At 47.2% G+C, this 72,089-nt stretch overlaps 1 protein-coding gene and 2 pseudogenes across 3 annotated transcripts; 1 reads left to right on the forward strand and 2 right to left on the reverse strand.

The window, feature by feature from the left end:
• Positions 1-19,897: 19,897 nt before the first annotated feature.
• LOC100216958 (LOC103625836-like pseudogene) lies at positions 19,898-28,007 on the reverse strand (annotated as a pseudogene). The gene is made up of 13 exons (NR_159524.1): positions 27,906-28,007; positions 26,458-26,623; positions 26,255-26,358; positions 25,523-25,633; positions 25,302-25,451; positions 24,600-24,870; positions 24,343-24,393; positions 22,764-22,876; positions 21,302-21,374; positions 21,099-21,160; positions 20,660-20,808; positions 20,366-20,567; positions 19,898-20,290 (listed from the first exon to the last, which is right to left on the reverse strand). The product of NR_159524.1 is annotated as a protein-like pseudogene (transcript).
• Positions 28,008-30,108: 2,101 nt separating this feature from the next.
• Positions 30,109-33,085, reverse strand: LOC100193105 (LOC100272375-like pseudogene; annotated as a pseudogene). Its single transcript, NR_159656.1, has 6 exons — positions 32,509-33,085; positions 32,331-32,438; positions 31,865-31,928; positions 31,587-31,797; positions 30,510-30,598; positions 30,109-30,421 (listed from the first exon to the last, which is right to left on the reverse strand). The product of NR_159656.1 is annotated as a protein-like pseudogene (transcript).
• An 18,609-nt stretch (positions 33,086-51,694) lies between these two features.
• LOC103642089 (organic cation/carnitine transporter 4) lies at positions 51,695-54,897 on the forward strand. The gene is made up of 3 exons (XM_008665410.4): positions 51,695-52,268; positions 53,465-54,317; positions 54,424-54,897. The coding sequence occupies exons 1-3, from the start codon at positions 51,854-51,856 to the stop codon at positions 54,740-54,742; spliced, it is 1,587 nt and encodes a 528-aa protein (XP_008663632.1). The 5' UTR covers positions 51,695-51,853; the 3' UTR covers positions 54,743-54,897.
• Positions 54,898-72,089: the final 17,192 nt, after the last annotated feature.

The raw sequence follows: 72,089 nt of genomic DNA on the forward strand, positions 1-72,089 counted from the left end.
CCAGATAAGATTGAAGCTATCATGAAGATGGAAGCTCCTCGGTCACAGAAGAAGGTTCAGCGACTCACCGGATGTATGGCAGCTCTAAGCAGATTTATATCCAGGCTGGGGGAGAAAGGCTTGCCGTTTTACAAACTACTCAAGAAGGTGGATAAGTTTCAATGGACTTCAGAAGCACAAGAAGCTCTAGATGCATTGAAAAAATTCTTGACAACACCATCAGTACTGAAACCACCTCGGCGAGCTACATCAACTCAACCGGCTGAAGATTTGCTGTTGTACATCTCTTGCACGACTCACGTGGTAAGCACCGCGTTGGTAGTCGAGCGAGTAGAAGAAGGGCATGCCTATCCAGTACAGCATCCTGTTTATTTCATCAGTGAGGTTCTAGGCTCATCGAAGAAAAAGTATCCTCAAGTTCAGAAGCTATTATATGCAGTACTTCTAACTGCCCGCAAGCTGCGCCACTACTTTGACGATCACAAAGTCATAGTAATTACTGGTTTTCCAATAGGGGACATTCTTCACAACAAGGAAGCCATTGGCCGAATAGCCAAGTGGGTTTGCGAGTTGGGATCCCATGATATCGAGTTCCGACCTCGCACTGCCATCAAGACTCAAGCACTGGTTGATTTCGTATCAGAATGGACATAACAGCAAGTTCCAGACAATCCAGAAACGACAGAAATATGGCGAATGTATTTTGATGGCTCGCTGAAGCTGCAGGGAGCAGGAGCAGGGATTCTCTTCACCGCACCTGGAGGCGAGCACCTCAAGTATGCTCTCCAGTTGCTATTCCCGGCCTCTAACAATGCAACCGAGTATGAAGCTCTAATACATGGACTGAACATCGCCATATCACTAGGCGTCAAGAGATTGATGGTATACGGAGATTCTCTGGTAGTCATCAGCCAGATAAACAAGGAATGGGATTGTTCAAGTGATTCAATGGGAAAATACTGTGCCGTCGTCCGAAAGCTGGAAGATAAATTTGAGGGTCTGGAATTTCATCATATAGAAAGAGATCGGAACACGGCGGCCGATGTACTGTCCAAACTCGGATCCGGTCGAACTCAGGCCCCACCCGGAGTCTTCGTGCAAGAAATTCTGCAGCCGAGTATCTCAATGGATCAAACAGAAGAATGCAACATCATAGGTCAACCCGAGTCAGACTCTGATGACTGGAGAAGGCCGATCATTAAGTATATAAAGAATGAAGAAGAACCAGACGACAAGAACTCGGCAGAGCGAATTGCCAGGCAGTCGGCTCACTATACACTCATTGGGGAGACATTATACAGAAGGGGAGCATCGGGCGTCCTCATGAAGTGCGTTCTCCCATCCACTGGGAAGCAACTTCTGGAGGAGGTCCATGCCGGGCAATGTGGAATACACGCAGCATCCAGAACACTAGTCGGGAAGGTTTTCAGGTCAGGATTCTATTGGCCAACGGCAAAGAACGATGCAGCCGAATTAGTTCAGAGATGCGAAGCTTGCCAATACCTGTCAAAGCAACAGCACATGCCAGCACAGCAGCTACAGACCATACCAGTAACTTGGCCTTTCGCATGCTGGGGATTGGATATGATTGGACCTTTCAAGAAAGCTCAAGGAGGATACACCCATGTATTGGTAGCAATTGACAAATTCACTAAATGGATAGAGTTCCAGCCCATTGCCTCTTTAACCTCCGCTAAAGCCGTGGAATTCATACAAAGCATAATATTCAGATTCGGGATACCAAACAGTATCATCACTGACTTGGGATCCAACTTCACTAGTTCAGAATTCTTTGACTTCTGCGAGCAAAAAAGCATTCAGATCAAGTACGCATCTGTAGCACATCCAAGAGCCAACGGGCAGGTTGAGCGAGCCAACGGAATGATACTGGAGGCACTCAGGAAAAGAGTCTTTGATAAGAATGAAAAATTCGCAGGAAAGTGGATAAGAGAGCTGCCTTATGTTGTTTGGAGCCTGAGAACTCAACCTAGCCGAGCCCTGCATGGAAACACTCCTTTCTTCATGGTCTATGGGTCGGAGGCAGTGCTACCTGCTGATCTCAAGTTCGGGGCGCCAAGGTTGATCTTCGACAGTATAGCAGAAGCTGAAGCCACCAGATTAGAGGATATTGATGTACTCGAGGAGGAACGGCTAAATGCAGTGATCCAATCAGCACGATACCAGCAGACCCTAAGGCGCTACCACGACAAAGCTGTGCGGCAACGTTTCTTTTCGATAGGAGACCTCGTCCTCCGCCGAATTCTAACGGGGGAGGGACGGCACAAGTTATCACCCTTATGGGAAGGGCCATTCATAGTAGCAGAGGTCACTCGGCCCGGATCGTATCGCCTCACCCAGATGGATGGCACAGAAGTTGGGAACTCCTGGAACATAGAGCACCTCCGAAAGTTTTACCCCTAGCTGTATTTCAAAACAAGCCGGGGCGACCATGTATTCTGTAATAATGGAAATACGTCATCAATAAAGAGAAATTTCAAAGATACTTGGCTCGTTTATGATTGACTTGCATTCTCACTAACTCGGGGTGACCACTATGCCCTACCAACGGAGCAATCGGCTTAAGTCGGCAACGACTTAAGGCGGTGCAACATGCTCATGCTTACTTAAACTCGGGGTGACCACTATGCCCTGCTAACGGAGCAATCGACTTAAGTCGGCGACGACTTAAGGCGGTGCAACATGCTCACGCTTACTTAACTCGGGGTGGCCACTATGCCCTGCTAACGGAGCAATCGACTTAAGTCGGCGACGACTTAAGGCGGTGCAACATGCTCACGCTCACTTAACTCGGGGTGACCACTATGCCCTGCTAACGGAGCAATCGACTTAAGTCGGCGACGACTTAAGGCGGTGCAACATGCTCACGCTTACTTAACTCGGGGTGGCCACTATGCCCTGCTAACGGAGCAATCGACTTAAGTCGGCGACGACTTAAGGCGGTGCAACATGCTCACGCTCACTTAACTCGGGGTGACCACTATGCCCTGCTAACGGAGCAGTCGACTTAAGTCGGCAACGACTTAAGCCGGCGCAACACGCTCATGCCCATGCAATTAAGGGGATGACTTCTATATCCCGCAAACAAATCTCATAATCATCGTGCGTCGTTTTCATTACTGTAAATTTATGAACTAATGAATTCTGATACAATAAGAGAGTAATTATATCATTCGAATGCTGAGCTGATGTCCTCTAACAGATACTTGATTATGCTAACCGCGCGCTCAAAGCACGCAAAATGTTTTCTATTTGGCAATGTCTTTCTCAGGAGCGACCGACGAAGAAGGGCGACTTGAGGAATCAGGGGCAGCGATCACGTCAGCCCTTATGTCCTCAGGAACAACCACGCCGGGTCTCCTCATCAAGATTCGTCCTGCCCGAATAGCCTTGTCCATGGCTTTATCGCGCTGGGCTTTGAGAGTAGCTGCAGTCTCTTCGGCAACCTTAGCGGCCAGCCGAGCGGTTTCCAACTCCTGAGCAATGGACTTCTTAGAAGCTCGGAGTTCCTTGATGGCGGCATCCTTTGCTGATAGCAACTGCGTAAGGCGGGTCACTTCGTCCGAAGATTCCTGCAGCTTGCAACGCTGATTGTCCAGTTCCTCCATTGTGAAACGGTGGCTCCTCTCCAAGATGGTCAGCGAGTTGCTAGAATCACGATACAATCTGTCCAGATTGTCGCGAGAAGCAGCAAGGATACGTTTCTCTTCCTACAAACAAAAATCAACTCCTTCGGAATCCAAGCAAGTAATAAGGGCATAGCAAGGTGAGGCACGGTCTCGTAAGTTACCTTTTCAGAGTCAAGCCGAGCATGAAGAGAAGAACTCAGAGCGTTGGCGTCATCCAAAGCAGCGGAGACTTGATTCAGTTCGGTCTGGCTTTGAGAATACTTCTCCTCGAAGTCAGCGCACCGTTGAGCCATTTCAGCTTGATCTTGGGAATGTCTTTCTTCAAGAACTGCAATCTGCCGAGTCATTCCTATCAAGGGGTAATCAAATGAAATAAGGTCAGAAGGTAAAACAATCCACGAACAAAGGCAAAGAAGAAGAAGGAAAAGAGCACCAACCAGCATTTGTTGCCTCCAACTCGGACACACGACGTTGAAGCGACACTGGATTCCAGCACGCAAGAGACGAAGCCACTTCTGGGACAGAAGCACCCTGCAATCTCAGCTGGCTGGCCATCCCATTCACTAAAGCCTGATGAGAAGAACAGATGAGTATAATGGCAACAGTTCATGCAATGTAGGGATCAAGCTACAATACAGCACAAATACCTGGAGGTTGGAGAAGAACGAAGGTATTCCCAAATCAGGAGAGATCAGTGGATAATCAGGTGCAAGACCACCATCCGAAGCAGCTTGCAATGGATCAGTAGGAATCAGCTCAGTGCCTTCGACAGAGCCAAACACCAGATCAGCGGGAACGCTGCCCTCTAAAGCAACTCCCTGATTCGGAATTTGGGCTACAACCATGCAGCCAGAATGTGGAGGCGAACCCGCGTGAACGTCCATGGAAGTGCAGGAAGGAGACCCTGCTCGGGCACCCTCGGGGGCTGGGTCACAGTCGGCACTGCCCACTTGAGCCGGATCATCCCCGGCAACACCCTCGGGGGCTGGGCAGTGGCTTACACTCTTCGCCCGAGCTAAGTCACTCCCGGCGACATCCTCGGGGGCTGGGCATATATCAGCACCATTCTTGGGACCCAGGCTCTCTGCAGTAACCACCTCTAAGGTTGACAGGCCTTCAGCCACTTCCATGGGACCAGGACAATCCAAGTCAGCATCCTGACCCTCGAGATCGCGCTCTAAGGTCGACGAGGCACGGGATGACCTCAACCCAGCATCAGGCACGGCAGCACAGATCTCTGTTGCGTCAACATCCACAGGCCCTGATAACAAATCCTCTGGCACCATGTCCTCTAGAGTTTGATCAAAGTTGGCCAGGGACAGTTCTTGCAGACCAATAAGGACAGACAAAGCAGGAGAAGGAACTCCGCTACTTCCACCACTGGCGATGAACTGCCGACTGTTTTTCCGAGTTAATGGAGCTTCATTTTCTTCCTCCTCATTTTCCACTGTGACAGCACAAACAGCATCCTCATTGGGGTCAGCAGCAGGCGGAGCACACCCATTGGGATCAATGTCAGCAAGGCCAGTTGCAGTCATTTCTTCAGCAGCAGGAGCTAAGGTACTGGCGTCCTCATCAAAACTGGATACTCGCCGGAGGCGTCTTCTCTTTTTCTTTTGCTCGTCAGCAGAAGGCTCAGGCTGACTGGTTCGGCTAGGACGCCTCGGGCGAGTACTGACAGGTTTCGGGACATCCAAAGTTGTATCAACCTCCGGGAGGGGCACCACTGCCAACGTACCATCAGGAGCAGCATCGGATGAATCCTCAGCTAACAGATCAAGCATGTCATTTATGTCGGCATCACTAGGGTTCAGAGGCACTTCAAAATAAACCTGTCGTTCATCATCTGGAATCTCCCCGAGCGAAGCAACCAAAGTACTGACTTCTTCATCAGAGGGTCGCACTCTAAGACCCAAATTGCTATCAGTCACGGGTGGATTGGACACAAAAGGGTGAAAGCTTTGGGAGAAGGAAGGTTCCAAGCCGAGTAAGCCACTGGAGCACCAACGTTTGAGACTTTACCCCTGAGGATCATCTCAAGTCGGCTTACCAAGTCAACAGAAGGAATTCTCCTATTGGTAACTCGGGTTGAGTCGGCCAGCCCTCGATAAAGATATGCCGGATAAGCCCTGTCTTTCAGCGGCTGAATGTTCTTGAAAACAAAATCCGTGACCACAGCTTCAGCGGTCAAACCTCTCTCTTTCAGTAATCCGACCTCAGAAAGCAACACGCCTGCCTCGGCCACCTCTTGATCCGTGGGAAACTCAGTCCAACTCGGAGTACGAACGTCTGGCTGTCTTCCTGACCGGGAGGGGAGAGAATTTCCATAGTTATCAACTATAAACCACTCCAGACGCCAACCTTTAATGCTGTCTTTGAGGGGTATTTCGAGATACTCGGTTTTCCGCCCACGACGCATCTCCAAACTGGCACCTCCGACCAACTGATGTTGCCCCCCGGCCATCCCAGGACGGCAGTGATACAGATACTTCCATAAACCAAAATGCGGCAGCACGCCGAGATAAGCTTCGCAAAGGTGAACGAAAATAGAGATTTGGAGAATGGAATTAGGGTTCAAATGAGTCAGGTTGATGTGATAAAAATCAAGGAGGCCACGGAAAAAAGGAGATATGGGAAGGCCGAGGCCGCGGAGAAGGAAAGGAGCGTAAACTACTGACTCGTGGGTATCTTCGGTTGGGACGGTAGTCCCGTGGCAAACCCGCCAAGAACAGAGTTCCCGCGGAGGAAGAACCCCGATGGAGACAAGACGGAGGAGCTCAGCTTCGGAAATAACAGACGTATGGTTACCTGCGAAGGGTAACTGACTGTTGGGGTCGATTGCGGGGATCACAGCAGCAGACGAGTTCGCGGTTTTCCTCTTGGGCGCCATCTTGCTTCTCGCTGGCAAACAGAGTAGGAGGCGAGTGGCGGAGAAGATTCAGATGCGGAAATGCAAGAACTAGGGCACGGAAAGCAAAGGCGGCTAAAAGCGCGACTCTTAAGGGATATTCTTGAGCCAGATACCCTTTCAAAAAGTGCCCAGTCATCACCCGGCGGTTATTTCCGAAATCCCAGCATGCCACGTGGATATCCGACAGTTATTTAGAAAGCCGACGTGCCACTTCATCACTCGGTTATTATCCTCAAAGTAACTCGTGAAGCTGGCTATCACTCGGCGTTGCCTCTAAAACGCCGACCACGTGTTCAATCGCTCGGCGTTGCCTCTAAAACGCCGACCTCTAATCACTCGGCGTATCCTCTAACACGCCGACCACGTGTTCAATCGCTCGGCATTACTTCTAAAATGCCGACGCCGACCTTCCATCACTCGGCGTGTCCTCTAACACGCCGACCACGTGTTCAATCGCTCGGCATTACTTCTAAAATGCCGACGCCGACCTTCCATCACTCGGCGTTGCCTCTAAAACGCCGGCCACGTGTTCAATCGCTCGGCGTTGCCTCTAAAATGCCGATGTCGACCTTTAAACACTCGGCGTTGTCTCTATAACGCCAGGCTCGTATTCTGTCGCTCGGCATTACTTCTAAAATGCCGATGCCGACCTTCTATCGTTCGGCATTGCCTCTAAAACGCTGGTCTTGTGTTCGATTGCTTGGTGTTACTTCTAAAACGCTGATGTTAACCTTCACATCGCTCGGCGTTGTTTCTACTATATCAAAAGAATCAGTTCAACATTCAGAAAAAGCAACAACGAGTCATCGAAAAGGGGGGGTCAACGACAGTTCTTCATTAAAGGGAAGTTAATGAGTTTACAAACCAACTCTTCGCGAGTTGGTGCTTCCCTACTTCTACTCTACATTACTACTACTACTAAACTACACTAATTACTACTACATTATTCTAACTATACTAATATCTAAAGACCAGTGGCGTTTAGCCACTGGCCCTGCTGCCGCTGCCCTTGCCGCCGCCGCCTCCGGTGCTGCCCACGCTGCTGCCGCCCTTGGTGCCGCCCTTGCCGCCGCTGCCTCCGTCGCCGTTGCCGCCATCACCGTCGTCGTCGTCGCCGTCGTCGTCGTCGTCGTCGTCATCCTCGCCCTCGCCGCCGTCCGAGTCCTCCTCGTCCGAGGAAAACTCAGACTCATCCGAGCCCTCGAGCCCGGAGCGCTCGACGGCCCAGATGTACGTCCAGACCTCCGCCGCAAGCCCCTGGGAGTCGTCTGAGTCATCAGACGACTCACGCAGGGGGATGGGAGCCGGAGACCCCTCGGACTCAGAGGAGAACTCCTCCTCTGAGTATTCCGAGTCACCAAACTCCTCCGATGGAGGAGTCGGCTCACGCTTGCGCTTGTTGTTCTTGCCCATGGCGAAAGAAAACAGAAAGGAGGAGAAGAAGGCAGTAAAGAGCAGCGAAGAGATGTGAAAAAACCAGAGAAGCAAAGGGGTTATTTATAGAGGGGAAAAGCAACCGCTCGCTTCCAACCGCGGTTGCTGAACAGTCGCAAGGCATTCAATAAGCACTCCCACCCATTTGAAGACACGTCAGACGGCGGACGCCGTTTCATGCAACACTACACCCATTGGGACTCCAGTCAACAGTGCAAAGGATATGATTACACTAGCCGTCCCATCGCATTACTACTCAGAAGCAGTCGGCTAAAACACTCAGCGTACCAAGCCGTCCCTTGCTCACACCCATTGGGGGGGGGGGACGCCCAGGAATTTTTAGTATATTTTTCAAAACAGTCACATCCGTGCAGGACATGCAGTGAATACCTCAAGACAAAAATGATATATCAGTAAGGATCAGAGGAAAGCCAAATATAGCCAGCAAAGTACAAGATATGGCCGACAGAAGCGACGTGAAGACTAGACAGAGAACATCCGTCAAACGTCCAATCAATCGCAGAAGCAAATAAATTGCACTACCTAGCAAGATATGGATGGATTACAAACTCGGCTGCTAAAGACAAAATATATGCTGACCTCTGCAGTAAAGTTTTGATGACATAATGCTGACTTCCAAAGCATAATGCGAATAGCTTCGTGCCAATTTTTTCAAGCAAAAGGAAGACCTTCGAATGGATTATCCTCAAAAAATCCATTTGAAAGTCGGGGGCTACACCCATTGGGTGCACCTCCGGTGCACCCCATGGAGTATCATTCTAAACCGATATAACGTCGACTTCTAAGGCGTAGAGCAAGGCTGAAAAGACCAATCCTCAACCGAGATGCAGGAGCGCGAATGGAGATAACCTTGGGAAGAAGACCTTCGAGTAGATTATCTTCTAAAATCTACTCAAAGGTCGGGGGCTACACCCATTGGGTGCACCTCCGGTGCACCCAATAAAGTCCAGAATCTTACAATCCAAATTGCCGACCTCTAAGGCACAAGCTCAAAACTAAACTTCGGTCGAACGAGTGATCAGAGCAAGAGTAAGCAACAGGAAATTATTTTTCGGACCTTGGATCTTTGAGTAGATTACTTCTAAATCAACTCAAAGATCGGGGGCTTGTGGGGGATAGATATCCCCTGGGTCCACTAAAGAAGTAAAAGGCCTCACGAAAGGCCCGAGGGCCCAATAATTCGTAAGGTCATTCTTTCGTGGGCCTGGGGAAAGACAACCAGCAAGGGAGAACGGCATGAGGCCAGATTGGTGCAAACCCGGATGGCCCACATCGTCGAGCAAGCGGCTGCAACGGAGACCCGACTTTCCCGCGCTGGAGCTCCCATGCAACGAAGCCGTGCGAGGATAAGTCGGGGAGGATCACGCAGGATAAACTCGAGAGGTTCTCTATCTTTTAGTTACTTGTTGTTATCATATCCAAGTGTATTGCCCCACGGTCGAGTATATAAGGCCTAGGGGGCACCCCTTCAGAAGGATCGACCCTTTACTTAGCCACCCACGTCAACTCTCTATATTCTCAATCCAGAGAGCCCTCTTGTAACCTCATTCACCAAGCATACTCATCAGGACGTAGGGTGTTACGCATCTCTAAGCGGCCCGAACATGTAAACCTTGTCCACTGTCCCTCGTGCGATCGGCACGAACCATTTTGCTACAGTTGTCGACACCGTCCTACTCCTAAAACACCTTGAGGGGCAACCTCGGGTGTGCGGTCGGACCCAAAACACCGACACCGCTACCCACAGGTTCAGAAGCTACTGTATGCTGTGATCCTGACGAGGCAGAAGCTATGACATTACTTCGAGTCTCATCCGGTAACTGTGGTGTCATCCTTCCCCTGGGGGAGATCATCCAGTGCCGAGAGGCCTCGGGCAGGATCGCAAAGTGGGCGGTGGAAATCATGGGCGAAACAATCTCGTTCGCCCCTCGGAAAGCCATCAAGTCCCAGGTGTTGGCGGACTTCGTAGCCGAATGGGTCGACACCCAGCTGCCGACGGCTCCGATCCAACCGGAGCTCTGGACCATGTTTTTCGACGGGTCGCTGATGAAGACGGGAGCCGGCGCGGGCCTGCTCTTCATCTCGCCACTCGGGAAGCACCTACGCTACGTGCTACGCCTCCATTTCCCGGCGTCCAACAATGTGGCTGAGTACGAGGCTCTAGTCAACGGGTTGCGGATCGCAATCGAGCTAGGGGTCAGACGCCTCGACGCCCGCGGTGACTCGTAGCTCGTCATCGACCAAGTCATGAAGAACTCCCACTGCCGCGACCCGAAGATGGAGGCCTACTGCGATGAGGTTCGGCGCCTGGAAGACAAGTTCTTCGGGCTCGAGCTCAACCACATCGCTCGGCGCTACAACGAGACTGCGGACGAGCTGGCTAAAACAGCCTCGGGGCGAACAACGGTCCCCCCGGACGTCTTCTCCCGGGATCTGCATCAACCCTCCGTCAAGATCGACGACTCGCCCGAGCCCGAGGCAACCTCGGCACAGCCCGAGGCACCCTCGGCTCGGCCCGAGGCGTCCTCGGTTCGGCCCGAGGTACCCTCGGCCCCCGAAGCCGAGGCACTGAACGTCGAGGAGGAGCAGAGCGGGGCCACGCCTGATCGAAATTGGCAGGCCCCGTACCTGCGATATCTCCGCCAGGGAGAGCTACCCCTCGACCAAGCCGAGGCTCGGCGGGTAGCTCGACGCGCCAAGTCGTTCGTCTTGCTGGGCGATGAGGAGGAGCTCTACCACCGGAGCCCCTCGGGCATCCTCCAGCGATGCATCTCCATCGCTGAAGGTCAGGAACTCCTGCAAGAAATACACTCGGGGGCTTGCGGCCATCATGCAGCGCCTCGAGCCCTTGTCGAGAATGCTTTCCGGCAAGGCTTCTACTGGCCAACGGCGGTGGCTGACGCCACTAGAATTGTCCGCACCTGCGAAGGGTGCCAATTCTATGCGAAGCAGACCCACCTGCCCGCTCAGGCTCTGCAGACGATACCCATCACCTGGCCCTTTGCTGTATGGGGTCTGGACCTCGTCGGTCCCTTGCAGAAGGCGCCCGGGGGCTACACGCACCTGCTGGTCGCCATCGACAAATTCTCCAAGTGGATCGAGGTCCGACCCCTGAACAGCATCAGGTCCGAGCAGGCGGTGGCGTTCTTCACCAACATCATCCATCGCTTCGGGGTCCCAAACTCCATCATCACCGACAACGGTACCCAGTTCACCGGCAAAAAATTCTTGGATTTTTGCGAGGATCACCACATCCAGGTGGACTGGGCCGCCGTGGCTCATCCCATGTCGAATGGGCAAGTAGAGCGTGCCAACGGCATGATTCTACAAGGGCTCAAGCCCCGGATTTACAACGACCTCAACAAGTTCGGTAAGCGATGGATGAAGGAACTCCCCTCGGTGATCTGGAGCCTGAGGACAACGCCAAGCCGAGCCACGGGTTTCACGCCGTTCTTCCTGGTCTACGGGGCCGAGGCCATCTTGCCCACTGACCTGGAATACGGCTCCCCGAGGACGAGGGCCTACAACGATCAAAGCAACCAAGCTAGCCGAGAAGAATCGCTGGACCAGCTGGAAGAGGCTCGGGACAAGGCCTTACTACACTCGGCGCGGTACCAGCAGACCCTGCGACGCTACCACGCCCGAGGGGTCCGGCCCCGAGACCTCCAGGTGGGCGACCTGGTGCTTCGGCTGCGGCAAGACGCCCGAGGGAGGCACAAACTCACGCCCCCCTGGGAGGGGCCATTCGTCATCGCCAAAATTCTGAAGCCCGGAACATACAAGCTGGCCAACAATCAAGGCGAGATCTACGACAACGCTTGGAACATCAAACAGCTACGTCGCTTCTACCCTTAAGATGTTTTCAAGTTGTTCATATACCTCGCACCCACGCAAAGTTTAGTCATCAAGGAAGGGTCGGCCTCGCCTCGGCAAAGCCCGACCCTCCCTCGGGGGCTAAAAGGGGGGAGACCCCCTCTGCGTCGAAATTTTCCTCGAAAAAGGATATCTTTTTAGCAGAATTTCTTTCGTGCTTTTTGACTACTTCGAAAAGCGGATCCTGGAAACGACGGAGTACACGTAAGCAGCCAAGGCTGACCGAGCCGAGGGACTCCTACGCCTCCGGGATACGGATACCTCACTCATCACCTTCTGCGATAAGTAACTCGTGTTCGGATAAAGTGATTCCGCGGACCGAACAAGTCTTCACGTTCGGAAGCTCTTCTGCCGAGGCGGTCCTTCAAGCCTTCTCGACTGAATCGGTGACAGGGCCTCATGGACGGGCGAAAGTACGCGTAAGCGGCAAGGCCGACCGAGCCGAGGGACTCCCACGCCTCTGGGATACGGATACCTCACTCATCACCTTCCGCGAGAAGCAACTCTCGCCCACGCAAACATCCCTGTCACCGACGGAAAGTCCAGATGCTCAAAATAAGAGGAAAGGAGACACGACTTTACAACGCAGCGAGGGTGTGTTTTCTGGCCTCGGTGGCCGCAGAAGGCACACGCTACAAGACAATCTGATCCTACAGGCTCGGGTCTTCACGCTGAAGGGGGCTGTAGCACCCTCGGCATCGACGACGCCTTCAGCAAGATCCGACCCAGCCTCGGACGGTGACGCGGTCCAGGGACTTCTCCGGAATCCGGCCCGAGCAGGCGGCTCGGCCGGTTACCCCTGGGGCCTCGGCCAACCATCTTCCAAGGGCGCCAGCCCGGCCCGAGGCCTCGGCTGATCGACTCCGGCGTCGGCCCCGCTGACGGACAACCCGGCTAGGCTCTGGCCAACCAGGTTCCCATTTTCGAGCCAACTCCACCTCTGTTCGAGCTGATATCGCTACCCCTGGCCTCGGCTCATCGAAGAGCAGCCGAGGGGTCTCCTTAACTAAGCTAGAGGAGCCTCAGACAACAAGGCCGATCGAGCCGAGGGACTCCTACGCCTCCGGGATACGGATACCTCACTCGTCACCTTGACACGGGGCGACTCATGCTTGGTGAAGCGGTTCAGATAATCGACAGGCGAGACTTAGTGCTCGAAAATAAAGAAAAAACACGGCTCCGTGCCGAAATTACATACATGTTCAGGCCTCGACAACCACAATGAACAAAAACACTGGCATTCGAAGTGCCATTACAAACGGAACTCCGGTTCCCCCTCCGCAGGTACGAACAACCCCACTCCGAGGGGGAAGGCCTGCGGAGCAACGGAAGGCCGACGAACGGCGCGCCGTCACCTGCTCCAGCAGCGGCGACGACGACGACTTCTGCTCCGGGGGGTCGAACAGCGGCAGCACTGACCTCAGGGCGGGTGCTGCTGCCAGGAGGCCCCCGCTCACGCCAAAACTTGTGAGGCAAGGGCGGGCAGAAGTCCGCAGAGTTGAAGGTCGGTCCGTGGCCGGCCTTGGCTATCTCACCGGCAGAAGAACCTCTTCAAGCTGCCGTGGCGGACGCCGGCGCCGCGAGCGGCTCCGAAGCCACTCGCGTCCGAGAGCCAGGCACGGTGCAGCTGCCAGCGCCACGGACGACGATCGCCCTTCCCTCTGATCACTGAGTGAAGGAGCGGGCCGCCGCCCACGCGGGGGCCGACCCCAACTCAGCACTCTCCCCTCCCCAGCCTTGGTGATGAAAATCCTTGAGGCTGAGGGAGGGGCAGAGGCCGCAGCCTGGCTCGCTTTCCCCCACCATCAAGCCGGAGGTCACCATCTTGGGTGACCGCCGGTGGAGGGGTGCGGCCGGGCTGCATGATAAAAATCCTTGAAGCCGAACGATGGCTGAAAGGTACCAACTCCCACGGAGTTGCGTTCCTCCAGCGAGGAGGCGGAAAGACGGCGGATACCCCCCATCCGGGGGCTTGGAAGATGGAAAGACACGACGCATAAGGGAGGAAGAAGACATGGTTGCCTTCCGAAAGGGGTCGCCCTCCTTTTAAAGGCAACTCTCCCTACGTGCGCCCCCAAACGCCACGGGCTGAGTCTTCTCCAACACGCTCCAAGGCCCTCCCCTGCGGTTCGGGGGCTGGGTCCCGCATGTCATGCAAACTGGCTCAGAGCAGAAGAAGCCAAACCGCCGCGCGTGGTGCACACAACCGCCCAGCGGTTACAAGCGACCCCCCACTTTTGCCCAGACCAACGGGCGGAAGGGGCGGGCAGCCATGCAGGCGGCATGCAACCGCGCCAGGTGGACGCGCTTCTCCAACTTCTGACACGCCAGCTTGGAGGCCCAGGCCCACGCGTCACGCAACCAGCGCGCCAGTTGCTGCATGCAAGCAACCGCACCGCCACTTGCAACACCGTCGCACCTCTTCGGTTGCGGAACCTATGCCGCGACTCGAGGCGACCCAGCGCACGACCCAGCAGCGCCAGCCTGGCGCGACGGTCAATGCGGCCGAAAGTGGGCCGGCAGTAATGACGGTGGCAGGCGGGCGGGAGCAGCAGTCACGTCGTCAGCCAGGCTCACGTCCCATCTAAGGGCAGCAAGAGAGCCTCCTCCCACGGCGTGAAGACGGTGCGCCCGTGATCCGTTCCTCGAACGGCTCGCGCACGCGCAACGGCCGCCCCGCCAACCACTCGCCCCGTCGCATTAACTCCGCGGCGGGACAGGCGGCGCTCCTGGCAGGAGAAGCGGGCGGCGCTTCGCCTTCGCCGTAATAACCGCGCCAAAAAAGGTACGCCACGTCGTTCGATTTCGTATCCTTTTCCTTTTTTCCTCTTTCTCTATCTCTTGCAACAGGGACCGGGAAAGGGGGATACCCCGAAAAGGATCCTTCTCTGTGAAGGAACCGGGCTCCGAGCCCCCCCTACTGATCAGAGGTTCGAAGGCTGGCCCACCGAAGGGTTCAACAGTCGCCTCAGATCGCGTGGGCCCGACACCCACTACTGGTCAGGGGTTCGAAGGCCGGCCCCCCGAAGGGCTCCATGGCCGCCTCAGGCTACTCGGGCTCCGCGCCCATTACTGATCAGGGGTTCGAAGGCTGGCCCCCGAAGGGTTCACAGTCGCCTCAGACGCCGAGCGAGGGATGACCAGGGGTACGTTCGATACATAACCGAGGCTCGGGCTGCGCTCCCGAGGTACCCTAGGACATTTCCGAGACCAGCGGGAGCGATCTTGTAACAGAATCCCATCGGAGGGAGGCATCGAGCCCTCGGACCCCGTCGCCAGGGGACCGGGTCCGGCAGATCACCCGCAGGTACTTTTGGGCGTGCCTCCGGGCCCCTAGCCGACCCCCAACGAACGGGGCACGGACGTCCACTCGGATTACCCGCTTGCAGCTCACCGGAGACACCATGTTCGGTGCCCATCGAGGGTAACATGGCGCTCTCCCCCCTCCTCCTTGCGGAAAGGCGACGTAGGGGCGTATGTAAAAAGCCGAGTCTGTCCCTGATCGCCCTCTCGCCCTGTGCGGAGGCTCGGGGGCTGCTCTCGCAAACCCGGCTCCGGCCAAACCGTTGACAGCGTCAACATACCAGCCCGAGAGCTTGGGCCCCGACCGTGCACCCGGGCTACGGCCAGTTCGCATGAGGGAACAACCAGACCAGCCGAAGCATTACGCAAGGCATTAAGACCTCGAAGGAGTGAAAACCACTCCTCCGAGGCCTCGAGGGCTACACCCGGCGGGTGCGCTCGCGCGCACCCACCGGAACAAAATGCAACCGAGAAAGGCTGGTCCCCTTGCAAAAAAGTGCGACGAAAGCCTCCAAGCGAGTGCTAACACTCCCTTCGAGGCTCGGGGGCTACTGTCGGGGACCATAATTAGGGGTACCCTCAAGACGCCTAATTCTCAGCTGGTAACCCCCATCAGCATAAAGCTGCAGAGGCCTGATGGGTGCGATTAAGTCAGGGATCAGTCCATACGAGTGACTCGATCACGCTTCGCCCGAGCCTAGCCTCGGACAAGGGCAGCCGACCTCGAGGGACTTCCGTCTCGCCCGAGGCCCCCCTTTTTAACGGCGGACACATCTCCGGCTCGCTCGAGGCCTTGGCTTCGCTAAGAAGCAACCCTGACTAAATCGCCGCACCGTCTGACCGAGTTGCAGGAGCATTTAACGCAAAGGTGGCCTGACACCTCTATCCTGACGCGCGCCCCCCGGCAGAGGCGAAGTGACCGCCGTCACTTCGCCCCTCCACTGACCGGTCTGACAGAAGGACAGCGCCGCGCGCCTGCGCCACTCCGACTGCAGTGCCACTCGACAGAGTGAGTCTGACAGGCAGTCAGGCCTTGCCAAAGGCGCCATAGGAAGCTCTGCTCCGCCCGACCCAGGGCTCGGACTCGGGCTAAGCCCCGGAAGACGGCGAACTCCGCTCCGCCCGACCCAGGGCTCGGACTCGGGCTAAGCCCCGGAAGACGGCGAACTCCGCTCCGCCCGACCCAGGGCTCGGACTCGGGCTAAGACCCGGAAGACGGCGAACTCTGCTCCGCCCGACCCCAGGGCTCGGACTCGGGCTAAGACCCGGAAGACGGCGAACTCCGCTCCGCCCGACCCCAGGGCTCGGACTCGGGCTAAGACCCGGAAGACGGCGAACTCCGCACCGCCCGACCCCAGGGCTCGGACTCGGGCTAAGACCCGGAAGACGACGAACTCCGCCTCGCCCGACCCCAGGGCTCGGACTCCGCTCTGGCCTCTGCCGAACGACCTCCGCCTCGCCCGACCCAGGGGCTCGGGCTCGGCCTCGGCAACGGAAGACAGACTCGACCTTAGCTTCGGAGGAGCCCCCACGTCGCCCGGCCTCGGACGCGGGCCTGCCACGTCAACAGGGAGCGTCATCATCACCCTACCCCGAGCCGACTCGGGCAACAGAGAACAAGACCGACGTCCCATCTGGCTAGCTCCGCCAGATAGGCAATGATGGTGCCCCGCGTGCCCTGTGACGACGGCGACTCTCAGCTCCCTTACGGAAGCAGGGGGACGTCAGCAAGGACTCGACCGCTCCGACAGCTGTCCCTCCGCCAGGCTCCGTTGCTACTCCGACAGCCACGACATCATACCAGCAGGGCGCCAAGATCTCTCCGGCTGCCACATTGGCATGTACTTAGGGCGCTAGCTCTCCCTCCGCTAGACACGTAGCACTCTGCTACGCCCCCATTGTACACCTGGATCCTCTCCTTACGCCTATAAGAGGAAGGACCAGGGCCTTCTTAGAGAAGGTTGGCCGCGCGGGACCGAGGACGGGACAGACGCTCTCTTGGGGCCGCTCGCTTCCCTCACCCGCGTGGACGCTTGTAACCCCCCTACTGCAAGCGCACCCGACCTGGGCGCGGGACGAACACGAAGGCCGCGGGATTTCCACCTCTCTCACGCCCGTCTCCGGCCACCTCGCCTTTTTCCCCCTTCGCGCTCGCCCACGCGCTCGACCCATCTAGGCTGGGGCACGCGGCACACTCACTCGTCGGCTTAGGGACCCCCGGTCTCGAAACGCCGACAAAATGGAACCACTGGCTAGTAGTCCATACGCGTATCACGATCCCTCGGTATGCTACTTCGGTCTAAGCGCTTGGAACGATATATACGCGACACAATTTTCAAATAAACAAGAGGATTGACGCAATATACGGGGACGTGACCGTGAAAAAGGATAACAGTAGAGGTGGTCACTTTTCTATCCTAAACCAAAAAAAAAAATTGAACCGTACCGGCATATCGTTTTTTTAGTTCAGTTTAATTTTGGTTTTTTTTTTGCATCTCCCAAATTCGTGTTCAGTACTGTAAACAGTAGAGGCGGCAACGGCAACGACAACAGCCATTACTTACTACAACTGACAAAAACTCACGCTTGTACTTAGTAGTGGGTATTCGGGTGACCTAAAAAATTTAGGTGAGGTGATTCTGGTATTATAAATTTCTACCAGATTTTAGTCTCGAAAAAGCATTACCTGATATTTTTTATACGCAATAATTCAGGTTTTGGTTTTACTAAATATACCCAAAATTGACTTTAACTGTTTTTTTTATCGAATCTCAGTATTTTAAAGGAACAAACGACAATCCTTCTCACTTCATTCTTCACTTCAATTATGAAAAACAACTGCCAAGTTAGCATAGACCTACTTCGAGCCATACCAATAATACATTTACGCTACATTGAACCACTTGATGTCTTCATATTAGAATAGGAGAACAAATATTTGTGATATTTCTGATAATTTAGGTAATTCGAGTACTGGCGAACATTAACCGAAATAAGTTTTGGTTTTTATGGTTACTGTCCAAAACTATGTTTAGGTATTTTGGATTTAAATAATTTAGGTCCGAGTTTGGGTATCACATCTTTTGCCCATACCTAATTACTATTTCCCCCTTCCTCTTAAAAGGCTGCTTAAAAGTTAAAACGAGAAGATGATGTGAAGTTTCTAGTAGAATATTTAACGGAGTGTTTGGCGTGCAAAGTTCTTGGTCAGTTTGGAATTCTACGATGAGTTTGGCGCACACACGTATAATTTTGTTTTTAAAATTGGATGCGATAATCCATTATTAGAATTCGTTTTGCCGAGGACTTAGTTATATAAAAAAGAGCTATTTTAAAGAGAGAGAAAAACAAAGAGGAAGTCCGCTCTACTGAGACCCGAAGACCGAAGAGATGAAAGTAGGTATCTAAATTGTTCAAACAAATTTGATATTTTAATATATATAATTTGATGGGGATATTTTTTTATCTTATCAAACATAATATTATAAAATAAAAAAATTTACATAAATTATTTTATACATGGTTTTCTCTCTACAATAAAAATGTAAAGATGTTTATATCTGTATTCGAATTTTATATCTATATGATCATATATAGATTATGGTAAGCATGTCAAAAGGTGAAATCCAATGTAGTTCTGCTACATAAACTTCAATTTTATTTCCATTCAGTATTGACCTTTACCATTTGGCTTACTGTATATCATATCAGTTAAAGGACTATCCCAAGTCAATTCAACGACTATAAGTATTTACAATTCTGAGAGATGTATGCAACACAAGCATAGAGGTCCTAGATAGGACGAGTAAAGTGGTTCGACGGAAACACACAATGGTTTTTCACACAAACATTGTGAAATAAATTCTCAGAATTACCTTTTGATGTACTCGCAACTTCGTGTTGCTAAGGTACTAGTCATTTATCTCAAAGTTCGCTTCATATCGTTCAGCGACAAATAGCAATGTGCCAACATCTGGTTGAGCAATGTATGACTGAGATTTCTAGCATTTATTTATCTGGCAAGGTCTCTTTGCCTACTAATAGAATCCCAACTTGTGATGTCTTCTATGACAAAAAGGATTTCATGCATTGTATTATATATCTTCGGGTTACTTCGGGTAAAACTTTGTGCATGAGGAGAGAGTAGAAAATTAACTTATCTGTGTTTCATTGTAATTCAATTTAATTTCCCAGATTTCCAAGCACTATAGAGCTTGATATAGTTGTTATGGCCACTTGGCGATATATATAAATATATGATGCCACACAACACAATCAAATAAAATATAGAGCTAAACAAAATTGTTTATGAAGGTTGTGCTATGCTATGACTTCAGGGGCTCGAATAATCCACCACATTCCACGCGAGTACAAGCTCCGACGTATCTGGCGTCAACACGTGTGCGGCCATCAGGGCTACGACAACAAATAAGCCTCCGTAACAAGCACAACAGGCACAATTATGGCTCGGTAGTCAGGGTACAGGATAAGTCCACGCAACGTGCGCAACAGACGCAACTGTGGCTCGCTGATCACGGCAGACGAACCGTGCCTATAGGAAATGAATAATCATTGTCGTAGTTTTGTTGTTTGAGGACAATCGTTTGCATAGTTTTTCTGATTTCATATAAAAACTAGGTGAGTGCCCGTGCGTTGCAACGGGATCATATAATACCAATAAAAAATATATATAACACAGAATGACAGGTTAACTTTGCAGCATTAATAATTAGTAGAGATTTTACTAATGAACTTACACGGAGCCCAAAAGAGTAAAACTTGTTGAAATTATATGGAGAAGGGGGTCACATATGGACGATGTGCACATAAAGGTGATTAGAGATGAAGCGGGATGCCTCGCACGACGCGTATGGACACTGAGGAAAGCGGCGACATGACACCACGCAACGTGCTGATGAGGAACTTGAGCGGGGAGGAGGTCTGGACCTTGAAGACGACCGGGAGGGATGTGTGCAGGGAGCGGAGGCAGAGGTCGACACGACACTTGGAGTTGGCTTGAAGTCTATCACCACTTCATCCTCCTCCACCTCTAGGAGAATCACTCTCTCCTCCTGCAAGAATCGCTCGCTCCGCCTCATATCTATAAATAATTTAAGGAAATGACTGGACTGAATCAAACAAAGAGAAACAAAAGATAAGAGAGATTTTCGCTCACCAGACAAGGATACCAACAACAGTCATGCAGTGTTTCCCCCTAGGTAACAGGTCAGTTGTACGATACTGGATAGTTACAACAACATGAAAATCATTGATAAGTCATATGTATATACAACAGATCTTGGTAACAAACCACATGGGAGCATGAATTCAACTTGTGTTGCTTAACTTAAAAGGGTTGTAGGTGCTCAGTTCTGGCTCTGCTAGACCCATAAACTGTTTCTTAGGATCTTTGATCTTCAGATGATCAGGAAACAAAACAAAAAAGTTACTGGGTGGACATTAACAGAACCTTCTCAAATGTGGCATCAGAACGTGTAATAAGTCGGATAGAATTCTCCTCATTCTCCGGGGGCATAGTTTTTAAATGGTAAATCTTGCCAGTCACACAGGATCCGACCATCTTCTAACACATTTGTAGATTAGAACATCATCAAGAACCTGAATTCAACAAAAAATCGGAATGGAAGGGGATAAAGGCATCTGTGGTTACACTGCCTCAAAAGAAAGTTATTTGTATTACTATGTAACACAATGTCAGGTAAGAGCAGGAGAACAATAAAAGCATGGTACTATGTTCTCACTCGATTAAAATTATAGTTTTTCTACAAAAAATGCATAATATATCCACAGATGCATACATGACACTACTCTACTGGTATTTGCTGTATTACACACAACCATGCAGTCAAGCACATTGGTTCAACAGAGTTGCATAAGAAAAGAGTTACCTCATCAAAGAGTTTATATGCAAGTTGCACTCTCCTTACATCAATGGGCTTATATGCAAGTTCTAGAGACAAAACAATTATGACATCATCAACAATATAGCAACTTATGGAGTTAAAATAAGATCTATCGCCTAAAATATGAAACATTCAGTAAATGTGGAGGTGAAAGAACATTTGAGACACTTAGGAAACAGTAACATTACCAATAGTGAGAAACCAGGGCAAAGCATGCTCCTTCTATATAAAGTAGATAAAGATATGCCATGTCTCCATGTACTGCACAACTATGAACATAAACATTAGATAACAGTAGACCCGTATGGTCAAAAGTTAAAACATATCAGAATAGAGACCCTAAACCCTAAACCTGTATAGCAAGACCCAGTTCCTTCCCTGGGCAAGAACTGGGAGAGAGGCATAAAGAATCCTTTGCATCAGTTCTGATAAAAGAATAGATGGTTCTGACATAGTTGGCAAACTACCGAAGGAAGCAACTTCCTTTGGTTCCTGGTGCTCCAGTACAGGTGCATCTGGTTCAGTATGAATTACTGCCTTCCTGTCAATTTTAGGCTCTGCAGTTGTTTGTTTGAAACCACTAATCCTTGCCGCCTTGTTAATGATTTTTCCGATGGAATGCTTCCCCCTACTTAACAGACCCGTTCTTCCCTTGCTTCTCTTCCCCATGGGTGTTAAAGTAGGGTAACCCATGTCCCCATTACCAAAATTACCAAAATTTTCAGAAATGAACTCTAATAAAAGATAGGAACTTAAAACAGAAATAGTCATACCACGTAGCACAATTTCAGTTAGATTAACAAACCCTTTTAGTTACCTTGATTCCGCTTTGTTTTGAAGAACTAAAAGCAGATGAACACCCTACACTTGAATGAACGGAGTATATGTTTCTAAACACTAATTGAAAGCATGACTGCCCAAATTAAAAACAGAACCCTTTTTTAATTGAAAGCATAATAGTTTGTTCCTTTACGCATAAAGCAGAACTGTATGAAGTGCTTGTTTTTCAGTCATAACTTTACATGAATTTCCTAAAATTGAGTACATTTGTTCAGGAATGAACTGAAAACAGAAAAAGGCATACAATCTACCACATGGTCAGTTTGTTCAGTTTACAACATTCATGTTTTATGGTTATTGGAAAAGAGGTGGTCTGTTCTGTCTGCGTAAGGGAACTATTCTATTTTTATTTAGGGTTTAGTAAACTGAACAAACTAACTCAATTTTAGGAATGGTATGGGACTACTGCTGTATAAGACAAACGTTTTGTCTGTTTGCAGACCACCTCTTTTCCAATAACCAGAAAACAGTACCAAACAGTACCCCTATTAAAGAGTTTTATCGTACCACATGTTGAAGTACATTTATATCCTATTCCAGTCACAATTTTACTAATCAGTTTGGTTATTGGATTATGAGTGGTAGTAACAAACTAAACATATTTTAACACACATCGTGTGTCTATTGTGTACATGTATAGTTTTGCACACATTTTATCTTGGTTCGCTGTGTGTCTAAAACAGTGGTAAAATTATTCACCACAACCAGTTCAGAAACTACCATGACATGAATGTTGAAGTAAATCAAATGCACGAAGCTCTTAAGAAAAATATTTAAATGCAAAAAATGTACTGTGAGTTGCAAACATACCCAAGCTGTGCAAGAGGGACAACAGCAAGCAGCTACACAACAGTGAGATCAAGTTCCCACTCGCCGACCAGGAAGCTGAAGACCACGTTCAAGGCTTGAAGTTTCTGACAGATCTATTTCATGTGTTATTCGTTAAAATTATGGGAAGGTGACAAGAATTAGATACTGTTCCAAACAGTCATTTGTTTAATAGTATACCGTCAATGGATACAGGGGGATATTAAATACCTCACGAGCAACATTGTCTAGTAACTCAAACATCAACTTATGAACAACAAACATTACCGAGCATAAGTCATTCAGGTATGCAACACAAACAACTTATCAAGTATGTGACACTAAAAACAAACATTAGCATGCCATGAATTTTGAAACCTAGTAAAAGAAAAGAAAGGAAGCTTACACACACAAAAGAGTAACTAAGAGATTCGTAACAAAATAACATGTGTCAGTAACAAATAATAACTAAAATAGTACAGACTTAACTGCTGAGTAATATGGTCAAATGAACAATATGGCTAAGCTAGCAATGATCATGTCATGAGAAATATGACATCCATACATAGACCATGGAGGCACCAAATCAAATAAAAAATGTTGACAAATGACAACATATGGACCTGCGACCTTCCTCGGTAGCATGCTATAACTGTTTGACAAGATAGCCGCGCTTCACCATGCTTATATTCAAGGCATGTTGATCCAGGTTAACTACTTAACAATAGCAATAAAGTTGTCATCATTTTTATCTAGCGTCTATGTAGCTGTAGATATCAATCTAAAAATAAGGTATATAATTGTCTTCTATCTTTTGCTCATTTTTTCTTTCCGTTGGTCCCTTAGTGTTGATGTTAGTCTCTAGGTTTCCATTGTGTGAAGTAAAATTTTAATGATAAACCATGACTCAAAAAGGAAAGCTGGCTATAGAGAGAATTTTCTCTAGAAACTACAACCAAATTTCTAAATCATTCTGGTTAAGGGATGTGTAAAACCACAAAAACTGAAACCATAAAGAGATATTTCCCTAGAAAACTAATCTCTTGAATATAGAAAGCTTAAATTGTGTCATGTAAAAAGATTCCATGAGTGTATGCAGGCACAACTAATTATTTGAAGCTAACACAACCAATAGAAAGCAAGCTATGATTTTTTATGAATAGCTGATTCAGAACATTTTGACTGAGCAAGCTCTTTGGAAGAGCCAACCTCTTATTATATCCAACCTAAATCATGAAAAAGCTGAATTACTGACTGCCGAAGACCTCAAGGGGACAACAAAGATTGAACAGCTATGTTTGCAAGTTATTTGAATGTGCATCTGTCCAGGTTGTGTGCATTTGTTGATGTACCTCCAACTGATAGCTCATCTGCAACTGTTGAGGAAATTAGCATTGGGAGGTTAGGGATGGGATGCGACCGTGCGGGCGGGGGCGGGTGGAGGGGTCATGCGGGAGCGATAGGACTGGGAAGGAGGGGCCCGCTAGCAGTGAGGGAGAGGCAGAACGACAAAACATGGGAGAGGCAGACTACTCTTACTGTCTTAATAAGTAGTATATAGAAAAGGAGGGAAAACTTATACCTTGATTTTGTGAAATTTCTGGAGCAAATTTCCTTGTAGCTTCCCATTACTCTAGAAATTGCAACAAAATAATATATTAACAACATAATATGAGAATAAATTGTTGAATAATATAGAAGCCTTAAAAAGCAAACAACCAACTTTAGTGATATAATGGAAGTAGAGGGGATCTTGCATCCTGCAACACAATAGTTTCAGAAAAAAGAATGTGGTTCTTTTAATCGAAAAATAACTTAAACTTATGAGCTAGTACCTACATTGCTGCAAACATCCAGTAGCCCACCACATGATGGAAGTAATCAGGGTTTTCTCCAGCTTGCGAGGCTCCATCAATAGCACGTCAAAATCAAGTAGGCATGCATCCTCGTTATAAGGTTCTTTAGGCACCCAACTGAATGCAGCTCCCGCTCTTTGTATGGCACTAAGAACATCCATACTGATATAATCGCTGAGACGCTTGCTGCAATCTTCAATAGCGCCAATGGCGTAACCGCCTAGTTCCATGCGACCAAGATCTTCGACTTTGCCCTGTGGGTGGGGAAAATCAACGTTTCACAATAAGTGATCCAAAAGTGTTGATAAAATGCTTAGTTTTACACACTTTTCTACACTTCCAAGTCCCAACATATCGTTGGGTTTTGCTGTTGAGTGCATGAATCGAATACCGGTCCCTTGATTCTCTAAAACTTATGCTAATTTATTCATAAGGACTTTTGTCACAATGAAGATTTTTAACAGCTTCTCTTATTGTTTTAAAGCTAAGACTAAAAATGTCAGATCATCTGACAGTACCACTCATGCCAGTGAACCATTTTTTGGCGCAAACTCTTGATTATGCATCTCAGTAAGATAATGTTCACATGCATGGGTGCTTTATTTGAAAGAGAAAGGTGGAGATCAATACTTCAATAGAGTTCAGTGATAGGTTTGAGTAAATAGATCAAGTGGATATCTAGTACCTTTATGATGGAATCTGCAGCGATATAAAAAATCTCTTTTTCGACAACTGAGATTTTGCGATAAGAAAGGGTGACAATTCTGTGTGGAATAACCAAAGAAAATTTCCTTCTGGAGTGGCAACATTTAGCTTGTCCTTGATTTGCTTTTGACTGCAAGGAGCACAAATATGAGAATGTCCACAGTGACAATATACAAGGGTCATGCTAATTTGTGTGCTCACCTAGTAACAGTGAGATCTGAATCAGGTAGCAAGACTTTTAGCTTGAAGTAGGACAACTTATCGTTGCCTCCTTCAGGTATTAAGTAATGGAAAGATATATTATGTGGATCACTGCCAAACAAAGAGAGAGAAAAGTTATGCTGGTGACATAATTTATTCATCGAATTTTAGTTTTATATCATTACTGGCACAACATAGATGAAAAACTATCCAACATGACATGGAAAGTTGAAATAATCATGCAGGAAAAAAATGATCTCTGTCATGAGCATTATGCCCATGAACTCAAGCAGCACGACCATGCCGAAGCCCGGCAGCCAATCCATAAGGGCATAGGAAGGAGATAGGAATTAGGAACTATTGACCTAGTTCTTTTCTAACCAAAAGCGAGATAATCCTATCCTTATGTTGATGGGGTGATTTGACTCTTAAGAGACCAATCTCTAGAATCAAGAACCAACTCAATCTAATATTATTTACGATATCATATCTAATCCTAGGGCAACCAGCAGAAGCGCATGAACAGACCATGGCATTGCTAGTAATTTGCAAAAAACTATGCTGCTGTGCATGGCCCAGGGGCCAGGGCTGCTCCATCACATGGGCCCTACTGGCCTGCATATTATGCCCTATCAGATATTTGTATACTGACTGATAAGATTTTGTATAATCAAATCTGATTGTACTAAGATCACATTCCTAATAATTACTGAAATACACGAGATACAGAACCTTGAGCTGGACAGGGTGGAATTTGTCAGCACAGCGAGACTGCGAAGATCCAAACAGCTTATCCAAGAGAAGACATCTACACTTCCAACATCATTTAAAGAACCCTGCAGCAGAATTAGTAGTTCTAGCAATAATTTCATGCAAGTCCATAGCTTATTATGTGAAGCAACACTGAAGGAAAATTCATCAATAAGCTAATTAACCTTCATAGCCAGATCCATGAGTTCATTGGGTACATCCTGGCCAGTAGAAATCAAATTTCGAACCAGTCACCAGCAAAGTGTGCCTCATTCTGTGAAACCAGAGTGTATGCTGGCCGGGCACCGCCTCCGCCTCTAAACACCACAACGGACCCTTGTCCTTGAAGATCTGCAATGAGCAATAGGCGAACTACTGTAACAAGTAAAAAAACCAATGTTTCAGATCAATGATCACATTTTCCCCCAATCAATACATCAACCTTTTACACCACATTCAGTGACATGATTGCTTGTGACAATGAGAATGTAAGTCATCTTGGTGCCAACAATCACGCCTCATCAGTTATTTTTCAGAGTATAAAATAGTTCCCTTTACATTTTAATCTAATCAGATCTTGGATAAGCTTTAGAACTTTGTTGTGATTTTAAGATTTTCTTTTCCTATTTCAAACACCAGAATGTAGCATTCGTAATGCTTTGTTGCAGCTTGACAGATAATCTATGATCTTATCAAGTCTATACTACGTGGTTTTCTTCTGTTGCCATTGCGCACACCAAAAAGAAAACTCTGTTCAGTTGGTTTGCTTGATACATAGGTCATCTTTCAACGTTAAACATTGCCAGTATTTGATGTTTGATAAACTGTTATTATCAATGTATACACCTTTGAAGAAAGAAAATAGATAAACAAATTATTCTTTGTAAACCAGTTAAAGCACGTACATGGTGTATCCGAATATTTTTTTGTCAACAATTCACTGTCATATGCCGACATGCATGGTGTATGACTCTTTGTGATCATGCTTAAGCCTGCACTTGCCCAGATCAGGACAGTGTGACCAATAGGAATGGAATGGCAGCAAGATGGTGGAGGCAGAAGTGCTCCTTGCGCTGGAGTACCTGCACGTGATTAGGGTGGTCTACAGAGACTTGAAGACAGAGAACGACCTCGTGAGAGAGGATGGCCACATCATGCTCTCCGACTTTGATCTTTCAGGCAGGCTACACGGTCTTGTCGATGCTGATGAGATCTTCCATGAGCTTCGACCCCAAGTACCTGCGCCCAACCCGCCTGCATCCAACCCACATGCTTCATGCCCAAGCTCTTTGGCCAGAGGAGCCCAAAGAGCAGCAGCACCGACAAGAAACCCAAGGGCGGCGAGCCCAGGTAGCGGCCTCGTGTCCAACCTCGATCTCGCGGCGTAGACTGGGTGCCAAACTCGACGAGGTCCCGGCAATAGGCCTCTGGCATCTGCCTAAAGACTCCACCCCTACTACTCCAGGATGCCATACAATTTCTTAGCCCTAGACTCTAGTATCCTAAAATCGCCCCCAATGATCCCCAAGAACGACAAGATTCGATTTCCGAAATGCAAAATCACAAGCAAACAGGAATCAATCAAGAACGTAGGGCGTGCAGGAAGGGGGAAGGGGGCTTGCAGAGCTCGGACATATGGTTCTCAAGGCGGAGGGAGGGCGTGGATGAAGAAGGAGCTTGCCGCCTGCGGAGCTCGAACCTTTGGTTCCATTTTTGCTTGATTGATGGCGTGGTCAGGACGCCCATGGATGCTCCATCCCGGATCCGGCTGCATGGCCGCGCGCTGTCTCCCGACCAGTGGCGGACGCAGGACCAAAATTCATGGGGGGCCAAAAAACCACGTTACAAAATCAAGCAAGACGGTAAAAACTATAGTTACATAAAATTCAAGTTCCATATCTATCAATATAACATACAAGTTCAAAGAAGCGAAGCAAACATACAACTAAGTTCGTCCTGACCGAATCAAGACGTGCGTACGTTGTCAAATATCGATCTCCTCGAAGGGTGGGACATCGAGAAGAGGCGGGTCAGATGATGTCTCCAGCTGAGAGCCAGGGCTCGCTGGTTCGTCAAGCTCGCCAGTTGTGGTGTCAGGGTCAGGCAACTTCAGGCGTCAGCAAGGAGGCGACGGTGTTAAGAATGGAGCACCTGGGGGGATTGGCCCCGACAGGCCGGGATGTAAGAAGAAATGGGACCCGATGGATAGATGCGAGGACTAGACCAAAGAGGATGGAAGTTGAGATAACTGCTCAGGGCAATTTTAGCCTATCCAAACCTTATTTTTATATACTTTACAGTAGGTTAATATTAGGTATAAGAGGTTATAAAAAATTGATGGGGTCATTCTATGGCTCCGACAGCATCGGAAAGAATGAGACTGGATGAATAGATGTGAGGATTGGACCAAGTAAAAGGACGAGAGTCGATAGAACTAGACTAATTCAACGAGGAGACCCGTAACAGAACTAGTTTAGCATATCTAAATCTTCATTTTTAAATATACTAAACAGTAAAAAACATGATATATAAAAGATCATAAAAATTGAGGGGGGGCCATGGCCCACTTTGCCCCCCCTCTGCGTCCGCCCCTGCTCCCGACTCCCAAGGTCATGCCCCCACACCATCGTGAGTTCTTGAGGATGGCCGTCCTTGCTTGCTTCGGTCGTGTATTTGTCCAAGGAGTTTGCCGTCAGCCCATCACCGATCCACGGGGAGACAATTGCGCACAGAAAATCAAGCTCCGTTGTCCAAGGAGAGCATGCGGCGGGCGTGGGGATGGGCACGGCGGCAGTTGCAAGGGGGCGGCGGGGGTGGAGCGCATCCCAGGCGGAGGCAACTGCGTTGAGGGACGATGGATACATCAAGCGGGAGGCTTAGGGCCTGATTGGTTGCCGTATCTAGGCAGCATGGCCGAGCGAGCCAGGCCCGTGGCAGCCTGGCTGTGCATCGCGTGAGCCTGGCTCCACAGATGCGCAGATTTTGGTCGCATCTCCAGAGCCTGGCCCGAGCTCCTTTTTTGCATCGCGAGACACAGGCGCTGATGCATATGCGGCAAACCAAACAAGCGGCAAAGTACCACGCGCCTGGTTACGTGGATGCAACCTACAACCAAACACACTATGGCCGCATACCGTGAGCCTGGTTGGCCTATATGCGGGCAACCAATCAGGCCCTTAGGAAATAGAACGAACGGTGTAGATTGATAGAAGGCAGAACACGGAGAGGCAGAACACGGAGAGGCAGAACGGTAGACTATTATTACTTACTTAAGTATAGACTAGGTAAATACCCGTGCGTTGCAACGGAAAAAATATTGCAACAATAACATATGTATGACCACATATTATGTTGTAATAAAAATTAAGTTGTCTCTAGAACTTTGTAATAGTCCTACATCAACAAAATTAAGTTCATAAAACAAATATAGTACACGAGCTCTCGATAGGGAACATTTTGCTACATCTCCGATGACCACACAATTTCAACAAACCACATGTACTTGCATGATGGTCACAAACTTGAATGCTACCTATAGTACATTTCAGCAGGCTAAGTAAATCATTGCCCCGGTTGAGCAAGCCTAACTTCGGCCACTTCTAAACATCTATACATACAACTGTGTGCATTTTACGATAATTTCTATGGTACAAACATCTATACATTGCCGCGGTATCAGCAGGCTAAATAAATATGAAGGATTATTGGTCCAACTCAATATACTACCTTGTCTGCATGTCGAACACAATGTATAAGAGGATCCATAGTAGTTGCAGAGTTCCCATAAGGCTCATACATGAATATAGCAGGCTAAAATAGGATAATAGAAATGTGTGTACAAATAGTAGTGGTGTCTAAAATAGCTAAAACTGACTATAGCGCCTGCTATAGGTGACTACATAGTTTTCTAGAGACAAAAGAATTGGGCACACTGCACCAAAATATTTCCCCTTTTCCTTTATATTGGGAAACATAAATAAACAAAAGGATGATTTTTTGCTTCTATTGTTGATCAAGCAAGAGATAAACCTCATATTTCAGATAACATTCGAGAACATCTAAAAACATTGGACCACTTTCAGCACTCTTGCTCCCCTCAGCTCCACTTTTGTTAGAGAAGTCTTTCAGTTCATTCTATCAGAAGTCCGGCTGATTTACAAACAAAATAGGGAAACATATTAATGGATATTGATATCCAAAATGTAAAAACGAAATATTATGAATGGTCACCGGTTACCAGGTTACACTCTGGAAAGTAAAGTTTCATTGTGTGACTTAGTTGTGGTCACTCCAAGTATTCAAAAACAAGTGCAGCCAGTAACCTACCTGCAAGCAATAGAAATTCTAGAATGTAAAACCATTCCATGTTATGAGCAGCTTGCAAAACACATGGCTAAACAAAAATACTGGCATCTTTACAGGTAGAAGGAATGACTACAAATCCAGATCTTATGACTGAAGCACAAGTAAATAATAACAAGCATGAAAGACACTCCAACCCCCCTCCCAAAAAAACCCAATAAGCAGACATAAAATAATAGTCAAGTCCAGCAAGGCACGCTTGGCACTGATCATAAATGGTCACCAGCTAGCACCACCCATCAGTCAATGAAATCAGCATGCCTGTTTCTTCCTTGAACATACTGTATGATCCACCAGAACAGTATGCCAAAAGAGAATCGACCAATATTGTTGACCATGATTGTCAGGCGTTCCACCACTACTGTCGCCATTCTCCAAGAACACAATAAAGAACAAGTGACCATTTTGTCTAGCTCAGTATGGAAAATCCCGTATTCATACTTGTCATTGGCGTTGGAATGTATAAGACCAAACCTCACTTTGGTTGGGAGGTCTCTTTCTATGGCCACGTTGGTCTTGGTTTGATTCCTTCACCAACTGCAGTTATCCTAAGACTTAAGAGTGTACTGACCCTGTCTTGGATGCTGTGAAGAAAATAAGGTCTCTGAAGCCTTCCAGTTAGCAGCACTTCAAGGTACTTCAACTTTATACAAAGACATGCCTTCCAGGTCCACAAAAAGTAAAGCGTGCAGCAACTGGAATATTTTTTGCATACGTTTTTCCTATCTATATTCTCTAGAATATATGCTTACATGAATTAAGAGTGTTGGCGATATACATTTAAGGAAACTGGATGTATGTTGGATGGGTAATACATTTAATATCCAGTCATCGATAAACATAAGCAATCTAATGATGTAAACTACCCTTTATATTCTAGAGATGATTAGTAGTAACACAAACAAGGAAGAAAATAAAAATAAGGAGATATGTCATACAGGGCAAAACATACCCATTGCAAATTCTTGTTTGCACCAGTAGGGCGAAAAATGGATGCTTAAAGATATAATTTGAAGAGGAATGTATTCATGTCACCATAAAAATCATTGTGCCTTTCCCAAGTCTGTGGCAGGGATGGGGCTCATGTCGAATACCCATTATGAGGAGCACTCGCTTGCTCACAGATCTCCCAGAACAAGCAAGTTGAAGGTTCAGTTGGGTTCCTGGAAATAAATTGAATGAGTGAAATTCCATTTCTCGGAGATGAAGAAATCTATCACAGACCCACACCTGCTTCTCCTGTAGCTTGAGTAAATGACAGATGTGTTCTAAGATCATCCAACTCATGATGGTACTGTATATAATTAGAAAACATATTATTAAGGAACTGCATTTGGCTTGCGTGACAATGTAAGTCAAGCTAAAATTTATTTCCTGACACACACGGTAGGAATTTAGTAGTCATGAACATTCGATCAAGTTGATTAGTAAAGAAGCGAACCAAGAAAACAATGTAAGTCAAGCTAAATTTATTTCCTGACCAAAAGTTTTTTTTATAACCAAAGGCAACAATTATGCAAGAAAAAATATTGACTCCAAATTATTGTTGTTGTATTATAGTCAACCTTTTGGGGGCTCTATACATAGTATCCAAATTTTACCATAAGGAAATTAAAGTAAAGGAAAAAGTTCAATTTAATGCCATAACTCCAATAAATTGCAAGAAGTGGTGTATTTTGCTGTGAAAGCTCTTTACCTGTTCCGTGCTACTTGTGAATGAATGCAGTTGTTCATCCTTGTCCTGTAAGCATTTATGCAGCTTGATTACTTCCTCTTCCATGCTCCTTGTTTTTGTCTCCGCAAGCTGCTAAATTTTTTTTCTTTGTCAGCACAAACCCCACTAACAACCTCGAAGGTACCAGTTACATACTAACCTTTCCAGTTTGAGATTCCCTTACAAACAGCTGCTCCTAGGAAGCAAGCTTGCTCCTCACACCCTTGAGCTCTGATGACAATGACACCACGTTCCTCTTAAAGCTCAACTTCTTTGTAAGATCCATCAGCAACGGATCCAAATAGCAGATGAAAGCACCCGTCAGTAAGATTTCTTCATGGAAATACAGAGGTCAAGTAGCCAAGTGTGTCTTTTAACATGTAGCCTGGACTTATCATACATTCACTACGTAATTTCCATCCATTCATCTCATTAACTAACTTAAGTGGGAAACAGCAAAGGGTGTTAAGGCGACTGAATCTATGGCACAGACTCAATATATATTCAATTATTCATTAAAAATATAATATTATTAAGAATTGAGAAGACCCATGGAACTGTAAGTGCAGGTTCAGACTAATTCTTGAAGTCCTTGGTGCTGCAGATTCAGACTCACTTACCAAACTGCAGATTGATACCTTTTCTTCAGAAAAACTTTTTTGGAGCAATGTTGTGTTCCAAAAATTATCTAAGCCTGCAATCCACTTGTCAATATTTTGAAGTAAATCTTTTTAAGGTGTTGCCGAATAGAGAGATTGAATACCTATCGGTAGAATATAATTCATAATCACAACTGATGATGATGGCATCACCTTCTCCGAGACAAACTTCAGACCACAAGACAACAAGTTGAGGAAGCAAGGGAGGGGAATGGACTTGGCTTGACTCACGTTGGGTACGGTCATCGGTGTAGGTGCGACCGGACTTGGGTTGACTCATGTCGCGGCTTTGTCTTGGACTGCGGGGCTGGTGGAGGCCACTGGCGAGGAGACGGCGAAGGTGACGTCAACCATCTTTGGGTGTTGAGGAAGGGTGGATCAGAGCCATGGAGGCCACCAGCGAGGAGACGGCCAAGTGCGGCTGCGGCAGGAGGCGACGCGTGGGCGAGGGGCCCTTGGCCGCCATGCCGAGCAACCCCATCCCCTGGATCTGGAGACGACGACGTCCTAACTGGACGGCGTGGTCACAATCCGACCTCCACCTCGACGAATCCACCCAGCGGCGAGTCTAGGCAGCGTGACTCCAGGTCCGGCAACGGGTCACCGGGCGGGGGAGTGTGTACCTGGACGAAGAGCTCGATCTCGCTGCCAATGCGGACGAGATTCAGGTTGGCGTTGAAGCGGAAGACGTGGACGCGGCTGCCGGAGCTACCGGCGTCAAAGATGACGGCGTACCTGTCTATCCCGGGCGCTGCCCATGGTGCCAGCGGGTGAGCGTGGCATGAGGAGGAGGACGAGAGAGACGAGCGCGAGCGGGGCGAGGATGACGAGCACGATGCCCCGGTAGCGGTGCGCGCGGTCGGCCAGCGTCTCCTGGCGGCCGCCGTTGGGCAGCGCGGAGTAGCGGCGCATCTTGGCGGCGTCGGCAGGGAGGAGGAGGTCCGGGGACGAGGGCGTGCGGTAGCGGACGCCGCTTGCTGCAGCAGGCGGGGTGGGGGCCGGGGGCGATGGCGACTGGTTGGCCGCCTCCTGTTGCGTGGGATCCAGCGTTCCGCGTCGGGGCGCGCGGCGCGCACGTCGATGGTGGATCTGTTGCTGCGTCGTGGTGGGGTTTGCAGGGGAGGGGGCGCGGCAGGACTGCTCGGCAGCGGGGACTGCGGGCGCGGTGAGGGAGGCGAGCGCGCTATGGCAGAACAAGGCAGTGTGCACGCCTACACTGCTAACATATAGAGTAAAGATTTACCCCATGCTCTGATTGATATTTATCCTTATAAAGTTGTTTTTTTATTTGAAGTCGGCGGGTGGTTCTTAATTAACATCAAATCTAGGAGAATTAGTATATAACACAGTAAACTCTGGCCAATTTGTTTGGTCTATAATTGATAATAAAATAAGAACCTTATTCCAGGTGTCCCATGAGGTGCTCCTGCAATAGGATTTGTGTGTGAAATTGATAAGGATGCTTTTGTGGGAAAGGTCTATCAGAGGCGCAGGAAGATAAGGGCATGATCCTTAGTTTGTTTCAGTTTAAACTGTTAGCATTTTCAGTTGCAGAGGATATTTGTTAAGTTTAGATCTATTAGATTGGATCTGTTATCCATTTAGATTGGATCTGTTAACAGATCCTGAGAACCTCTCGGTCTATATAAGAGACGCTGGCAGATTCATCAAAATGTCAGCAGCTCTCCGGTGATCTTCCTCCTTCCTACCCATACCAGCTTCGTTCTCTTCCTCAATCCGCTTGTGTTTTGCACTCTCCCTGGCGCACACCCCCAAGGAAGTGACGCCCACATCAGAAATTGTGTTGTCCCTGGAACTACACAGATCACGTTATCACTATGGCTAGGATTGTGGATGCTCCTTCATCCTCATTCCCAGTGAAATCCCATCCAGATTATCACCGTCACAGTGAAGGTAGAAAACTGCTATGATAAAAAAAATGTAAATGTGTCTTGGAGAGGATCCATTATGAGCTTGACCCATATTATTGAGTATGTGGGCACATCAAGAAAGAAATATACGTGTAGGATGGAATGCAAAATTAATTATATTAATAAAACAGTGCTAACATAAGTTTATGTGTCATTTTCCGTAATGTTGTATATTAGATATATTCTTTCGTTTTGATACAGGCACATAGCAGCAACCCAACTGATGGTGATGGTTCTAGCAAAAAAATGAAAAAAGAGATAAAGAAAGTAGATGGATGTAACACTACCAGGTAAGATATGTGTATTATGTAACTTGTGCCAGTGTGATGTAATATAAAGTAAACTGCAAGCCATTAGAATTCCTATATGTAACCAGTATCACTTGTATTCATGTCATAAACTAATGTACAATCCACTTAATGTGCTAAGGAACAATACTCTCATATTGTGACTTTAGTCTTTCATGGTGATTTTCCACCCAACGACAACAATAAAAAATTGCAAAGTACGCTCACTTGGCCTGCCCTAGGGATTATCCAAATACGCCTGTTTTATTTAATCTATTTTTTATGAATTTTGTTGGTTATGAATGCCAATGAATTGAATTGACCTCTTAGTTTTGCTTTCACTCATATGGTAAGGCATTCAATCCTGTTGCATGGAAATTGCAGGCTGCAAGTTAAGAATGGGTAGAGATGGCCAAACGGGCCGGCCCGGCCCGGGCCCGGTGAAGCCCGGACAAAACCGGGCCGGGCTTGCTGAGCCAGCGGGCTTAAGTTTGTGTCCAAGCCCGGCCCGCAGCGGGCCTAAACGGGCCGGGCCGGCCCGTTTAGCACGAAAAAACGGGCCAAAAGCGGGCTAAACGGGCCAGTAAGCACGTTTTAGTGTAAAAAAACGGGCTTAACGGGTTTAGAGGTAAACGGGCCGTGCCGGGCTAGCCCGCCGTGCCTAGTTTCCTGTCCAAGCCCGCCCGCTTATTCTACCGTGTCGGGCTCGGACCGGGCCCAAAAAGCGGGCTTCGTGCCGGGCTCACGGGCCTCGTGCTTTTTGGCCATCTATAAAAATGGGACAAACAATGAACCAGCAGATAGGAAGGGGCCACATGCTTCCTTATCAGCTTGTAAGTTCACTTCTTCTATTATGTGATTCTAACCAATGTTTTTGAGTCAAGAAGTCGAGTCGTGCAGCTACTGACTAGTAGACTAGTCCAGACTAGGACAAACTAGTCGAACATAAGTCGGTGATTATATTTTTATAACTTTCTATACATGCTAAGACTAAAAACATGCTGGAACACTAAAAAACACCTTGTTTAGTATATTTTCATCCATCTCCATCTTCTACAATATATCATTAAATATTAAATATAGTCTTGTAGGAAGTCTTCTATTGTTCTCTCTGGTTTCAAAGAACTTGTTTGGATTCAAAAACAAAGTTGCTCTATACAGATTGGTATGGTACTCATCTGACCGTCCGACCTCTTATCAACAATAGAAATTACTTCATCTGCTTGCCAAAATGCAACAGAGTGACAAATAACACGTGCATTTCTTACTTTAGTGTTCTTCAATTTGCTCTCACACCATTCATTACTAACAAAGAGAGCTTTCAACCCTTGTCTTTGTTTCCACATATTAGCCAATGTAAGGAAGGATGTTGCAAACTGAAAGGGAATTAGGCTTACACCTAGTTCCTAAATAGTTTTGGTGGTTGAATCGCCCAACACAAATAAATTGGACTAACTAGTTTGCTCTAGATTACATGTTCTACAGGTGCCAAAGGTTCATCTACAACTATACTAATTCGACTGTCCGGAATACCGTAGATTATTCCGGACAGGAGAAGCTTTTTGGAAAAACAGGCCAAGCGCGGACCGTCCGGGCCCTTGCGGCGGACCGTCCGCGACACGAGGATGTCACTCGGCCAGAACCAATGCAAAAATCCAAGTCTGTGCTATGGACTGTCCGGAGGAAAAGCAAAGACCGTCCGAGCCCTTGCGCGGACCGTCCGGCCTCTGGCGCGGACCGTCCGGTAGGTGAGAAACCGAAAAACCCGAAGGTAACGGGTTCGGAGAAATGAATTATAGCGGCCTCGCGGACCGTCCGGACCAAGCGGGCGGACCGTCCGCGACTGGCTCTGTCTGACATCTGACGACGCATTAAATGCAATATAGCCGTTGATATAGCCGTTACTGCTGACCGTTGCATTTTCAGCCGTTGATCTACAGGGGCGGACCGTCCGCACCAGGAGGGCGGACCGTCCGCGCTCAGCAGAATGGTCCAACGGCTAGGAAGTGGTTGGTGGCTATAAATACAACCCCAACCACCTCCATTCACATCATCCAAGCATTCCAACCTTCAACATTCAATACAAGAGCTAGCAATCCATTCCAAGACACATTCAAAACCTCAATCTCTCCAAGTTTCACAATTGAGAAAAGAGATCATTAGTGATTAGTGGCTTGAGAGAGAAAGTGATCCATGTGTTATTTGTCGCTCTTGTCGCTTGGCTTTTTCAAATCGTGCTTTCTTGATTCTTTCATTGCGATCAAATTCACTTGTAATTGAGGCAAGAGACACCAAACTTGTGGTGGTCCTTGTGGGAACTTTGTGTTCCAAGTGATTAAGAAGAGAAAGCTCACTCGGTCCGAGGGACCGTTTGAGAGAGGGAAGGGTTGAAAGAGACCCGGCCTTTGTGGCCTCCTCAACGGGGAGTAGGTTTGCGAGAACCGAACCTCGGTAAAACAAATCCGCGTGTCTCACTTACTTATTCGCTTGTGATTTGTTTTGCGCCCTCTCTCGCGGACTCGTTTATATTTCTAACGTTAACCCGGCTTGTAGTTGTGTTTATATTTGTAAATTTCAGTTTCGCCCTATTCACCCCCCCCTCTAGGCGACTTTCAATTGGTATCAGAGCCAGGTTCTTCATTAGAGCCTAACCGCTCGAAGTGATGTCGGGAGATCACGCCAAGAAGGAGATGGAGACCGGCGAAAAGCCCACTACAAGCTACGGGAGCACTTCATCGGAAGAGTCCCGCACCAAAAGGAGGGAGAAGAAGAAGAGCTCCTCCAACAAAGGGAAGGAGAAGAAATCTTCCTCTCACCACAAAGAGAAGAAGGAAAAATCTTCTTCCCACAAGCCGCATCGGAAAGGCGACAAGCACAAGAGGATGAGGAAGGTGGTCTACTACGAGACCGACACTTCATCAACTTCTACCTCCGACTCCGATGCGCCCTCTGTCACTTCTAAGCGCCAAGAGCGCAAGAAGTATAGTAAGATTCCCCTACGCTACCCTCGCATTCCTAAACATACACCTTTACTTTCCGTCCCATTAGGCAAACCACCAACTTTTAATGGTGAAGATTATGCTATGTGGAGTAATTTGATGCGATTTCATCTAACCTCTCTCCACAAAAGATTATGGGATGTTGTTGAGTATGGTGTACAGGTACCATCCGTAGGGGATGAGGACTACGACACGGACGAAGTGGCCCAAATCGAGCACTTCAACTCTCAAGCCACAACCATTCTCCTTGCCTCTTTAAGCAAGGAGGAATACAACAAAGTACAAGGGTTGAAGAACGCCAAGGAGATTTGGGACCTACTCAAGACGGCGCATGAGGGTGATGAACTCACCAAGATCACCAAGCGGGAAACGATCGAGGGGGAGCTCGGTCGCTTCCGTCTTCGCCAAGGGGAGGAGCCACAAGACATGTACAACCGGCTCAAGACCTTGGTGAACCAAGTGCGCAACCTCGGGAGCACAAAATGGGATGACCACGAAGTGGTTAAGGTTATTCTGAGAGCCCTTATTTTCCTTAACCCTACTCAAGTACAATTAATTCGTGGCAATCCTAGATATACACAAATGACCCCCGAGGAAGTCATCGGGAATTTTGTTAGTTTTGAATGCATGATTAAGGGCTCCAAGAAGATCAACGAGCTTGATGAGCCTTCCACATCCGAGGCGCAACCCGTGGCCTTCAAGGCAACGGAGGAGAAGAAGGAGGAGTCTACACCAAGTAGACAACCAATTGACGCCTCCAAGCTCGACAACGAGGAGATGGCCCTAATCATCAAAAGCTTCCGGCAAATCCTCAAGCAACGGAAGGGGAAGGACTACAAATCCCGTTCCAAGAAGGTTTGCTACAAGTGTGGTAAGCCCGGTCACTTTATTGCTAAATGTCCATTATCAAGTGATAGTGACAGGGACAACGACAAGAAGGGCAAGAGGAAGGAAAGGAAGAAGTACTATAAGAAGAAGGGCGGCGATGCCCATGTTTGTCGGGAGTGGGACTCCGACGAAAGCTCAAGCGACTCCTCCGACGACGAGGACGCCGCCAACATCGCCGTCACCAAAGGCCTCCTCTTCCCCAACGTCGGCCACAAGTGCCTCATGGCCAAGGACGGCAAAAAGAAGGTAAAATCAAAGTCCTCCACTAAATATGAAACATCTAGTGATGAGGATGATAAAAATGAAGAGGATAACTTGCGTATTCTTTTTGCCAACCTTAACATGGAACAAAAAGAAAAATTAAATGAGCTAATTAGTGCTATCCACGAAAAGGATGATCTCTTGGACTCCCAAGAGGACTTCCTAATCAAGGAAAACAAGAAACATGTTAAGGTTAAAAATGCTTATGCTCTAGAAAGAGAAAAATGTGAAAAATTATCTAGTGAGCTAAGCACTTGCCATGAGATTTTAGACAACCTTAGAAATGAAAATGCTAATTTGTTGGCTAAGGTTGATTCTCATGTTTGCATTGATCCTAGAAATAATGATGTTGATTTGCTTGCTAGGATTGATGAATTGAATGCTTCCATCGCTAGCCTTAGAAATGAGAATGAGAAATTAATTGCTAAGGCTAAGGATTTTGATGTTTGCAATACTACTATTTCTGACCTTAGAACTAAGAATGATTTGTTGCATGCTAAGGTTATTGAATTAAAGTCTTGCAAACCCTCTACATCTACTATTGAGCATGTGTCCATTTGCACTAGATGTAGAGATATTAATGTTGATGCTATCCATGATCACCTTGCCTTAATTAAAAAACAAAATGATCGCATAGCACAACTTAATGCTAAAATTAGAGAGCATGACTTAGAAAATGAAAAATTTAAATTGGCTAGAAGCATGCTCTATAATGGGAGACGCCCGGGCATTAAGGACGGCATTGGCTTTCAAAGGGGAGACAATGTCAAAATTAATGCCCCTCCTAAGAACTTGTCTAACTTTGTTAAGGGCAAGGCTCCCATGCCTCAGGATAACGAGGGTTACATTCTGTACCCTGCCGGGTATCCTGAGAATAAGATTAAGAAAATTCATTCTAGGAAGTCTCACTCTGGCCCTAATTATGCTTTTATGTATAAGGGTGAGACATCTAGATCTAGGCAACCAACCCATGCCAAGTTGCCTAGAAAGAAAACTATTAATGCATCAAATGATCATGCCATTTCATTTAAAACTTTTGATGCATCTTATGTGTTGACTAGCAAATCTGGCAAGGTAGTTGCCAAAATTGTTGGGGGCAAACACAAGGGCTCCAAGACTTGTGTTTGGATACCCAAAGTTCTTGTATCTAATGCCAAAGGACCCAAAACCGTTTGGGTACCTAAAGTCAAGAACTAAATTTGTTTTGTAGGTTTATGCATCCGGGGGCTCAAGTTGGATACTCGACAGCGGGTGCACAAACCACATGACCGGGGAGAAAAGGATGTTCTCCTCATATGAGAAAAACCAAGATCCCCAAAGAGCGATCACATTCGGGGATGGAAATCAAGGTTTGGTCAAAGGTTTGGGTAAAATTGCTATATCTCCTGACCACTCCATTTCCAATGTTTTTCTTGTTGATTCTTTAGATTACAACTTGCTTTCTGTTTCTCAATTATGTCAAATGGGCTACAACTGTCTATTCACTGATGTAGGTGTAACTGTCTTTAGAAGAAGTGATGATTCAATAGCATTTAAGGGAGTGTTAGAGGGTCAGCTATACTTGGTAGATTTTGATAAAGCTGAACTCGACACTTGCTTAATTGCTAAGACTAACATGGGTTGGCTCTGGCACCGCCGACTAGCCCATGTTGGGATGAAGAATCTTCATAAGCTTCTAAAGGGAGAACACATTTTAGGACTAACAAATGTTCATTTTGAGAAAGACAGGATTTGTAGCGCATGCCAAGCAGGAAAGCAAGTTGGCACACATCATCCACACAAGAACATAATGACGACTGACAGGCCACTGGAGCTCCTACACATGGATCTATTCGGCCCGATCGCTTACATAAGCATCGGCGGGAGTAAGTACTGTCTAGTTATTGTGGATGATTATTCTCGCTTCACTTGGGTATTCTTTTTACAGGAAAAATCTCAAACCCAAGAGACCTTAAAGGGATTCTTGAGACGAGCTCAAAATGAGTTCGGCTTAAGGATCAAGAAAATAAGAAGCGACAATGGGACGGAGTTCAAGAACTCTCAAATTGAAAGCTTCCTTGAGGAGGAAGGCATCAAGCATGAGTTCTCTTCTCCCTACACGCCACAACAAAACGGTGTAGTGGAGAGGAAGAATCGAACTCTATTGGACATGGCAAGAACCATGCTTGATGAGTACAAGACACCGGACCGGTTTTGGGCCGAAGCGGTCAACACCGCCTGCTACGCCATCAACCGGTTATATCTTCACCGAATCCTCAAGAAGACATCATATGAACTCCTAACCGGTAAAAAGCCCAACATTTCATATTTTAGAGTTTTTGGTAGCAAATGCTTCATTCTTATTAAAAGAGGTAGAAAATCTAAATTTGCTCCTAAAACTGTAGAAGGCTTTTTACTTGGTTATGATTCAAACACAAGGGCATATAGGGTCTTTAACAAGTCCACTGGACTAGTTGAAGTCTCTTGTGACGTTGTGTTTGATGAAACTAACGGCTCTCAAGTAGAGCAAGTTGATCTTGATGAGATAGGTGAAGAACAGGCTCCATGCATCGCACTAAGGAACATGTCCATCGGGAATGTGTGTCCTAAGGAATCCGAAGAGCCTCCAAGTACACAAGATCAACCATCCTCCTCCATGCAAGCATCTCCACCAACTCAAAATGAGGATGAGGCTCAAAATGATGAAGAGCAAAATCAAGAAGACGAGCCACCTCAAGATGATAGCAATGATCAAGGGGGAGATACAAATGATCAAGAAAAGGAGGATGAGGAAGAACCAAGACCGCCACACCCAAGAGTCCACCAAGCAATACAACGAGATCACCCCGTCGACACCATCCTCGGCGACATTCATAAGGGGGTAACTACTCGATCTCGGGTTGCACATTTTTGTGAACATTACTCTTTTGTTTCCTCTATTGAGCCACACAGGGTAGAGGAAGCACTTCAAGATTCGGATTGGGTGATGGCGATGCAAGAGGAGCTCAACAATTTCACGAGGAATGAGGTCTGGCATTTAGTTCCACGTCCTAACCAAAATGTTGTAGGAACCAAATGGGTCTTCCGCAACAAGCAAGATGAACATGGTGTGGTGACAAGGAACAAAGCTCGACTCGTAGCCAAAGGGTATTCACAAGTCGAAGGTTTGGATTTCGGTGAAACCTATGCACCCGTAGCTAGGCTTGAGTCAATTCGCATATTATTGGCCTATGCTACTTACCATGGCTTTAAGCTCTATCAAATGGACGTGAAAAGTGCCTTCCTCAATGGACCGATCAAGGAAGAGGTCTATGTTGAGCAACCTCCCGGCTTTGAAGACAGTGAGTACCCTAACCATGTCTATAGGCTCTCTAAGGCGCTTTATGGGCTCAAGCAAGCCCCAAGAGCATGGTATGAATGCCTAAGAGATTTCCTTATTGCTAATGGCTTCAAAGTTGGCAAGGCCGATCCTACACTCTTTACTAAAACTCTTGAAAATGACTTGTTTGTATGCCAAATTTATGTTGATGATATTATATTTGGGTCTACTAACGAGTCTACATGTGAAGAGTTTAGTAGGATCATGACACAGAAATTCGAGATGTCGATGATGGGGGAGTTGAAGTATTTTCTAGGATTCCAAGTCAAGCAACTCCGAGAGGGCACCTTCATTAGCCAAACGAAGTACACTCAAGACATTCTTGCTAAGTTTGGGATGAAGGATGCCAAACCCATCAAGACACCCATGGGAACTAATGGGCATCTCGACCTCGACACGGGAGGTAAGTCCGTGGATCAAAAGGTATACCGGTCAATGATTGGTTCATTGCTTTATTTATGTGCATCTCGACCGGATATTATGCTTTCCGTATGCATGTGTGCAAGATTCCAATCCGACCCTAAGGAATCCCACCTTACGGCCGTAAAACGAATCTTGAGATATTTGGCTTATACTCCTAAGTTTGGGCTTTGGTACCCTAGGGGATCCACATTTGATTTACTTGGTTATTCGGATGCCGATTGGGCGGGGTGCAAAATCAATAGGAAGAGCACATCGGGGACTTGCCAGTTCTTGGGAAGATCCTTGGTGTCTTGGGCTTCAAAGAAGCAAAATTCGGTCGCTCTTTCCACCGCCGAAGCCGAGTACATTGCCGCAGGACATTGTTGCGCGCAATTGCTTTGGATGAGGCAAACTCTGCGGGACTACGGTTACAAATTAACCAAAGTCCCTTTGCTATGTGATAATGAGAGTGCAATTAAAATGGCCGACAATCCCGTCGAGCATAGCCGCACTAAGCACATAGCCATTCGGTATCATTTTCTTAGGGATCACCAACAAAAGGGGGATATCGAGATTTCTTACATTAGTACTAAAGATCAATTAGCCGATATCTTTACCAAGCCACTTGATGAACAATCTTTTACCAGACTTAGGCATGAGCTCAATATTCTTGATTCTAGAAATTTCTTTTGCTAAGCTTGCACACATAGCTCTTTTGAATACCGTTGATCATATCTCTTTTATATGCTATGACTAATGTGTTTTCAAGTTTATTTCAAACCAAGTCATAGGTATATTGAAAGGGAATTGGAGTCTTCGGCGAAGATAAAGGCTTCCACTCCGTAACTCATACTTCGCCACCACTCCGAGCAACTCTCTCTTCTTTGGGGGAGAAATGAGCATCAAGGAAAAGGACTTCATCCTTGGGGGAGAGAGTAAAAGCTCAAACGCAAAAGGACTTCGTCTTTGGTATAATCTTAACTCACTTATTTATGACCAAAGGGGAAGATTGCACTTCGAGGGCTCTAATGATTCCGTTTTTGGCGATTCATGCCAAAGGGGGAGAAAGTATGAGCCCAAAGCAAAAGGACCGCACCACCACCAAATTAAAAAAAAACTTAGTGTTGAATATTTTCAATTGGTTTTCCTATTGTGTTCAAAAAGGGGAGAAAGTAGTATTTTAAAATGAGACATCAAAACCCTCTTGAACACTAAGAGGAGGATTTCATTTAGGGGGAGTTTTGTTTAGTCAAAGGAGAAGCATTTGAAACAGGGGGAGAAAATTTCAAATCTTGAAAATGCTTTTGCAAAATCTCATTTATTTACCTTTGACTATTTGCAAAAAGAACCTTGAAAAGGATTTACAAAAGTATTTGCAAAAACAAGACATATGGTGCAAGCGTGGTCCAAAATATTAAAAATGAAGAAACAATCCATGCATATCTTGTAAGTGTTTATATTAGCTAAATTCCAAGCAACCTTTACACCTACATTATGCAAACTAGTTCAATTATGCACCTTTATATTTGCTTTGGTTTGTGTTGGCATCAATCACCAAAAAGGGGGAGATTGAAAGGGAATTAGGCTTACACCTAGTTCCTAAATAGTTTTGGTGGTTGAATCGCCCAACACAAATAAATTGGACTAACTAGTTTGCTCTAGATTACATGTTCTACAGGTGCCAAAGGTTCATCTACAACTATACTAATTCGACTGTCCGGAATACCGTAGATTATTCCGGACAGGAGAAGCTTTTTGGAAAAACAGGCCAAGCGCGGACCGTCCGGGCCCTTGCGGCGGACCGTCCGCGACACGAGGATGTCACTCGGCCAGAACCAATGCAAAAATCCAAGTCTGTGCTATGGACTGTCCGGAGGAAAAGCAAAGACCGTCCGAGCCCTTGCGCGGACCGTCCGGCCTCTGGCGCGGACCGTCCGGTAGGTGAGAAACCGAAAAACCCGAAGGTAACGGGTTCGGAGAAATGAATTATAGCGGCCTCGCGGACCGTCCGGACCAAGCGGGCGGACCGTCCGCGACTGGCTCTGTCTGACATCTGACGACGCATTAAATGCAATATAGCCGTTGATATAGCCGTTACTGCTGACCGTTGCATTTTCAGCCGTTGATCTACAGGGGCGGACCGTCCGCACCAGGAGGGCGGACCGTCCGCGCTCAGCAGAATGGTCCAACGGCTAGGAAGTGGTTGGTGGCTATAAATACAACCCCAACCACCTCCATTCACATCATCCAAGCATTCCAACCTTCAACATTCAATACAAGAGCTAGCAATCCATTCCAAGACACATTCAAAACCTCAATCTCTCCAAGTTTCACAATTGAGAAAAGAGATCATTAGTGATTAGTGGCTTGAGAGAGAAAGTGATCCATGTGTTATTTGTCGCTCTTGTCGCTTGGCTTTTTCAAATCGTGCTTTCTTGATTCTTTCATTGCGATCAAATTCACTTGTAATTGAGGCAAGAGACACCAAACTTGTGGTGGTCCTTGTGGGAACTTTGTGTTCCAAGTGATTAAGAAGAGAAAGCTCACTCGGTCCGAGGGACCGTTTGAGAGAGGGAAGGGTTGAAAGAGACCCGGCCTTTGTGGCCTCCTCAACGGGGAGTAGGTTTGCGAGAACCGAACCTCGGTAAAACAAATCCGCGTGTCTCACTTACTTATTCGCTTGTGATTTGTTTTGCGCCCTCTCTCGCGGACTCGTTTATATTTCTAACGTTAACCCGGCTTGTAGTTGTGTTTATATTTGTAAATTTCAGTTTCGCCCTATTCACCCCCCCCTCTAGGCGACTTTCACAAACATAGTAGTTGCATGCCTCACAAGATCTCTATCATTTGTCTTGGTCCTCATCCAGTCATGAATCATTCCATATCCATAGATAAATAAGGTAGAAAACTTGTTCATTAGCATCCTACCTACTAGGGTTGAGATGGCTGGGTGGGTTCATATTTTTATACCTGAGCCCAAATAAGTCGCCCGACTCAACTGCCGCGACTAGTCGTGACTAGTCGAAGAGACGACAAGTCGAGCGACTAGTCGAGAAAGTCGAGCCGTTCAGATCGACTATCACCTCTGCACCGACTTCTCGACTAGTCGCGACTAGTCGCCCGACTTTAAAACCTTGATTCTAACTATTTATGCGTGTAGCCAAACTTAAATAATGTCCTTTAACATAATATACACAATTTTTTGTGTGTCATTTCAAAATGATTATATGGTTTCTCAAAGAAATAGTATAAATATTTTTATTTTCCATTTATTTTACTTTTAACAAAAAACTTAGAACAATTGATGGTCAAAAGGTTGTGCATTGGAAATCTTGTCAATATCAAAAGTGATAAGTAAAAATGTAGAAAGATGTATCTATCTTTTTTCATCATACATCTCTTTGGTGCATTCCTGGTTAGGCCGACATGTCATATCTAGTGAGTCCTATATCATCATCATTTATTTGCTACTATGCTCCTTCAAATGAGCATTACAAACTATTAACTCATAGGTATCATATTTTCATAATCTAGACTTTGGCATTTATGGGTTTGACCTGTGATATATAGGCTCAGTCAACTCTACCTCGCTGAAAAGTGTGATTGCTCAAGATGGTCCTAGTATTGCCAACAAGGTACTGCTCCATATGATCAACTTATATATAGATCATTATATTGTTTTTAAGGAAAATCATTGTCATATGGTCTGTTTTCATAGAAAAGGACATCCTATGTTCTAATTGATTTTCCCCCTTGTAAAGTGGATTTTTCATGCACATTCAAATATGATTCAGACTGACATCAAATCAACTAGGATACATGTTATTTCCAAAGTCTCTGCTCTTCAATGAAAACAACAATCTTCAACCAAATGGGTCCTAAAAAACTCAGCCAGGGAGGAAAAGACTGCCCTCGTGGTATTGTATTAATAAGAGACTGAAACATGGTCCCGACCGAGAAAATCCCCGAACCCTGGCCTCCCATCACTAGCGGGCCATCACCGTCCACATGGACGGGCCTAGGATTTAAAGTATGGGTATTCGAAATTTTGGTAGAACATATTTTTTTGACAATCTAAAATCACACTATTGTACTGTATGATCGGTTGCGCGGTAGAGAAATGAAGAGGGCTAGTGAAAACCAAAGTTTAGACAAAATAGCTGTAAAATAGTATGATTTTATGCTTTTTATAATATTTTAGCTTATATACATAACATATATATGTATATATAATTGTTTTGCCAAAAATAATGAGTATTCAATCGAATAACCTTGCTTGCATGTAAGCCCGCCACTGACCGTCCATTCTGCAACGGCCCAGCTAGAGGGTGGCGCGCAGGACGTAACCCAGGAGCGGGCGGGGCACAACGAGTTTTTTTTAACCAAGCCGAAATTCGCCCCAAGAGGGATCGAACCCAAGACCTGAAAGTGCTACTTCAAAGCCTTATTAACCATTACGATAGAGACCTTTTCGCACCAAATGGGTCCTAGATAGTAAAAAAATTAATATTTTGTGGAGTGAAGTAGATCGATCATTTAATTTTGTGCATGGGATAATTTCTTAACTCTTGCATTAATTGGCTATACCAGATCATATCAAAATTACCCGAGGATATGACCGTGGTGACATCCATTGACGGACACCCCACCAAGACATGGTGAGTCTGAGTAATATGCGTACACAACTTATCTTGGTTATTCCAACATTTCCTCTTTGATTTGCACTATATGCATCAGGATCGTGATGACTTATAAGGGAGGGAAGGTTTCCGTTTGGGACTATCAGGAGAAGGTATCAGCACTTCTACATGTCTTATGTTAGCTTCCCTATGATTGTGAATGATGTAAACATTAGGTTGGTGAAACTTCTGTACATTGTGTGCCAGAAAACTGTGATGGAGTTGAAGGTCAATGAGGAATCAGGCAAGATTGCTCGTATCGCGCATGGCATTTCTCAAAACTTCAAAGAGACAGGTGTCCCACATTCAGTTTGTTCAGCCAAATTTATCGCTCAAGGGAAATGGCTGGTAGTGGGAAATAGTGATGGATACATATATGTCTACACTTACACTGACACTAAGCTTAAGGAGGCCAAGAAATTCAGAGCTCATGACAACTCTGTCGACGTGTTGGCTGTCCACCCAACCGAGGCGTACCTTCTTTCATCATCTGCTTATGGCAAAACGATAAAGCTTTGGAGTCTGGGGCGGTGACTCGATCATGAACTGGGTGCAAATTAGAACATTTAACGTGAAACCTACATATCCTGACGGAGTGCGCAGTCTCAAGTTTAACCCAAGGGACACCAACAGTTTTGCTTGTGTTACGTATGAAGATAAAGTAAAGGTTTGTTAGCCTCTTCCTTTCCTATATAATATGTCCTTATTATACATGTGCGTGTTGTAATTAGTGAAGAATCGACTAATTCAGTTATTCTGGGAGTATTTGTATTTTTGATGTCACAAGATGTCTTCATCTCTGCATGAAATTTATAGGTCGGGGACATCAAAAATCCTTCTGGTCTTACCACCATGAAGGGGCCATTGAAAGCTGATTATTGCTTCTCTCATAGTCATCTGCACTTGATGGTTACTTTGAGCCGAACATCACCTGATGCCCAGGTGAAGAATATTAAGCATTGTTGATTGTTTCTATAACAGCATTGATAATAGCTGTGTGCAGATATACGGGACAGAAGCTGGCCTAACAATGCTACTCTCTCATGTATGTGAAAATCAGATACGGAATTTGAAGACAGGAAAAGTTGATCAAACTCTTAGCTTGAGTGGGGGAAAAACAACCTGCATTGCTTGCCACCCAACACTTCCAATTCTGGTTACCGCGTTAGATGATGGGACTGTATGTTTTTGGGATGCCAGTACCTACAGGTAATCAGTGCTTCTGTTAATGTACCCCCCTCTTTTTTAAATGAATACACATGTATTCCATGATTCAAACACACTAATTTTGACCAACGAAAATTTGTTTGAAGAATGCCCTGTAATTTTATAACCTAATAAAGATTAATTGTCCAAGCAACCATGACTACTGTCTACAATCAGTGCCTTGTTATTTTAGCACTGTCTACATTCTTGCACATTTTCTGGTTTCTTGTTTTGGGGGTTGTGCAGCCTTGGCCAGGCATTGCATGGTATGCAAGGTTTCTATTTGTTCTTGAAAGCAATAAACATAACTAACACTGATCTCCTGATTATATAGGCTTGTGGAAAAAGTACAAATTACGGACAGCTGTGCTCTCGATCTGGTTTTCATCGCCGATATTAATGGCAGCGCAAGGTACTTTTAACATTTTTTCTATTGACGATTTAATTTATCTACAAAAACAGTAGTCGTGTGCCTTTGCTCTCTGTAGTAACTAGACGATGCCATGTGAGTTGTCGTGGCCCGTGGGGTTCATAGGGAGTACATATTGATGAAAGAATGTAGTTTTTATGCTAACATTATTTAATACTTTTTATAAAGAAAGATTATAATGAATTTTTGAAATAAATGATGCTTACTTTGTTTCTTCTTATAGGGCATATTAGGACTTGGAAAAGTCTATAAAAACGTAGTTCGACCACCAGTTTTTGATAAAGTATACTGGTCTACATAAATTTAGAATTATCCAATTTTGAGCCTTGTTAAAGGGGCACCAAATGATCCCCGATAAACTAATATAATGCTCAATTCTGTTTTTCTCGCCCTTTGTTTCATATTGTTAGCCTCTGACCATCTAATCTAATTACACAGGCTCGTCGTTAAATTTAAGTCTATGATGGTAATCATGGAAGTTAATTTGGCAATGGAATATACAAGCCAATGGAGTGACGGATAGCATACCCTGGAGGCAGTGGTGGGTCTAGAAATTATTTAGAGCCTGGGTGATCGTCACTGCTCTAGGTAATTATCTAGAAAAATACTATGCTTACCCTTTTCGACAAATAAAAGTCCTCTACGCTTTGCCGGTGGACAAATAATTCCCATTTTATTTTGAACTGTAAATGTGGGATTATGAGCATTGTGATGTTATCCAATGATGCCTGATTTTACGTTATGATGTCAAACAATAACGATTCACATACTTGATTACGCTGGAATAAGAGATGTTATATAAATGATCACCTGTCTTAGGTCACTATGGGAAACAATAATGATTCACATATTTGATTACATTGATGTTGAATACTCCTTCCGTCCCATATACTTGATCTTATAGCACTCAAATTTCGTCACAAAATAGCTGCAATTTTCACTTTCTAATACGTTTCTCTTCTCAATACACATTTTTTCTTCTCCAATACATCTCTATCCCTACTTCTGAGCGGTATTTTAGTCTTTCTAAAACATCAAATCAAGTATTATGGGATGAGGGAGGTATATGAATCAAATTTTTATCTTAGATAGGATAAATGAATGTTTCTTTGCGCCCATTGAAATATGCATCAGTAAGGCTAGAGTGGTCGTCATGCATCTACGACATGAATAAGCACAATATACCAACACTAGTTCGCAGGAAAGATGTCATTAGTAACCGTACATTATATTGCTATATAGGAGTATAAATCTCCATGTGCAAAGCTTTTACTTCGGCATTCTGATTCTCGTTATACTCCTTGCTCTAGCAGTGTCTAGGAGCGGACCTACTATACATATTCCTATTAAAGGTTACATGCATATAAGATGACCAAAGATTAATCGAAGTGTGGCACCCAAAATTACCATGGCTATGCTTAATGATGTGTTTGATTTGATGTCAAGGTAGGATGAGTCGGAGGGCGACACCGCTCCCTTGATTTTTTAGAATCACGCCGTCCCAAAAAGCTATAGATTATTTATAAAGTACCTATAATGCCTCTGAAGAACTGGAGGGACGGTTTGTATGTATGCAAACTGCTGCTAAACTAAACGAGTCACTGATTCACGTGTAAAATGTCTAGTTTAATAAATAAATAAATAAATTTTTAAGTTTTGGATCCCTCAGAGTGATATGATCCACATAAACACATAAATAGAACAATACAAAAGATAAAGGGCCAATACAATAATACCATTCATCAACATAATTACTGACCAAACTACCAAACCTTAACTAGTATGGAAATCATATTACAGCCTCGCCGCCGGTGCGTCGTATCTGGACACGCTTTGGTTCTTCAACGGGATGATTGCATCAGAACCGTCCATTGCCAGAGTCGCGGAGGCTTATGCGACGGCGACGGACGCCCTCGTCCTCTCGAAGCCAGAGTCTGACGCCGTTAAGTAAGGGATCGTATCCAGTCCACAAGGGCCACGCCGTGCACAAATGCACAAAACGAAATCTGGCCGTCCATTTTCCATCCAACGACATGACGGCGCGGGGGGTTTTTCACAAAACAGACTCGGCAAGCTACGGAGGCTGCGGGAGGGTTCATCTGCAAATTTACGACGGCCGTTGGATGGGAGACGGACGACCAGGTTTCGTTTTGTGCATTTGTGCACGGCGTGGCCCTTGTGCACTGGATACGATCCCGTTAAGTAAATAGCCGCCCGCGATCACGACGCACGACGCCTGCCTCCGTCCGGGCCCCGGGGGGCGGCTACAGCCTACAGCTACAAATAGAGTCCCGCGAGCGCACTGGGCGCCCGGAACGCACACAGGAGCAAAAGGCCACACACTGCTAGGTCTAGGTGCTAGCAGAAGCAGCTAGCGGGCGGGACGCGCGTGGCCGGCGGCAGACATGTCGACGACGGAGCCGCTCCTCTCGGCCGGCAGCAATGATGGCGAGGCGTGGAAGAAGCAGAAGCAGAAGAGCAGCGGCGAGGGCCGGCGGCGCGTGAGCATCGACGAGGCGCTGTCGGCGCACGCGGGGGAGTTCGGGCGGTGGCAGCTGCGGCACTTCGTGTTGGTGTCCGCGGCGTGGGCGCTGGAGGCGCTGCACACCATGGTGATCATCTTCGCGGACCGTGAGCCGGCCACGTCCTGCGCCGGCGCCGGCGCGGTGTGCGGGGACCCCTGCGCCGGCGCCGGCGCGGCCGGGTGGGAGTGGGCCGGCGGCGCCGCGGCGTCGACCGTCGCCGAGTGGGGGCTCGTCTGCGGCGAGCGCTACAAGGTCGGCCTCGCCCAGGCCGTGTTCTTCGCCGGCTGCATGATCGGTCAGTGCGCGTATCTGAATTCATTCCGGACCGCGTGTTCGTCGTTTGGAAAGGAAATGGTTTTTTTTAGATTAGGCGTATAACTAGAGGTGCGGCGGCCGTCGAGTCGAGTGAGTGCTTCGCTTCTGGCGGGCTCAGCAGCTCATCGGCCACATGCACGACACGACACGACACGAATGCCGGACATGTGCTGTGGTCTGATCTGGTGGATGAGGAGATGGTCAAGTGCCATTTTACCTCGGTCCTCTACTCCTCTCTTACAGCATTTCGGCGGCGGCAGCCTTAGACAAAAGTGCAGCCGCGCAGCTTGACTTGAGGTGCGGCGCATCTTGTCGGCTTTGTCCCGTAGCTTTCTCTGCCGGTAGCCGTCTCTGTTCCAACATCTAGCATTCTACCGTAGCGAATGAGTCCAAAGCACAGTTAAAAACGGTCTGGTCTCGATGTCCCGCTCAGGCACGCAGTTTCCCAACGTTCACAGCTTCTGGCGAAACGAGATATACCGAGGAATCTTTTCGCCTGATCCTAATCCTACCTAGCATCCACTACGCCTTTCTGTGGCTCTGGACTAGCGTTAGAGTCCCGGACCGGAAGTCAGATCCGATCAGAATTCAGAACACAACAAATGAAGCCGTGTCAATCAATATGCTATCATGTTATCTTCTGCTATTGACTCCACCAGCTTTGCATGTCCACTCTCATGTGATGATGGATAAGTATAAGAGTAGATGAATGGATTATGGGGGAAAATGAAATTGATATGCAGGCATGCGGTGGTCAGTCAGGTTGGTCATGTCTAGGCATTCCGAAGGCAAACAAAGCGAAACCTCCGTGCCTCGTCTCGTCTGCCACCGATTGGTCTGCGAAGCGGCGTAGCGCGACGTGACACGTAGGCACGCGTGGCGCGGATTAGCTTGGCTACGTGGCTCCCCCCGCCGCGCCAAATGCCACGACGGCTTTGACGGGGAGGATGTCTCACGGTCACGGCTCAGCGCCCAGCCAATCACTCGCTTGGCTTTGGCTTGGCTTGGCTTGCCTCGCCCATCGCCTCCGGCCTCTCCATTCCCGCCTGGCCTGGCTCACCCACAAGCAGACCAAAAAAAAATAGTCGTCTCTTTGGTGTGGGCTTTTCACCTTTGGCTGGGCTAGTTTCTCATCTAGACAGGGCCTCGTGGTCAATTATCTTTCTTCCTATGCAGGAGCGGGCGTGTTCGGCCACCTCTCGGACTCGTTCCTGGGCCGGAAGGGGTCGCTGCAGGTGGTGTGCGTGCTCAACGCCGCCTTCGGCCTGCTGACCGCGCTGGCCCCGACCTACTGGGCCTACGCGGCGCTGCGCCTCCTCACGGGCTTCAGCACGGGCAGCGTCGGCGTGCTGGCCTTCGTGCTGGCCACCGAGCCCGTCGGCCCCGCCCGCCGCGGCGCCGCCGGCATGTCCGCCTTCTACTTCTTCTCCGGCGGCATCGCGGCGCTCGCCGGCGTCGCCGCGCTCCTCCCGCGCTCCTGGCGCCTGCTCTACGCCGCCACCTCGCTCCCCTCGCTCGTCTTCGCCGTCGCCGTCGTCCCGTTCGTCTCCGAGTCGCCCAGGTGGTACCTCGTGCGCCGCCGCCCCGACGACGCCTTGCGGGTCGTCCGCGCCATCGCGGCCGCCAACGGCAGGGCCGTGCCAGAGGATCTCACGCTCAAGCTTGACGACGAGGACGAGGACGATGATGGGGGCGCGGCGGCGGCGGCGGCGGCGGCGGCATCCACTTCCTCGGGCTCCATCGTCGACGTGTTCCGGTCGCCGACCACGCGGGTGCGCCTCGTGCTGTCCGTGCTCATCAACCTCCTCGCCTCGGTGGTGTACTACGGCCTCAGCCTCAACGTGGTCAACCTCAAGACCAACCTCTACGTCACCGTCGTCGTCAACTCGCTCGCCGAGATGCCCGCCTACCTGCTCACGGCGCTGCTCCTCGACCGTTTCGGGCGGAAGCCTCTCGCCATCGGCACCATGCTGCTCAGTGGCGTCTTCTGCACCGCCGGGAGTCTCATACCCGGAGCAGGGACCATGAGGTCCGTCATGTTAGACTGATAGCCTTCAGCAGGATTCGTTTCTTCAAAACATGTACAGACACTGACGAACGTGCACTTGCAAACTGCACTGCACGCAAATGTACAGGCTGGCGCGGATGGCCTGCGGCGTGGTGGGCATCTTCGGCATGGCGGCGACGTACAACCTGCTGTTCATCTACACGGCGGAGCTGTTCCCCACGGTGGTGCGGAACGCGGCGCTGGGGTGCACGGCGCAGGCGGCGCAGATGGGGGCCATCGTGGCGCCGCTGGTGGTGGTGCTCGGGGAGAGGCTGCCGTTCGCGGTGTTCGGCGCCTCGGGCATCGTCGGCGGCCTGCTCGTCTTCTACCTGCCGGAGACCATGAACAAGCCCCTGTACGACACCATGGCAGGGCTGGAGGAAGGGGAGAAGAGCGTCATCAAGTGAGAGGATCGGTCTAGCCGTCCAGGTGAACTGCACAAAGCGCTGCGTCCTCGGAATGTGCATGTCCACAGTCCACTGTTACTGGAGACTGATCTTGTGAATAATACGTTTCGTTTCGATACATTACAAACGAGGTATATACATGCACATGTTGTTTTCGTCAAACAAGCTGCACAGTAACGTGTTGTTTCAAAACACTGCAATAGTCGCCAGGAACTGCAGGTTGCCAACACGTGGAGGTAGAACAATGCAATTATGCATCCAAACCCAATATACCTCCTCCCAATTCCTATTTTAAGAAAGTTAATAAACAATTCTCTAGCTGTTTCTCGTCTCTTCTCCCAAAAACTTCACCCGCGAATACAAGGTGCTGCGCTACGGAAATCTTCACCACAATTTCCTCCTCCTAAAACTATCACCGTCCACGTCCAGGTCCTCCTCCATGGCGACGTCCAGGCTGAGGACCGTGACGAACATGTCAAGGTTGTCGTCGGGCCCCGCCAGACGCTCGAGCTCCTCGAACGCCTCGGTGTGGCGGTCCACCTCGTTGCTGGAGACGATGAACGCCTACAAGCCCGCGAGGAAGCGGCGAGCGGAGTTGGAGACGACCGCGGCGCGACCCGCGACATCGAGCACGGTGGTGAGGTGGTGGCGATCACTGGCGATGATCACCGGAGTGGAAGTGGAAGAGAAGAACACAAAGGACATAGAACAGACAGGATAGCGACGGTAGAGGAAGAAGGTAGATTCTCAAAAACAGAATTCCGTTACAGTGTTTTCGATGCCCTCTCTCTCAAGCCACTCTACCATATTAGGGCCGCCTATTCGTTATTCGTTTTGTTCTCAATCCATGTGAATTAAGTAAAATTAGATGAGTTTTTAATCTCAAATAAATCAAAATCTTTCATACTTTTTTCAATCTCATCCAATTCACGTGGGATAAAATAATCGAACAAACCCTTACAAAGTTCGGCACATGCCAATTTGGAACGCACGCACACACACCTGCCTCGCACGACCCACTCTGGGACTGCCACACGCACATTCTTCTTCCGGATTCTTGACCCATTGGTGTTTCCTCCTGGTTTGCATAGCCCACCTACTTGTTGCCTTCAACTGGAACTGGGTTGCTAACATTCATCCGACGATGAAGACCCCAAGCAGGAGCCAATGGAAAAGCTTGTTGAAGTGCTTCCAGATTCTTCCAAGTAGCTAAGGAAGAAGATAAACCTCAAACCTGCCCACTTGATCAAGCCTTATGAGTCAACATTAGAGTCAAAGCGCTTCTGCAGTATTAGTTCAGGCACTTGAAAACCTGCCAAAGACACCGACAACTGAGCCACAATGGCGGGAGAGGGTATGGTTTTCTTTAACTCAGAAACATGGAACACTTGGTGTATGTGAGATGATGTTGGTAAAGCCAATCTATTAGCTACTAGCCCAACCCTGGCCACCACAGGAAAAGACCCAAACAAACAAAATGCAAGTTTCTGATTGTCACGAGGAGCTAAAGCGGACTGCACATAGGGTTGTAGCTTCGAGAGCACCTAGAGGGGAGGGTGAATAGGTGATCCTGTAAAAAACAACTTAACAAAACAAATTTGGTCTAAAATAACTTAGTGAAACCAAAAACCAAGTTCGAATGAAGAGTGAGAGAGGATAAAACTTCTTCACTTGATTGCTCTTATAAAATGAGTATTAAATTTAGAGCAATATGAAAGTGAAGTGAAGTACTAGAAGAAATATAATTGCAATGGAGTAGAGAGACAATTGTAGAGATGGCAACGGGCACGTACCCGCTGGGTACTGCAAACCCAAACCCGTACCCGCGAAAATGAAATGTGCCCGGTAAAAAACTCATACCCGCAGGCGGGTATAGATTTGTGTCCGTACCCGTGCCCAACAAAAAAATAGGTTTCAACCACCAATTTATCATGTTCAAACAATACTGTTGCTCAGATAATAATACATGATAAAAAGTAGTAATTAGATGACACCAACGATAAATAGATAATACCTTAGAGCATCTCCAATAGTTATGTAAATGAGAGCACCTAGAGGGAGGTGAATAGGTGATCCTGTGAAACTTGAAACTTAATCCACAAAAACTTGATTAGGCGTTAGCACAATAATGCCAAGTGGCTTAGAGAGGAGTCTCAACAAAACACAATAACCACAAGAGATCAATCACAGAGATGGCACAATGGTTTATCCCGTGGTTCGGCCAAGACCAACGCTTGCCTACTCCACGTTGTGGCGTCCCAACGGACGAGGGTTGCAATCAACCCCTCTCAAGCGGTCCAAAGACCCACTTGAATACCATGGTGTTTTGCTCCATCTCTTCATCATTAAGCCCGGTCGCCTCAACTTGTGCTACCTTGCTGGGTAGCGCCTCCTTGCTCCTCGTTGTCTTGAGAGCAATGGGTTGAGGCTCATGGATTGGACCATTCAACGCGTCGTCCACGTATCTCGCCTCCTTTATCATCATTCGCCCGCTCACGAACTTCCCAAGAACTTCTTCGGGCGACATCTTTGTGTACCTAGGATTTTCACGAATATTGTTCACAAGATGTGGATCAAGAATAGTAAAGGACCTTAGCATTAGATGAACGACGTCGTGGTCCGTCCATCGCGTGCTTCCGTAGCTCCTTATTTTGTTGATGAGGGTCTTGAGTCGGTTGTATGTTTGGGTTGGCTCCTCGCCCCTTATCATTGCAAATCTCCCGAGCTCGCCCTCTACCAACTCCATCTTGGTGAGCAAGGTGACGTCGTTCCCCTCATGAGAGATCTTGAGGGTGTCCCAGATCTGCTTGGCATTGTCCAAGCCGCTCACCTTATGGTACTCGTCCCTGCACAAAGAGGCTAACAACACAGTAGTAGCTTGTGCATTTTTATGAATCTGTTCATTAATAAATATAGGACTATCCGAGCTATCAAATTTCATTCCATTCTCAACAATTTCCCATATACTTGGATGGAGAGAGAACAGGTGACCACGCATTTTGTGACTCCAAAATCCGTAGTCCTCCCCATCAAAGTGTGGAGGTTTGCCAAGAGGGATGGAAAGCAAATGTGCATTTGAGCTATGCGGAATACGAGAGTAATCGAAAGAAAAGTTCGAATTAACCGTCTTTCTTTTGTCGTAGTCGTTGTCGTCGTTGTCCTTTTGGGATGAAGTGGACTCATCGTTGTCGTCGTAGTAGATGATCTCCTTGATGCGTCTTGTCTTCTTCTTCTTCCCATCTTTGCGTTTGTGGCCTGAGCCCGAGTCGGTAGGCTTGTCATCCTTTGGCTCGTTGACGAAGGACTCCTTCTCCTTATCGTTGATCACAATTCCCTTCCCCTTAGGATCCATCTCTTCGGGCGATTAGTCCCTTTGTGAAGAGAACGGCTCTGATACCAATTGAGAGCACCTAGAGGGGGGGTGAATAGGTGATCCTGTGAAACTTGAAACTTAATCCACAAAAACTTGATTAGGCGTTAGCACAATAATGCCAAGTGGCTTAGAGAGGAGTCTCAACAAAACACAATAACCACAAGAGATCAATCACAGAGATGGCACAGTGGTTTATCCCGTGGTTCGGCCAAGACCAACGCTTGCCTACTCCACGTTGTGGCGTCCCAACGGATGAGGGTTGCAATCAACCCCTCTCAAGCGGTCCAAAGACCCACTTGAATACCACAGTGTTTTGCTTGCTTTACTCTATCCCGTTTGCGAGGAATCTCCACACTTTGGAGCCTCTCGCCCTTACACTTGAAGTTCACAAAGAAGCACGGAGTATGGGAGGGATGAGCAACACACTCAAGACAAGAAATCACAGCAACACCACGCACACAAGTCGCAACAAGAGCTCACAACACAACTCAATGAGTTCACAACTCAACTAGAGCTCTAATTGTTATCGCAAGGAATCAAGAGCGCGGAATCGATGTCTTAGTGCTTAGGAATGCTTGGTGTATCTCCTCCATGCGCCTAGGGGTCCCATTTATAGCCCCAAGGCAGCTAGGAGCCGTTGAGAGCAATCCAGGAAGGCAATTCTTGCCTTCTGTCGCCTGGCGCACCGGACAGTCCGGTGCACCACCGGACACTGTCCGGTGCGGATCTCTTTCCTTATTTGGCGAAGCCGACCGTTAGCGCCTTGGAGCCGTTGGCGCACCGGACACTGTCCGGTGCACATCGGACAGTCCGGTGCCCCTACTAGCCGTTGGCTCTGCCACGTGTCCCGCGCGGACCGCGCGGCCGACCGTTGGCCCGGCTGACCGTTGGCTCACCGGACACTATCCAGTGCACACCGGACAGTCCGGTGAATTATAGTCGTACGCCGTTAATTTCTTCCCGAGAGCAGCCAATTCGCCTGAGCCAGCCTGGCGCACCGGACACTGTCCGGTGCACCACCGGACACTGTCCGGTGCACCCAGACAGAGCTTGCTTTGGCAGAACAAGGCCATCTCCTCCAATTCGAGCTTTCCTTTTGACTTGATGTGCACTCTGTCCACCTCTTTGCATAGATCAACACTTAGGCACCTGTGTTGGACACTAAATCACCAAAATACTTAGAAATGGCCTAAAGGCACATTTCCCTTTCAATCTCCCCCTTTTTGGTTATTTATGCCAACACAACATAAAGCAAGTAGAACAAGTGCAAAATCAATTCAAATAAGAACTCAAAATTGTTTTGATTCAAATTTGACATATATGGATCACTCTTTGCCACAACTTGGTTTGTTTTTACAAACTCAATTTCTAAGTCAAACACACATGTTGAAACATAAAGAGAGATACTTTACGAGAAATTGATCAAGGATTCAAAAACTCCCCCTTTTCCCATAATTAAGCCTTCTCCCCGCAAGAGACCAACTTTTGACAATAATAGGCAAACAAGAGTATTTTGACAAACAAAAACTCTAAGTTTTCAAAATTCACAAGTGGTAGCTGATCCATTTATTGCTTTGGCCTTATTTTCTCCCCCTTTGACATCAAGCACCAAAACGGGATCAACTTTGGCCCCTAAACCCCATTGCCTCACCAAAATCTTCAATTAAGAGTAAAAATGGCAATAAGAGTACAAAGATGAACTTGGAAAAAGTTACTCTTTCATCGGAGTGCAGTGGAAGTCTTGCATGGTCCAAGTCCACCTTTTCCCTTTCAAACCACCTTTGAGGCTAAATTAAGCAAACTCAAGCACACAGTTAGTCTCAAAAGGTCAAGTTGTAGCACATCTCCCCATAAATTTGTGCATCACTTGCAAATGGACTTGTAAGGTCCGGGGAGTGCTTGTACAACTTGAGCACCATAAGGAAACAACAAAATGCATAAGGAACATGATCAAAGGCATAAACACATGTATGCTATAATTCAATCCAAGTTCCACGAATCTAAGACATTTAGCTCACTACGCAACTTGCAAAAGGTCCGCTCATCTAAAGGCTTGGTAAAGATATCGGCTAGCTGGTTCTCGGAGCTAACATGAAACACTTCGATATCTCCCTTTTGCTGGTGGTCTCTCAAGAAGTGATGCCCGATGTCTATGTGCTTTGTGCGGCTGTGTTCAACAGGATTATCCGTCATGCGGATAGCACTCTCATTATCACATAGGAGTGGGACTTTGCTCAAATTGTAGCCAAAGTCCCTGAGGGTTTGCCTCATCCAAAGTAGTTGCGCGCAACACTGTCCTGCGGCAACGTACTCGGCCTCAGCGGTGGATAGGGCAACAGAAGTTTGTTTCTTAGAACTCCATGACACCAGGGACCTTCCTAAGAATTGGCACATCCTCGATGTGCTCTTCCTATCGACCTTACATCCAGCATAGTCGGAGTCTGAATATCCAATCAAGTCAAAGGTAGACCCCTTTGGATACCAGATCCCGAAACAAGGCGTAGCGACTAAATATCTAAGAATTCGCTTCACAGCCACTAAGTGACACTCCCTTGGATCGGATTGAAATCTAGCACACATGCATACACTAAGCATAATATCCGGTCTACTAGCACATAAATAAAGTAAAGACCCTATCATAGACTGGTATGCCTTTTGATCGACGGTCTTACCTGAGAGCACCTAGAGGGGGGGTGAATAGGTGATCCTGTGAAACTTGAAACTTAATCCACAAAAGCTTGATTAGGCGTTAGCACAATAATGCTAAGTGGCTTAGAGAGGAGTCTCAACAAAACACAGTAACCACAGGAGATCAATCACATAGATGGCACAATGGTTTATCCCGTGGTTCGACCACGACCAACGCTTGCCTACTCCACGTTGTGGCGTCCTAACGGACGAGGGTTGCAATCAACCCCTCTCAAGCGGTCCAAATACCCACTTGAATACCACGGTGTTTTGCTTGCTTTACTATATCCTGTTTGCGAGGAATCTCCACACTTTGGAGCCTCTCGCCCTTACAAAGATGTTCACAAAGAAGCACGGAGTAAGGAAGGAATTAGCAACTCACACAAGACCCAAAGATCACAGTAAATACGCACACACAAGACCCAGACTTAAGCTCAAAAGACTAGCACACTAGAACGGAGCTCAAATCACTAGAATGTCGAACAAGTGCGCAAGAATGGAGTGTGAGTGATCAAGAGTGCTCAAGGAATGCTTGGTCTTCTTCTCCATGTGCCTAGGGGTCCCTTTTATAGCCCCAAGGCAGCTAGGAGCCGTTGAGAGCAATCCGGGAAGGCAATTCTTGCCTTCTGTCGCCTGGCGCACCGGATAGTCCGGTGCACCACCGGACACTGTCCGGTGCGGATTTTCTTCCTTATTTGGCGAAGCCGACCGTTGGCAGCCTTGGAGCCGTTGGCGCACCGGACACTGTCCGGTGCACACCGGACAGTCCGGTGCCCCCTCCCGACTGTTGGCTCGGCCACGTGTCTCGCGCAGATCGCGCAGCCGACCGTTGGCCCGGCCGACCGTTGGCTCACCGGACAGTCCGGTGAATTATAGCTGTACGCCGTTAATTTATTCCTGAGAGCGCCAAGTTAGCCTGAGCTAGCCTGGCACACCGGACACTGTCCGGTGCACCACCGGACACTGTCCGTTGCACCCAGACAGCGCTGGCTTTGGCTAAAACAAAGCTATCTCTCTCCAATTTGTTTTCTCCTGTTTCCAGCACTTAGACACAATACATTAGTCTCTAAAACAATGTACTAAGTCTAAGTAACATACCTTTATACTTGATTTGTACTTTGTCCACCATTTGACACTTAAGCACTTGTGTTGGACACTAAATCACCAAAACACTTAGAAATGGCCCAAGGGCACATTTCCCTTTCAATCTCCCCCCTTTTTGGTGATTAATGCCAACATAACATAGGGCAAGTAGAACAAGTACAAAATCAATTCAAATAAGAACTCAAATTTGTTTTGAATCAAATTTGGCATATATATGGATCATTCTTTGCCACCACTTGGTTTGTTTTTTTTGCAAATCAAACTGAATTTCCAATCTCTAAGTCAAATTCACTTGTAGAGATATAAAGAGAGGTATTCCAAAGGAATTTAACCAAGGATTTCAAAAACTCCCCCTTTTTCCCATAATCAACACTTCTCCCCACAAGAAGCCAACTTTGACAAAAGAGACAATAAAAGAGTTTTGACAAACCAAAAGCTCTATATTACTATTTTCAAAATTTCTCAAGTGGTAGCTGATCCATTTATTGCTTTGGCCTTTATTTTCTCCCCCTTTGGCATCAAGCACCAAAACGGGATTAATCTTGGCCCTCTAACCCCATTGCCTCACCAAAAATCTTCAACTAAGAGTAAAAGGCAATAAGAGTACTAAGATGAACTTGGAAGAAGTTACTCGTTCATCGGAGTGCAGTGGAAGTCTTGCATGATCCAAGTTCACCTTTTCCCTTTCAATCTTCCTTTGAGACTGATTCAAGCAAACTCAAGCACACAGTTAGTCTCAAAGGGTCAAGTTGTAGCACATCTCCCCTTAAATTTGTGCATCACTTGCAAATGGACTTGTAAGGTCCGGGGAGAGTTTGTACAACTTGAGCACCATAAATAAACAACAAAATGCATAAGGAACATGATCAAAGGCATAAACACATGTATGCTATAGATCAATCCAAGTTCCGTGAATCTAAGACATTTAGCTCACTACGCAACTTGCAAAAGGTCTGCTCATCTAAAGGCTTGGTAAAGATATCGGCTAGCTGGTTCTCGGAGCTAACATGAAACACTTCGATATCTCCCTTTTGTTGGTGGTCTCTCAAAAAGTGATGCTGGATGTCTATGTGCTTTGTGCGGCTGTGTTCAACAGGATTATCCGCCATGCGGATAGCACTCTCATTATCACATAGGAGTGGGACTTTGCTTAGATTGTAGCCGAAGTCCCTGAGGGTTTGCCTCATCCAAAGCAGTTGCGCGCAACACTGTCCTGCTGCAACGTACTCGGCCTCAGCGGTGGATAGGGCAACGGAGGTTTGTTTTTTAGAACTCCATGACACCAGGGACCTTCCTAAGAATTGGCACGTCCCCGATGTACTCTTCCTATCGACCTTACTGAGAGCACCTAGAGGGGGTGGGGTGAATAGGTGATCCTGTAAAACTTGAAACTTAAGCCACAAAAACTTGGTTAAGTGTTAGCACAATAATCGCCAAGTGGCTAGAGAGGAGTCTCAACAAAACACAATAACCACAAAGATATCAATCACAGAGATGGCACGGTGGTTATCCCGTGGTTCGGCCAAGACCAATGCTTGCCTACTCCATGTTGTGGCGTCCCAACGGACGAGGGTTGCAATCAACCCCTCTCAAGTGGTCCAAAGACCCACTTGAATACCATGGTGTTTTGCTTTGCTTTTCTTAATCCAGTTTGCGAGGAATCTCCACAACTTGGAGCCTCTCGCCCTTACACTTGAAGTTCACAAAGAAGCACGGAGTAAGGGGGGAATTAGCAACGCACACAAGACACAAAGATCACAGCAAATACACACACACAAGACCTAGACTTAAGCTCAAAAGACTAGCACACTAGAACGGAGCTCAAATCACTAGAATGTCGAACAAGTGCGCAATAATGGAGTGTGAGTGATCAAGAGTGCTCAAGGAATGCTTGGTGTTCTCCTCCATGCGCCTAGGGGTCCCTTTTATAGCCCCAAGGTAGCTAGGAGCCGTTGAGAACATTCCAGGAAGGCTGTTCTTGCCTTCTGTCGCTTGGCGCACCGGACAGTCCGGTGCACCACCGGACACTGTCCGGTGCGGATCTCTTTCCTTATTTGGCGAAGCCGACCGTTGGCGCACCGGACACTGTCCGGTGCACACCGGACAGTCCGGTGCCCCCTCCCGACCGTTGGCTCGGCCACGTGTCTCGCGCAGATCGCGCAGCCGACCGTTGGCCCGGCCGACCGTTGGCTCACCGGACAGTCTGGTGCACACCGGACAGTCCGATGAATTATAGCCGTACGCCGTTTATTTCTTCCCGAGAGCAGCAAGTTCGCCTGAGCCAGCCTGGCGCACCGGACACTGTCCGGTGCACCACCGGACAGTCCGGTACACCCAGACTGCGCTGACTTTGGCTGAACTTAGCCATCTCTTCTCCAACTCGATTTTTCCTGTTTCCAGCACTTAGACACAATACATTAGTCCATAAAACAATGTACTAAGTCTAGAAACATACCTTTTGACATGATTTGCACTTTGTCCACCGCTTTGCATTGATTAACACAAAACCACTTGTGTTGGCACTCAATCACCAAAATACTTAGAAATGGCCCAAGGGCACATTTCCCTTTCAATCTCCCCCTTTTTGGTGATTTATGCCAACACAACATAAAGCAACTAGAACAAGTGCAATATCAATGCAAATGAGAACTCAAAATTGTTTTGATTCATATTTGGCATATATGGATCACTCTTTGCCACCACTTGGTTTGTTTTTGCAAATCAAACTCAAATTTCTATCTCTAAGTCAAACACACATGTTAAGACATAAAGAGAGTCATTCCAAGAGAAGTTGATTCAAGATTTCAAAAAACTCCCCTTTTCCCATAATCAACACTTCTCCCCACAAGAAGCCAACTTTTGACACTAAAAGAGTTTTGACAAACCAAAAGCTCTATTCTACTATTTTCAAAAACTCTCAAGTGGTAGCTGATCCATTTATTTCTTTGGCCTTTATTTTCTCCCCCTTTGGCATCAAGCACCAAAACGGGATCAATCCTGGCCCTAGAACCCCATTGCCTCACCAAAATCTTCAATAAGAATACAAAGGCAATAAGAGTACGTGAGATGAACTTGGAATAAGTTACCCTCTCATCGGAGTGCAGTGGAAGTCTTTCATGGTACAAGTCCACCTTTTCCCTTACAAACCTCCTTTTGAGACTAGAACAAGCAAACTCAGGCACATGGTTAGTCTCAAAGGGTCAAGTTGTAGCACAGCTCCCCCTAAATATGTGCATCACTTGCAAAAAGGACTTGTGAGGTCCGGGGAGTGTTTGTACAACTTGAGCACCACAAGTAAGCAACAAAATGCATAAGGAACATGATCAAAGGCATAAATACATGTATGCTATAAATCAATCCAAGTTCCGCGAATCTAGGACATTTAGCTCACTACGCAGCCTGCAAAAGGTCTTCTCATCTAAAGGCTTGGTAAAGATATCGGCTAGCTGGTTCTCGGTGCTAACATGAAACACTTCGATATCTCCCTTTTGCTGGTGGTCTCTCAAGAAGTGATGTCGGATGTCAATGTGCTTTGTGCGGCTGTGCTCAACAGGATTTTCCGCTATTCGGATAGCACTCTCATTATCACATAGGAGTGGGACTTCGCTCAGATTGTAGCCAAAGTCCCGGAGGGTTTGCCTCATCCAAAGTAGTTGCGCGCAACACTGTCCTGCGGTAACGTACTCAGCCTCAGCGGTGGATAGGGCAACGGAAGTTTGTTTCTTAGAATTCCATGACACGAGGGACCTTCCTAAGAATTGGCACGTCCCCGATGTACTCTTTCTATCGACCTTACATCCAGCATAGTCGGAATCTGAATATCCAATTAAGTCAAAGTTAGACCCCCTTTGGATACCAGATCCCGAAGCAAGGCGTAGCGACTAAATATCTAAGAATTCGCTTCACTGCCACTAAGTGACACTCCCTTGGATCGGATTGAAATCTAGCACACATGCATACGCTAAGCATAATATCCGGTCTACTAGCACATAAATAAAGTAAAGACCCTATCATTGACCGGTATGATTTTTGATCAACGGACTTACCTCCTTTGTTGAGGTCGGTGTGTCCGTCAGTTCCCATCGGTGTCTTTGCGGGCTTGGCGTCCTTCATCCCAAACCGCTTTAGCAAGTCTTGCGTGTACTTCATTTGGGAGATGAAGGTGCCATCCTTGAGTTGCTTCACTTGGAACCCAAGGAAGTAGTTCAACTCGCCCATCATCGACATCTCGAATTTCTGCGTCATCACCCTGCTAAACTCTTCACAAGACTTTTGATTAGTAGAACCAAATATTATGTCATCGACATAAATTTGGCACACAAAGAGATCACCATCGCAAGTCTTAGTGAAAAGAGTTGGATCGGCTTTCCCAACCTTGAAAGCATTAGCAATTAAAAAGTCTCTAAGGCATTCATACCATGCTCTTGGGGCTTGCTTAAGTCCATAGAGCGCCTTAGAGAGCTTACACACATGGCCGGGGTACCGTTCATCCTCGAAGCTAGGGGGTTGCTCCACGTACACCTCCTCCTTGATCGGCCCGTTGAGGAAAGCGCTCTTAACATCCATTTGGTACAACCTGAAGGAATGGTGAGCGGCATATGCTAGCAAAATACGAATAGATTCTAGCCTAGCCACAGGAGCAAAAGTCTCCTCAAAGTCCAAACCTGCGACTTGGGCATAACCTTTTGCCACAAGTCGAGCCTTGTTCCTCGTCACCACCCCGTGCTCGTCCTGTTTGTTGCGGAACACCCACTTAGTTCCCACAATGTTTTGCTTGGGACGAGGCACTAGTGTCCAAACTTCATTACGCTTGAAATTGTTTAGCTCCTCCTGCATGGCCAACACCCAGTCTGGATCTAGCAAGGCCTCTTCTACCCTGAAAGGCTCAAAAGAAGAGACAAAGGAGTAATGCTCACAAAAATTAACTAATCTAGAGCGTGTAGTTACTCCCTTGCTAATATCACCCAAAATTTGGTCGACGGGATGATCCCTTTGAATCGTCGCACGAACTTGGGTTGGAGGTGCCGGTTGTGCTTCTTCCTCCATCACATGATCATCTTGTGTTCCCACTTGATCACACGCCTCCTCCTGATGAACCTGTTCATCGTCTTGAGTTGGGGGATGCACCATTGTTGAGGAAGAAGGTTGATCTTGCTCCAATTGTTCCTGTGGTCGCACATCGCCAATCGCCATGGTGAGCATTACGGCAGTTGGAACGTCTTCTTCATCTACATCATCAAGATCAACAACTTGCTCTCTTGGAGAGCCATTAGTCTCATCAATACAACGTCGCTAGAGACTTCAACAAAACCCGATGACTTGTTGAAGACCCTATATGCCTTTGTATTTGAATCATAACCTAATAAAAGCCCTTCTACAGCTTTGAGAGCAAATTTAGAAGTTCTACCTTTCTTCACAAGAATATAACACTTGCTCCCAAATACACGAAAATAAGACACATTGGGTTTGTTACTAGTTAGCAGCTCATAAGAAGTCTTCTTGAGGAGGCGGTGAAGGTAGACCCGGTTGATGGCGTGGCAAGCCGTGTTCACGGCTTCCGACCAAAACCGCTCGGGGGTCTTGAACTCTCCAAGCATCGTCCTCGCCATGTCGATGAGCGTCCTGTTCTTCCTCTCTACCACACCATTTTGTTGTGGTGTGTAGGGAGCGGAGATCTCGTGCTTGATCCCTTCCTCCTCAAGGAATTCCTCCACTTGAAGGTTCTTGAACTCGGACCCGTTGTCGCTCCTTATCTTCTTCACCTTGAGCTCAAACTCATTTTGAGCTCTCCTGAGGAAGCGCTTAAGGGTCCCCTGGGTTTCAGATTTATCCTGCAGAAAGAATACCCAAGTGAAGCGGGAAAATCATCAACTATAACAAGACCATACTTACTTCCTCCTATACTTAGATAGGCGACGGGTCCGAAGAGGTCCATATGAAGCATCTCCAAGGGTCTTGATGTGGTCATCACATTTTTGGTGTGATGAGAGCCTCCCACCTGTTTGCCTGCTTGACAAGCTGCACAAGGTCTATCTTTTTCGAATTGCACATTAGTTAAACCTATCACGTGTTCTCCCTTTAGAAGATTATGAAGGTTCTTCATCCCCACATGTGCTAAGCGGCGATGCCACAGCCAGCCCATGCTAGTCTTAGCAATTAAGCATGCATCTAGACCGGCCTCCTCTTTTGCAAAATCAACTAAGTAGAGTTTGCCATCTAATACACCTTTAAAGGCTAGTGAACCATCACTTCTTCTAAAGACAGACACATCTACATTTGTGAATAGACAATTATAACCCATATTGCATAATTGACTAACAGAAAACAAATTATATCCAAGAGACTCAACTAAAAACACATTAGATATAGAGTGCTCAGATGAAATAGCAATTTTACCTAACCCTTTTACCTTGCCTTGATTTCCATCATCGAATATTATTGAATCTTAGGAATCCTTGTTTTTGACGTAGGAGGTGAACATCTTCTTCTCCCCCGTCATATGGTTTGTGCATCCGCTGTCGATAATCCAGCTTGAACCTCCGGATGCATAAACCTGCAAGGCAAATTTAGGCTTGGGTCTTAGGTACCCAACTCTTGTTGGGTCCTACAAGGTTAGTGACAATGGTTTTAGGGACCCAAATGCAAGTTTTGTCTCCCTTACATTTGGCCCCTAACTTCCTAGCAATTACCTTCTTATCCTTTCTACAAATAGCAAAGGAAGCATTGCAAGCATAATAAATTGTAGAAGGTTCATTCATTACTTTCCTAGGAGCATGAACAATATTCTTTCTAGGCACATGAACAATATTTCTCCTAGTCATATTTCTACCATGCATATGGGAAGAACTAGAAGCAAACATGGCATGGGAATCAAAAGCATCATAAGCATTATAACTCCTATAAGCATTTTTAGATTGTCTCCTACCATGATACATGAAAGCATGGTTCTTTTGCACACTACTAGCCATAGGGGCCTTCCCTTTTTCCTTGGCGGAGATGGGAGCCTTATGGCTTGTTAAGTTCTTGGCTTCTCTCTTGAAGCCAAGACCATCCTTAATTGAGGGGTGTCTACCAATCGTGTAGGCATCCCTTGCAAATTTTAACTTATCAAATTCACTTTTGCTAGTCTTAAGTTGGGCATTAAGACTAGCTACTTCATCATTTAATTTAGACATGCAAACTAGGTGTTCACTACAAGCATCAACGTCAAAATCTTTACACCTAGTGCAAATCATAACATGTTCTACACAAGAGCTAGATTTATCTAGTTTAGCATTTAAATCATTGTTAATTCTCTTTAAGCTAGAGATAGAGTCATGACATGTAGACACTTCACTAGAAATCATTTCATTCCTTTTAACTTCTAGAGCAAGTGAATTTTGTGCACTAACAAATTTATCATGCTCTTCATATAAAAGGTCCTCTTGTTTCTCTAAAAGTCTATCCTTTTCATTCAAGGCATCAATTAATTCATTAATCTTATCTATTTTTGTTCTATCCAATCCCTTGAACAAACTAGAGTAATCTATTTCTTCATCACTAGACTCATCATCACTAGAAGAATCATAAGTAGTACTGTCTCGAGTACATACCTTCTTCTCCTTCGCCATGAGGCATGTGTGACGCTCGTTGGGGAAGAGGGATGACTTGTTGAAGGCGGTGGCGGCGAGTCCTTCATTGTCAGAGTCGGATGACGAACAATCCGAGTCCCACTCCTTTCCAAGGTGTGCCTCGCCCTTAGCCTTCTTATATGCCTTCTTCTTCTCCCTCTTGCTCCCTTGTTCCTAGTCACTTTCATTATCGGGACAGTTAGCAATAAAATGACCAATCTTACCACATTTGAAGCATGAGCGCTTCCCCTTTGTTTTGGTCTTGCTTGGTTGTCCCTTGCGACCCTTTAGCACCGTCTTGAAGCGCTTGATGATGAGAGCCATCTCTTCATCATTGAGCCCGGCCGCCTCAACTTGCGCCACCTTGCTAGGTAGCGCCTCCTTGCTCCTTGTTGCCTTGAGAGCAATGGGTTGAGGCTCCTGGATTGGACCGTTCAACGCGTCGTCCACGTATCTCGCCTCCTTGATCATCATTCGCCCGCTTACGAATTTTCCAAGGACTTCTTCGGGCGACATCTTGGTGTACCTAGGATTTTCACGAATATTGTTCACCAAATGTGGATCAAGTACAGTGAAGGACCTTAGCATTAGGCGAACGACGTCATGGTCTATCCATCGTGTGCTTCCGTAGCTCCTTATCTTGTTGATGAGGGTCTTGAGCCGGTTGTACGTTTGGGTTGGCTCCTCTCCCCTGATCATTGCGAATCTTCCAAGCTCGCCCTCCACCAACTCCATTTTGGTGAGTAAGGTGACATCGTTCCCCTCATGTGAGATCCTGAGGGTGTCCCAGATCTGCTTGGCATTGTCCAAGCCGCTCACCTTATGATACTCGTCCCTGCACAAAGAGGCTAACAACACAGTAGTAGCTTGTGCATTTCTATGAATCTGTTCATTGATAAACATAGGACTATCCGAGCTATCAAATTTCATTCCACTTTCCACAATCTCCCATATGCTCGGATGGAGAGAGAACAGGTGACTACGCATTTTGTGGCTCCAAAATCCGTAGTCCTCTCCATCAAAGTGAGGAGGTTTGCCAAGTGGAATGGAGAGCAAATGAGCATTTGTACTTTGTGGAATACGAGAGTAGTCAAAAGAAAAGTTCGAATTAACCGATTTCCTTCTCTCGTAGTCGTTGTCGTCGTTGTCCTTTTGGGAAGAAGTAGACTCGTCGCTGTCGTCGTAGTAGACGATCTCCTTGATGCGTCTCGTCTTTTTCTTCTTCCCATCTTTGCGTCTGTGACCCGAGCCCGAGTTGGTAGGCTTGTCATCCTTTGGCTCGTTGATGAAGGACTCCTTCTCCTTATCGTTGATCACGATTCCCTTCCCCTTAGGATCCATCTCTTCGGGCGATTAGTCTCTTCGTGAAGAGAACGGCTCTGATACCAATTGAGAGCACCTAGAGGGGGGGTGAATAGGTGATCCTGTAAAACATGAAACTTAAGCCACAAAAACTTGGTTAAGTGTTAGCACAATAATCGCCAAGTGGCTAGAGAGGAGTCTCAACAAAACACAATAACCACAAAGATATCAATCACAGAGATGGCACGGTGGTTATCCCGTGGTTCGGCCAAGACCAACGCTTGCCTACTCCACGTTGTGGCGTCCCAACGGACGAGGGTTGCAATCAACCCCTCTCAAGTGGTCCAAAGACCCACTTGAATACCATGGTGTTTTGCTTTGCTTTTCTTAATCCTGTTTGCGAGGAATCTCCATAACTTGGAGCCTCTCGCCCTTACACTTGAAGTTCACAAGAAGCACGAAGTAAGGGGGGAATTAGCAACTCACACAAGACACAAAGATCACAGCAAATACGCACACACAAGACCCAGACTTAAGCTCAAAAGACTAGCACACTAGAACGGAGCTCAAATCACTAGAATGTCCAACAAGTGCTCAAGGAATGCTTGGTGTTCTCCTCCATGCGCCTAGGGGTCCCTTTTATAGCCCCAAGGCAGCTAGGAGCCATTAAGAACATTCTAGGAAGGCTGTTCTTGCCTTCTGTCGCCTGGCGCACCGGACAGTCCGGTGCACCACCGGACACTGTCCGGTGCACCACCGGACACTGTCCGGTGCGGATCTCTTTCCTTATTTGGCGAAGCCGACCGTTGGCTCCTGGGAGCCGTTGGCGCACCGGACACTGTCCGGTGCACACCGGACAGTCCGGTGCCCCCTCCCGACCGTTGGCTCGGCCACGTGTCTCGCGCAGATCGCGCAGCCGACCGTTGGCTCACCGGACAGTCCGGTGCACACCAGACAGTCCGATGAATTATAGTCGTACGCCGTTTATTTCTTCCCGAGAGCAGCAAGTTCTCCTGAGCCAGCCTGGCGCACCGGACACTGTCCGGTGCACCACCGGACAGTCCGGTACACCCAGACTGCGCTGACTTTGGCTGAACTTAGCCATCTCTTCTCCAACTCGATTTTTCCTGTTTCCAGCACTTAGACACAATACATTAGTCCATAAAACAATGTACTAAGTCTAGAAACATACCTTTTGACATGATTTGCACTTTGTCCACCACTTTGCATAGATTAACACAAAACCACTTGTGTTGGCACTCAATCACCA

The sequence above is a fragment of the Zea mays genome, chromosome 10 (assembly GCF_902167145.1).
Source record: "Zea mays cultivar B73 chromosome 10, Zm-B73-REFERENCE-NAM-5.0, whole genome shotgun sequence".
Classification (NCBI taxonomy): domain Eukaryota; kingdom Viridiplantae; phylum Streptophyta; class Magnoliopsida; order Poales; family Poaceae; genus Zea; species Zea mays.

Coding starts and splice junctions, on each gene's coding strand:
- LOC103642089 (XM_008665410.4), top strand. CDS start 51,854: ATGTCGACGACGGAGCCGCTCCTCTCGGCCGGCAGCAATGATGGCGAG. Junction 52,269..53,464: donor CTTCGCCGGCTGCATGATCG/GTCAGTGCGCGT, acceptor CTTCCTATGCAG/GAGCGGGCGTGTTCGGCCAC. Junction 54,318..54,423: donor CCCGGAGCAGGGACCATGAG/GTCCGTCATGTT, acceptor GCAAATGTACAG/GCTGGCGCGGATGGCCTGCG.